The sequence below is a fragment of the Passer domesticus genome, chromosome 6, assembly GCF_036417665.1.
Source record: "Passer domesticus isolate bPasDom1 chromosome 6, bPasDom1.hap1, whole genome shotgun sequence".
Classification (NCBI taxonomy): Eukaryota; Metazoa; Chordata; class Aves; order Passeriformes; family Passeridae; genus Passer; species Passer domesticus.
In genome coordinates, this window is record NC_087479.1 from 69,725,218 (window position 1) to 69,793,988 (window position 68,771).

Sequence of the window (68,771 nt, forward strand, 5' to 3'; positions counted from 1 at the left end):
GCCCTTTAACAATCAGTAAACAGCAGTTAAAAATATGGGAAAATGCAGGCAATGAGCATTAATGTGTCCATTACTGACAAACCTTAGTCTGCTTTCTCTGTTGCATCACTAGATGGCTCATTTGAAAAATTATTTTTTGTCAAACAATTTTTTGTCTTTATTAAAATATACCTTTTTACTGAACTTCAAGTATTTTAAGGAAGCATTACCAGTTTTGAAAGACTTATTTGGAATAGGAAGACATTCAACACTGTCAGAAAATGTAACAATTTAGGCACAATGGTAATCAGAGAACTCTGGCCAAGATTCTGTTCTGTAATTCAGTATTTTGGGAGACAAGTGCTAATTTTATGTTTTAAAAGTAAAAACCTCTAATTTACCTGTGATTAAACTGGGAACATGTCTTTTACCAAAAGCAATAGTCTTTTTCCACCAAACTCCATTTCTATTGAAATGATCAATGGCATATAGCTGGATCAACATTAATTTGCTGCTAGCCTTCCAAATCAACATTCCCTGGTAAAGGTATCATACAAATATTAGTATTTTATTCTATATGTCTACATCCTTTAATTAAACATCACTGATAATATTTCATAATCTCAGCCTCTTTTTTTTTATAACTAGAAAGTCAATTTTATGTATCTCCCATACTAATAAACTGATATGCTATGTCTTCAATTACCAAAAAAGTTAATATAATCTAATATTTTTCCTGATGATTTGGACCCCAAATTAAAGAAAATAAAAAAGTGGAAACCATAGTATTAAGTAGGTCCCAAAAGCAGATGAAAGACTGAATGATGGAAGAAAATAACACAATTTTGTAAGACAGTCATACAACTTACCAAGAGCTTGGCTTTGGGAGAAAGCAGCAGATGTTTTTATCTAAGAAACAGCCAAACTGATCAAATGAATACAGCTATTCAGAGATATATGTGCTGAAGAATGAAACGAGATCTATGAAGACACAATAATGGGTCAGAGATCAGAGCTCCCATCAGCCACTCTGCAGCAGCACCTTCACTGTACTGCTCTTCAGTGCTGCCCTTCTCAGTTTGGATTTATTTTGACTTACAAGAAACCAGATGATGCCAAAAGAAATTACACTTTTCTCACAATTTCTTTGTGGTTTTTTTTTCTTCCTAAGCAGTGATGCATTTTTAGCTGCGCAACAACCCCATTTTTTCTCTACAAAATACCTGTGGCTTAAAGCACCTTCAGCCACAATAAGAAGATAGAGTAGGGCAAGATGCATAAGACATCATAAAGATTAACCACAGCAGACCAGCAGCTTTTGAGTCAGCTCATGAAAAGCTCTCAGAATAAAGAACATTTTCTCCTTGACCTTTACCTGCTGTTGATTGTGTTTTGCCTTGTGGTGAACATTGGTTAAACCACAGCCTCATTTATCATGAATTCTCACACAGACCATTCACAGAGAAGAACTAAATGCCAAAAATGAATTGGTCTTTTTGACTAGACACCTGGGCACACATTACAACAATGACACCTAAGGTAGATCCCTGCTGTTATTTGGCTTTAGCCATGTTCCTCTTCCATCATTTTGTCATAAACAGAGTACCTGCTTGACAATTTTCTGAAGGTGGCACTTAAAAGAAATATTGGAAAAGTTGCTAAATACTGAAGATTAAAACTTAACATAAATTTCTTGAAGTTTGTTACTGTCACACAACACTGTGATAAGAATAAATCATATAAAAGTGTAGGGAAAAAAGAAGCCATTTATATACTTAATTAGTTCACAGACTGTAGTCTATGATTATCCTTTCCCAGCTGGCTGCCCAAAAGAGCAGACTTTTATCTTTCTTTCTAAGTGCTAAGTCATGGATGTGAGAGGCAAAGTTGCAGTGTTTTCCAAAGATCACCTTTCCAAATAGCATCACAAACAGGGACAGAAAATGAAATGTAGGCAGGGTCTGCTATCCAGGCTTAGAACTGAAGCAGAAATAGGGAATTCTGTTCTGTGAAATATCAAAGAGTGAACCACTCAAAAAGGAGGTTTCAATAACTTCTTCCCTCACCAGCAGGAGCATAGAAGGCCTCCATCATACTAGAGGACAGCGTTTTAAAAGCTCTAGACCTTCTCCAATATTTGTGCTTGATCCTGAGCGTAACCCACCAAAGCACAGCATCACTTCCTCTTGTCAGCCTGGTCTTACACCTGCTCCCACCAGCTGTGCTTGAGGTCACGACAGTGCTGAGGCAGAGCTGCACAAAAGCCCTGTGACAGGGCCACTGGATCCTCAGTGCCACCAGCTTCACTCCACAGATCCTGTTTTACAATCCCACATTCAAGCTGATGTAGCTACAGCCTCTATCATCCTCCTGAGCCCTGCTCAGTGCAGTAAACCCAAGCCTAACAACGTTCTAACCAACGGTTTTCTACCAGTTTCTTAAGACTGGGATAAATTAACTATAAAACAAATTGTCAAACATGCCGTAACCTGGACTAGAACAGGCTTTTGCAGGCTAGAAATGTGAAAGGCACCATAAGCAAGTCAGACTTGGAGCTTCTTTTGAAGTGAACAGAAAGCTGGGCTGAGCCACAGGAAGGGCCTGCCTTGGGCTACTGCAGGAAGGAGGGAGGATTACCCTCAGGAGACAGGTATTTCCTTCAGGGTCTGGAAAAGAATAGACACCTAAAGTTGGTGAAATATGTCCACCATTTGCAGAATCTGAAATCTTTGGAGTTGAACCTTAACATGCCCTGTGCTTAATCTGGTGAGTTCAATTTTTATTTTAGTAATTTTTTAGTTTAAGTGTAGCTACAGAAGCAATGAGTTTAATTAGGAGAATTAAGAGCATATTGTTGGACAGTTTTTAAATGGAAATGAAAAGCAGAATTCATCAGCAGATTAGTAAAGTCAAGCTATCTACTTAGTTTTAAAAATAACATACATAATAAGGCTTCCCTACTTTTTCACACAGCTCCTACACCATGCATCCAGTTCCCTTTGAGTTCCCTTGTTTAGTGATTGCAATTGTGGTCATCATTAAAAATAGCCTTCCTCTTTTGTTTCTGTGGAGCTTTTGGGAGTTTTGTATGAAACAAGCCTTGTTTTAAGTTGAATGCCATTAGATGCAGCTTTCCACACTGTGACTTTAGAGCCTAAGTTTATAATTTATGAAAGTGATCAGCTGCATGATGTTCCATTATATTGCATACCTAAATTGGATCCTTTCCTATAATAACCCACAATTTCTAGTATCTAAACTGCCTTCATACTGACTTGCACTGATTTACTGGCATGTCATTTATACCACTTATGCCACCACTAAATTTGGCTCAAGCAAAGTTCCTGCAAGTGGCAGCCCCATTCATGAAAAGGCCACTAACAAGAAAATTATTGGTCATTTATTGCAGTCTAACCCTGTGCCTTATCTTGGACTGGAAGTGTACTTTCATTACACTTTCATTAATATAATAATGGCAAAATAAACAACTTGCTTTTCAGGTAATGGTTATGCATGCATGGGCTTGGACAGTAAATCTTTTTCTAGTTTGTGTAAATAAAAATGATGTGAAAGCACTGGTAGCTGTCAGGACTGTTGAGAAAGAGGTGCATTATCTGCATTTCTGTATGTACAAAGGAATGTACAAAGCATATAACAATCAAAGAGTTAAAGCAAAAAGGTGTGAAGCAAAAAGTGTTTTCAGTAGGAATCTGAAGTGCCATGAAAATGTGTCTTAGCAATATTCCTGTTTTTGATGGTGTGCAGTCTCATTTTATTTATGAGATGGAGTGTGAAGAAAGATTGCCAGCAACCTGATTTGCATACCAGCATTGTTGGATGTGAAATTTTATTTTAAGGATGTGATGTGTCTGTGCACAAGCTGTGGAGTCAGAGCCTGAAGAGAAGTGGACAGTTACAGGAGAGGATGTGGCTGAGAAGAGTTAGAGGGAGAAGGATCAGAATTGCAAAAGAGATGTCAAAGCAAAGTGGCCAAAGGACAGAGTAGCTGAGTCAAAATCATCATGCCAGCAAATCGGGGGAGGATGAGGAGGAAGGAGACAGGAGAAGACAGGAGTCAGCTGCAAAAATTCCCTGTGTGAAGGGGAGGTGGAGTAATCAGTGCTGGACAAGCTGTTCTGGGGCTGTGTGATTACAGTGCTTTAGCAAAAGTTTAGGGTGGGAGAAGCTGCACCTTCTTTTTGAGCTCTTCCCCTTCTCTGAGGGAGTCTGGTGACAGGACAGGTGTCACCACTGCAGCTACACATGCTGCTGGTGGGTGAAACTGTATTCCTGCTTGTCTTCTTCCTCTGTGCTGGTGGCTGGTGCTGGAGGCCTGGCTGAAAGGTCAGGAGAACCCACTGCAGCTGCTGCCCTGGGCTGGTCACGGAAATGGGCCCTGCTGGGAGGTGACTGTGACACCTTGATAAGGCCAAAAAGTGCAGGAGGAGCTTGGTGACTCCTATAGGTTTGGTTTTTGTTTGGTTTGGGGTTTTTTTAAGGCAGCATTTTGACTGTCAGGGTGGGTTAGTTCTGTGTTAATACAACTTGGCACTTCCATAACTTGGCTCTTTCCTTAGCACTGCTTGGCATAACACTTCCAAAATCGCCCTGGAATTTAAATTTCTCTCTCTCTTCTCTCCCTCTCCCTCTCTCTCTCTCTTTCTCTAACTTAGTGTCAATGATAAGGTAATATCTGTCTCCTGCCTTAACTGTGTTCTTATTGATGCTTTACATGCCTGGGAAGTGGGAGTGCTGCAGCTGGATAAAGTAACATGATGGGACATGCATTGCTGCTGCACCTGAAGGCTATAGGAATAGGTGACTTTTCTCCTTTTCTTGAGTGTGGTTGTTCTCTTTGGTAGTTACCTTGTGGAGAGGTTTGTTTGTCCAGGTTCCTGCTGCTGAGTGGGGTAGCACTGCACTTCCCTGGAGCCTTGTTTCCGTGTCTGTCGGCTGTAGTACCTGTATAGATGGCCAAAGTGCTGTGAAATGTTGACCTCAGTAGCTGCACAAGTACAATCTGTTTAGCAGGGCAGAAGCCATGGATTGTGGATGGATTTCTTCCAATTCAGGCTGTATAACACACCAGATGCAGAACACTCTGCCTGCGTTCTGCCTGATTGCTTATTTTGGTTGTTAGCATCCTAGAACTCTCAATGGAAGGACTGGGCAAAACACCATTCTTCTGCAGGGTAATTATTGTTTCCAGAGGACAAAAGCCTTGTCTTCACTCCATGGACTTCTGCCCTGCTTAAGCACCTTCAGGTTTTGTATTTTTCATTGCACGTTGGCTTTTTTAATACGGAGAATGTAGTGGGGGAGGAAAGAAGAAACTGCCCCAAACCCCTCTCAATGAAATGTATGTGTAGCAATAAAAGTCTTCTAGGAAAACCACTTCTTGGGGTGCAGCAGTTTAACCTCTTAACCTTCTGTTGTCCTGCAGCTGACTTTGGGTTCTGTGCCCAGATCACCCCTGAGCAGAGCAAGCGCAGCACCATGGTGGGGACTCCGTACTGGATGGCTCCCGAGGTGGTGACACGGAAAGCCTACGGCCCCAAAGTGGACATCTGGTCCCTGGGCATCATGGCTATTGAGATGGTGGAAGGAGAGCCCCCGTACCTCAACGAGAACCCCCTGAGGGTAAGAAGCCCTGGTGCTGCTGGAGCTGGGTGTTCACCACTGTCAGTACTTGTTGGTTAATTGCATCTGCATTAAAAAGAAAATGAAATGAAAAAGCCAACAAGTTTCAGCAGTACAAGAAAATTCCTCCAGAGGAAGACAGCTGTGTTGAATTTGCAGTCAGCCTTACCCTGACTCCCCATCCCTGGAAGTGTCCAAGGCCAGGTTGAACGGGGCTTGGAATAACCTGGGCTAGTGGAAGGTGTCCCTGCCCAAGGCAGGGGGTGGAACAAGCTGGACTTTAAGGTCCATTTCAACCTAAACCCATCTGGGATTCTGTGATAATACTTAGAAGATTTGCCTGCCTGTAAATAAAACACAGGACTTTGACCTCAGGCCTCTGTGGTAATCTGGGGAAAGTAAACCCAAGACATTATGGAAAGTTCTGCTGTGTCACAAACTGATGTTTTCTTTGCTAAGGTCAGTATCTGTTGCCAAAAAGATCTTGAACATTATTTTGCTACTAGCAAGAATAGGTCATGAGTGCCCACACATGTGGCATTTTTACAGTTCTAATCTGAAGTTGAGGAGAAGTAGCTGCAGAGCCCTCTCATCTGAGGGCTTGCCACAAGGCAGGTCAGTTTGACATCTTTTAAAGCTTGGTTTTGGCTATACCTTATTCTTCATTTTACAGGCTTTATATTTGATAGCAACTAATGGCACACCAGAACTCCAGAACCCTGAGAAACTGTCCCCAATATTCCGGGATTTCTTGAACCGATGTTTGGAGATGGATGTGGAGAAAAGAGGATCAGCCAAAGAATTGCTACAGGTGAGACTCCACTTCTTCTCACAGTGAGGTGCAGAAGGCAGAGTCAGGTCAGCCTGTAATGAACCACTCCATAGACTGGCACCCTTTCTTCTTTTTTTGTGTGTTTTCTCCTGGGAACTGTAGTGAGAGCAGTTGGTAGGAAAGATTTATAATATACTCCAAAGTTGTTCCATCATAATCTGTGAGTTCACTCTGCCACTGCCAAAGTGTCCAGTAGTTTAGAAGCTCCTTTCAGAGGATGGCCATTGATAGCATTTGCATTGCTTTTCATATTTCTGCTGGTCTGCATCAGTGTTCAAGCCTTGAAAAGAAAAGTTTCCTTTCTCCCCGATGGGTTTTGCCCTACGAGCTGAGCAGCTGGAGCAGTGACACCATTTCTCCTTTTAGTTTTGATTTTAAATACTTTCTGTGCACTGGAGAAAGGCTGGTTTGTTAAAGGAGATCTGCTTGTAGGCAGCATTGTGTGAAGGTGTGGGAGAATCACTGATGCCATTCCTGGAGAGGGCAAGGAGTAGCTCTGAGGCAGGTAGTGTAGAGGCTTTCCCAGTAAAGCCAGCTGCTGCTTCTTGCCTCTCTCTGATTATGTCTTATTTAGATCTTTGTTTTGCTCATTGCAAGTGCAGCTTCAATACTCACCTTTTCCAAAACCAGTGAGATATTCCAGGAGAAACTCCATTGGGCAAGGCAGTGTGATTCCAGCCAGCTTGGGATTGTTTTGTCCTTGTAACCATCAGGAGAAACACATGACACAAATCAGCAGTTAAAATGCAGATTCATTGCTGCCTAGCTCTGTGGAAACATGAATCCTGCTGCAAATCAAACCTTTAAAAGTGTGTCTTTCACGAATTCCTCGTGTTTCTGTCTTCCTGGCAGCATCCCTTCTTGAAACTGGCCAAACCTCTGTCCAGCTTGACGCCACTGATCCTGGCAGCCAAAGAAGCAATGAAGAGTAACCGCTAACATCCTGCCACAGCCTTCTTCCTTTTTTGTTTGTTTGTATTTTACAAATCTTTATAATATATGAAATTGTTACACTTCGGGGGGGGGGAGGGAAGGGGTTTTGTGGGGGTGGGAAATGTCTGCAAAAGGGAAGAAACTCATCCAGAAGACACCCAAATACATTGTGGCGACTCTAGAGATCCCTGTCTGGGGTCCAGAAGGAATTGAGGGCTGAATTACTGGCCTTTGTGGGGTTTTTTAATTCTGATTTTTGTTTCCCAGACAGCCCAGAAATACCACTTGCTGTGCCCGGGGCTTTAAGGGGTTTTACTTCGCTGTAACAGCTCCCATTGTACCCTCTGGGTACTTTCAATACTTGAATGACAGATTCAAGCTTTCAGAGAGCAGTACTAATTTTACCTGCTGATCTCTTTGACTCTCCTCTTCCTCCCCTCTGCCTGCAATCCCTGTGGGAAGCTCCCAGTGACTAGATTCACGGCAGGTGTGGCGAATGTGAAGGTACATTTTGCCCCTCATTTCTGTTTTGGATTAGCTGTCGCTGTACTGTAGAATCAACAACTCGGTTACTTAAGGAATCGTAATGTATGGAGATTCTTTTCACTTCTTGAGATGAAAAAGGAGAGAGAGAGGGGGAAGAGAAGTATTCAGCTGTTTCTCATACCTGTGCTCTGTGGACATTTTTTTAAATCAAAAATGTGGCCTCTTTGTAGAACCGTAATGATCGGTCAAGTCTTTGGATGTGGGTTATGGATGTGTAGGTTGGGGTCAGATACTTTATTTATGATCAAATGATCAGTTCTAGTCAGGGCAAGAAAAAATTCCAGCTGTCTTCCTGTCTGCTCTTTTTTTCCCCTGTTAGACTTGCTGGCCAGAAGCTTGAGGGATAATGTGCTTGGTGCAGTGGGTGGTTCACAAACTTGTATCTGTGCTCTGACTTGGGCTTTGGAAGTTATGCTGGTGCCTTTGACTTTTTTTATTTTACATTTCCCTTCTTTGTATCAAATACATTTTTGTATATGTTGTAATTTCCCCCCTCCTCCCCCCGCCAAGCAAATAATGCATCAACCTATGGAGTTGTCAGAGTTTAAAGTATTAGAGCTATTTTTTCCAGTTTTGTATGTGCTCCATTTGTACTAATGAAACCAGAAGAACAAATAAGCAGATCTGAGGACACTGACGATACAGGATTTTGGAAACATGATCTGAACAGATGATGATGAACACCTGGAGGTGCCAAAGTTGTGAGATGAAGCAGAGGGGAAGCAGTGCTGTCAGACCATCATGGGGCCTGTTGGACTGGCTGGTGTCACTCTGATCCTTGTCACTGAGGATTCTGTGCTGGCCAGGATGGCTGCAGCCAACCCTTGCACACAACAAAAAGTGCCTCTTTCTGAAGGACAGCGACAGCCTGAGCGCTTGAGTTCCTGGGGTGTTGCCAGGGTTGAGTTTAGCAGAGCCTCTGCTCCTTCTAATGCTACAGTCTATGCATTTCAACCTCCCCAAGTGTTTAAGGAAGAGCCAAGTAGTGCCAATGTGCCAAATGAGTCTGTGAAAGAATAACCATGACTTTAGTGGGATTGTATTGCATTCCCAGTGGGGCAGGGCCTGGGACAGACAGAGCTGTGGTTGGGTGTGGACAGAGGACCCTGAATAAAAATTTTTGCACACTTTTCCAAACATTGCTGGCAGGAGATAGAAGTGATTTTCAGAGAGTTTCAGTATCTCTGTAGAGAGAATGACATTTTGGGGACTGGTAGCCAAGGTATGACAAAACAAACTTCCAGGTGAGAGTGGCCGGGCAGGATGGCAGAGGCAGTTTGGGGGGGATGGTGGAGGGAGCAGGGCTGGGGTCTCACAGCTCCTGGGGGTCCTGTGGGGCCAGCAGGGTGCCTTGTTGGGCAGGCTCAGCTTGTGTTCTGCTCCTGTGTGGTAGTTAAAATCCGTGTTGGGTTAATTATCTTAACTGTTCCTCACAGGGATCAATCTCTCTTGCTGTAAGTGTGACAACAGTTATGGCTTTAAATTTTAAATTCAAGGAAGTGTCTCATGCCAAGTAAGGTAGTCCAAGTGCATTTGCCTGGAAAAAAAAGCTATTATGAGCCATGGGCACTGTAATCACCCTGTTTTGAGTGTGTCCTGGCTCCCTGGTCAAACGGAGCAGTGAGGAGGCTTGGCTGAGGAAAAAACCTGTTGTACCAGTGGTTCCCTCTTTGTCCATTGCTGGCAATGGACTTGGTGAAACTCCTTGTGCCAGAGTTAAAATGGGAGCTTTTCTTTCTTTCATCTTTTTTTTTTCCTTTAATGGCACAATCTAGATAAATTTAGCTTTTTTAAATAGAAAACAAGAAATCATAAGTAATTTTAACTTATTAGTTCACTTTTACTGGTGAATGAGAACGGTTTAAAACATATGTTGCAAAATTTGTCCAGTTTACCCTGCTTAGGAGACAATTTCTGAAGATTCAGGCATCCTAATGCACAAAACTTGGCCCAATCCCAAGTTCCCAAATTGTGTGTGTGACCTGGGACGGTGTTCAGCTCCCAGCATCTCCCTGGCCCCATGCAGCAACTGTTCTGTGCTGAGCTTTCCATGGGGATCAGAGGTGGGGCTGGCAGGAGAGGAGAGCCAGGAGAAGGTTTTTGTGCTGTGCTGTTGTGTCTGGAGGGCCAGGCATCACTTTTCTGAGGGTGTCTGCGAGGTGAGGAGCTCCAAGGCGTGGGTTTTCCCCAGTGGGAGCAGAGCAGAGCCCTTGGGTGGGTGCAGGGCTGGAGGAAATGATGGGAAGGGATGAGTTGCATCCAGATGTGGGGATTCCTGCGCATCCCTCTCGGGTGCCCACCTGATCCTGAGTGGGGATCAGACATGCACACAATCCCTGTGAAGTGTCAGCAGGGCAGCTTGTGGCTGAGGTGCGAGTGTGCAGGGAGTGTGAGATTCCTGGGATGTTGTTATCATACAACAAACCAGAGTTCTTATTGAAAATAACCATGGGAATGAGCACTTTGCCCTGCCTTAGGTGTTAATGAGACTAATTGGAGCCTTCCCCCCTGGCTCTGTGCAGGGAGGTGAAAAGGTTTGTCTACAGCAGATGGGTCCCGTTGTCAGAGGGGCTGGGGAGGGAGCAAAGATAATGTGATTAGGGGTCTCTCCAGCTGGAATTGAGTCAATAAATCTCTCTGGTCTGTTTTTCCCTCTGTTCCTTATGCTGTTGATGGGAATGGAAGTAGGTGCAAGCTTTCTTTTTATTTTTTTAACTGTCTTCAGATGTTAATGTTGCCTTTTGTGTAATTTAATCCCAATATGTTATTTAATTGTTACTGCAATATTAACTACTGTATTTGTTGACTTTGTTTAATAACTGTCTTTCAGGGCTAGAAATAAACTTTTAAAAAACCTTTGGGGCTTTTTCCCCCCTTTTCCCTGTCATGAGTTTATACCTTTGATAACAAGAGTATCTGAAAGGGTTCATGTGTCAGTGTTTTACTGAGATTAACAGAATGTATTTGTAATTAAGCTTCTTATGAATGCTTTAATGATGGTGGATATAATTTTATGCTAAACCAGCCTTATTCTTTAAAGTTTTATTACTCATCAGTGTCAGTACCAGCCTTGTGTTCCCCACAAGCTTTGCTGCGTGTGCCTCCCAGAAAAACTCTGGATCACTGATGGGAGGAGAGCAGCTCCAAAACACCCTTGTCACCCACTGTGGAAGAGATCCCTCGCCCTCCATGTGGAGGGAGCAGAGCAAACACCAGCCTGGTCCATCCCAGCTGCACCTTCCCCCTCTGGTGGCCAGTGCTGGGGTGGGACCGATGGGCCCGTGACCTCTGGAGATGTGGTGATGATTCAGGAGCTGCTCCAAAGAGCTCTGCTTTGTTGCACCTTGGGCACCATCCACTGTCCTGCTCATAAACATTATGGCACAGGATCCATGGGAATGGAGCTGTCCTGCTGCCTGCTGGAAGATTTGGCTCCTGGATTTGCTCCATCACCAGTGTTGGACCATGGGAGTGAGGGCACCGGGTGCCGACAGCTCTTCGAGGACTTGGGATGAGATCCATGGTTCCTCTTGGCCTCCAAGGCTGCAGAGAGGCACTTCTGTTTTCCACTGGACCTACAAAAAGGCTGTGGGATGTTGCCTGCCAGTCCAGCCAAGGACAAGGAGGGATTTGCTTTGGGGTTGAGGCCGGGTCAGTTGGCTCTGGATGAAGTTCCTGCCTCAGCTGTGGATGGTGAGGACTTGGCATGGCCTGTGTTCTCCTGTGCTGCTGGGAAATGGGCTCTTCCCCTTTCTTGCATGTTGTACAAGCTTTGCTGGTACACTGACAAAAGGAAATGAAGAAACCACTCATCTCCAGCAGCTGCTTCACCCAGACATGAGAACGTTGGTTGGCTCAGAGCCTGTCTCTTCAGGGTTACCAATTTGTTGTAGTATCTTTGTCTTCCTATATGATCCACTCTTTGTGCATTTAAACTGGTCTTCTTTAACACTGCATTTAAGTGATTTGGCATTTAATTTCTGGGGGAAAAGTGGACAGGAGGAGAAGGTGCTTAGTGGGACTCAGGACTGTTGGGATTTTGGTCCTTGAAGGAGAGCAGGGCTTTGGCTGATTTTGGCTTGCATGGCTGAAAGTTTCAAGTCCTTGGTAAATCCTCCTAAGTCTTGTGTGAACTTGCTCATCCCTTGCACTGACCCTGAGACTTGGACCTGCCTGAGGCTATACCCAAGAGTAGCCCCCATTTTTTGAGATCAGCCTTTTCAAGATTGTGTATTTAAAACATTGTTCTTGCAGGCAGTAAATTTGGGGGCAGCAGTTCCTCCCTTTCAGGGCTGCTGTTCACCTGCAGTGAGTCACTGCAGAGCTGAGCACAACTGTTTGGACTGCACCAGGAGCACGCTGGTTAAAAGCAGGGTGGGTGAAAAGTGAGGATCCTCATTAGCAGCATTCTCATGGTGGTGCCTGAAGAGCATTGTTGGGTTTCAGTGCAGTTCCAGAGGTTCCTGTGCTGGAGCACTGTGCTATCCATAGATCTCTGCTCCCAGGGATTTGTACAGCTGCATTTTTTCCCCTTTTTAAATATAACTTGCATTTTACTCCCAAGATTATTTTTAATACAAACAGCTGTCCTCAGTCATGTGAGAAAGCAACATGAAAGTTTGCTGAGCTCAGCCAAGCTCTGGCTGTTGCTCTCCAGATGTGTGGAGGAAGCAGGTTCTCTAAGAGCTGCTTGCCCTGCTTTGAATCCAACCTAAGGACAGATTTATTTTCCTTGAGGGAGGGAATACCACCAAGTGAGAGCAATGACTTTGTGACTTTTCTACTTGCAGCCTGTTAGGAGGGAGCAGGGCAGCACCAACACAGGTTGTCTTGCTTTTCCCAGCTGGTGTGTGCAGTGGGAATGTCCTCCAGCACATCATCACTTCAAATCACAGAATTAGAGAGTTTGGAAAAGACCTTTAGGATCATCAAGTCAAATCCATCAAGATTTCAAATCCCTGTCGACCTGAGTGTTAAAACAGCCCATAGGGACCAGTGGTTTGGGTTTTCTAATGGGATTTTCCCAGTGGGAAGTCAGGAGTTGCTCATTCTCTTTCAGGGCTCCCAGACTTCTGCTTTGGAGCTTTGTTGAGTCAGTGCAGAGGAGGGAAGAGCAGACAGGCTGTGTCAAGGCATGGATGAGTCTCAATGCATGGGGTCCAGGTCCTGGTGTTCCCTGGAGGGCTCGTGGGCGGTGAATCCAGCTGGGTACAGCTGTGGATCAACACTGAGGACACTGGCAGGACTCAGGGCAGCTCCTCAGAATGGTCTGGAGGGGAGATGTGTCCTCACCATGTGCAGGGCTGGCCTTCCTCAGGACAGGTTCTTCTGGGGTTCCTTGAGGTTTCTAGAGCCAAGGATGACCCATCTTTGTTATTTTTTCCTCTCAGTGAATGCTTATTCTAAGGATTTGGGTTCTTTCACAATGCACAATTAATTCTTGGATCCCCTGGAGCATTTTTCCTGCCTGACCATGAAGGGAAACCTGCCCCAGGTTCCTGCTGCCTTGTCACAGCAGCTGGGGACATGTGGCTGCTCCTGGAAAGCTCTAATCCACCCTCTGCCCAGTGAAACTTCCCTTAAATAACCTAATAACCTTATAACTCTTTTTTTTTCTCTCTCTTTTTTTTTTTTTCCTCTGTAGCTGTTGCCTCTTTGAGGGCAAAAACAAGGGAGCCAGGGTGGGTCTGCTCAGCTCTTGTGACCCTTCAGTGTTTTTGGGGAATGTTTATTTTGCTGAAATCTGGAAGTGCCAACTTGTTCCTGTCCAGTGGCTAAACTTAAATATCTGCTTTTTAAGCCCTGAAAGCATGTTTGGTTTAGAAGGACACTGATGTTCCAGCTACAGAAAAGGGGTTTTTGGAGGGAATATTGGAATTTTTATTTAGTTTTGTTCCTAGAAGAGCAGCCCTGCAAAGCTGCATGGAGTCTGCTGTCAGCACTAACACAAATGAGGGAATGAGCCCCTGCCCTTGTTTAATCCCATAGTTATCCTTGGAATCAGCAGCTCCCAGCTCCTCTCTCCACCCTGGGTTAAACATCCCACAACTGTGCCATGGGCAGAATTTTAAGCAATGGGTGGGAAATAGTTTTTAAGCCTTGGAATGTTTATTTCCTAAGGCCTAGCTCTTACAATGGTTGAGAAGAAGGGCAAAATCCATTTCTGGGGGAAGGAAAAGATGTTGGCATTTCTTTTCCAGTTTTACCAGTCTGTGTCCTGTGATCTGGTGGTTCTCTTCCAGGGACTGGATTCAGGCTGGGTCCTTGTGAGGTTTTGTTTCTAAAGAGGAAACTCTACTGGTTTCTCTTCTCATGGGAAACACAGGAGGAGGGAGGGGAGGTGGAAAGAATTGAGTTGGATTGTGATGTGAGGTATTTTATGGTTGGTTCTGCAGTGTATGGTGGCACTTCTGCTGCAGATCAGGGAAATGACCCAGAAGACACATCATGTGTTGTTTACCATGGAATCCCAGAACGGTTTGGGTTGGAAGGGGCCTTAAACCTATTTCTTTCCATCCCTTCCATGGGCAGGGACACCTTCCACTAGCCCAGGTTGCTCCAAGCCCTGTCCAACCTGGCCTTGGACACTTCCAGGGTTGGGGCAGCCACAGGCGTTGGAGCCAAGCAGAAAGAAAATAAAGATTTTGTTCCTTCTGGAAGAGCTGTCTGCTCTGGGGAGCTGCTGTGGGCTCTCAGGTGTGAATGCCAGGGCTGGGGGCTTAGTGCCTGGTGGAGATAACACCAGGATTTGCTGGGACAAACAACTTGGTGGCAGCTCCAGCTGCTGTGAGTCCAGCAGCTCCCTGTGGCACTGGCATTGCCCTGCAGGGGCCACACATGTGGCCTTTCCCAGGCCTGTCGGGCTGTGCCACGTTTGCTTTTGCTTGGCTTTATAAAGAGGAGGTGCAGGAGCTTCCTCTGCTCCTTCCCGGACTCTGGCCCCAGCACAGCCTTCGCTATGGATGGCTTGAATGTCTCCATTGCTTTTTTCTTCCTGGTTTTTGGGCTGTGCCAGGTGCTCAGGTGGCTTTCCAAGAGGCTTCTGTCCCCTGGGACGCATGGCTGCCTTGCCAGGGAATTTGCTGGCTCCTTCCAGCTGTGCACGAGCTGCCTGGAGCTGAGGATGCTGATGGACATCGGCCCCTGGGGTGGTGGCTTTGGCCTGGACGTGCTCCTGACCCTCCTCTTCCTCCTCTCCGCTGTCCATGGCGCCTCTTTGGACGGAGCATCCGCCAGCCCGACCGTGTCCCTGCAGGAGTTCCTGCTCCTGGAGTCCAGCCTGGCAGCCACGGCGGCCAAGCTGCTGGCCCAGGGTGGGGGTGCAGGGACGGGCTGGGCTCTCACCCGGCTCTACTGGTCCTGGGAGCTGAGCCAGCTGCACTTCATCCAGAGCCTGATCGCGCCTGAGTGCAGCTCCTCCATCCGCGCCTCCCTGCCCCACGCTGCCTTCGTGGAGGGCCCCTGCTCCTTCCTGTTCCACCTTGTCCTCCTCAAGGTGCGACAGAGTCACCTCCTGTACCGGGTCCCTGCGCTGGCAGCCACTGTCACCTTTCTGACCTATGCAGGTGAGCAGTGCTGGTGTTTCTTCTCCCCAGTTATTTGGAAAAATACCTCGTTTGTGGGGGTGGAACAGCCCCCTGTTTTTCATCTTCCAGGACTGGAGAGGTAGGGGTTAACAAGGTAATGACTACTAAGGTGTTTGTTTTCTATTCCTTGGGGAGTGTTCATTTTGGGATGAAGATGGCTATAGCTATGATATTTTATGAAAAATCCTTTGCTAGGATTTTTCCTTCCTGAGGAGCTGGGAGCCCCAGGACAGAAATGTAAACAATAACTATCTGCTGCTAAGGAATGCAACAGGTGCCTCTGTGACTGGTGCTGTTAGTTGTTTCTAATTAAGAGCCAATCACAGATGCAGCTGCATCAGACTCTGAGAGTCACAAGATTTTGTTATGCATTCTATTATTCTTGTTCTTTCAAGCCTTCCGATCTTTTTCTCTCTGTTCTTTTAGTATAGTTTTAATGTATTTTAATATAATATATATCATAAGATAATAAATCAGCCTTCTGAAATGGAGTCAAGCCTTGTGTCTCCACACATGGGGAGTCCTCAAGAGATGGCAGTTTGGGCTCCAGGTGAATTTTGTCTCACAGTCATAGCTCAAGACTGGGATCACCTCCCTGGAACCTCCCCTGCTGCAATCCCTCGGTCCTGCACTGAGCTTTCCTGCTTCCCACAAAGCTCGGGGTGACCAGGGTGGGATTTCCCCTGTCTGAGAAGGCAGGCAGGAGGGCTCTCAGCCCTCTGTCAGAGTTCCAGAGGATGCAGTGGGACTGTTGGCCACGTTTCTCTTCCCACACAGCCGGACCGTACACGGGGGCCTTCTTCAACCCTTCCCTGGCCACAGCCACCACCTTCCACTGCTCGGGGAGCAGCTTCTGGGACTACATCCAGGTGTACTGGCTGGGGCCCCTCGCAGGTGAGATCTTCCCAGGGGGCAGGAGCTGGCACAGGGCAAGGCAGAAGTGCTGAGTGTAACGTGGACTGTTCTGGCAAGGGCTGAACTTGGGGGTGCCAGTGGCAAGTGTCACTTTTCATCCTGCCTCCTTGACTCTGGGGTCATCTCTTTGCTATCCAATTTTTAAAAATCCAACTTCTGCGTGGTACAAGGGCAGACACCTCCCTGAAGCCAGAGTCTGGGGGAGGTTTAGCAAAGGTGTTTCAGGGCAATGGCAGGCTGAGCTACGCTTTGAGGCTGTCCCCAGCTCCGGCGTGGTCATGGGGAGTTGGATGTGAGCTGAGAGTGGAGCCAGGTGGGGGTCAGGCTCTGCCACCAGGTAACTCTGATGGGACAAGAGGAAACGGCCTCGAGTTGCCCCAGGGGAAGTTTAGGTTGGGTATTGAGAAAATTTCTTCCCTGAAGGGTGGTCAGGCACTGGCACCCTGCTGAAGGCAGTGGTGCAGACACCATCCCTGCAGGGATTTAAAAACCTGAATGTGGCCCTTGGGTCATGACCAAGGGTGACCTTGGCAACACTGAGGGAATGGCTGAGCTCGATGGGCTCAGAGGACTTTTCCAACATTAATTATTCTCTGCCAGAGAACTGGGGTGGTTTATGGGTCAAAACAAGCATTTCTTAATTTAAGGACAGAGTGGTAAATTCTCCTTAAAGCAGTACAGTGAGGATCCCTCAGCTCTCGGGGGGATTTCAGCGGTGGTGAGCTGCCTTTTGGTCACGGTGAGGGTTGTGACAAGGAGCCAAACCAGCTGCTGAGCTGTGGGGAGGGTGGAGATGCTCCACACAGCACTCGGAAGGGGTCTGTGCTCTCATTCCAGGGATGCTCGCTGCCCTCCTGCTGTTCCAGGGCAACATCCCACACCTCTTCCAGAAAAACCTCCTCTACAGCCAGAAGAGCAAGTACAAGGTGCCCAAGGGAAAGGTGACAGCGCAGGTGGAGGGTGACAAACCACAGAAGAAGAAGAAAGGAGGGAAGAGCAAGTCGGAGCCCCGTGCCTGAGCCCAGGGGTCCTGGCAGCCCTTTTCCCGGGAAAGGGTTTCCCGGTGTGCAGGATTTTGCAGCTCGTTCAGTCCTTAAAGCATCACAAAGGAATCCTCGCGGGATGCCCGAGCCCCCGAGCTCCTTTGGGAATTGCTTCAAAAGCCTCCCTGGAGAGTTCGAACTGTTTCAAGCCCACACTGCTGCCTCAGAGAGAAAACACGGAACACTTTTGCATAAATTGCCGGTTGTCTTGTACTGCCAGGAATTACAGAGAGCTGGGACTGTTCCACGGGCAGGCTTGAGCAACCCGGGGTTATTGCATCGTGCAATGCCTGCAATAACCTCACTGGGTCTCTTGCAGCCCTAAAAACCAAGGATAAGCCAGTAACTGCCTTGGGCACGGCATGGGGAGGAAGCAGGCTTTGATCTTTTCAGTTACTAATGGAAACTTGTTAAAAATTGGTGGGGTTTGAGTTAAACTTGGCCTGAAGTCCTTGAAATGCACAGGCTGAACCTGGCAAGTCTTGGAGAGGAATTAAAAGTGCTCCAAGGCAAGAGAATTCACTGGCCACGGGAGAAGCTGCTTCTCTGGGGATGTGCTTAGCCTGGGTTTGGGTGCTGTAAAGCATCAAGAGATGGTGTACAAGGGGTCTGTGGTTGGAAAAAAAGGAAAAAAGAAAAAGAGAGCCAGGCAGCTGCTGGGCATCCCTGGGCTCTGCTCCATGACTACGTGAAATACTATAAAATTACAGTTTGTGGGGAAAATTAAAAAAAAAAAAAAAAAAAAAAAAAAAAAAGCCGTGGTTGGCATTTGGGTGAGTGATGTCATTCCTGCTGGGAGACATCCCTGAAAATGGGAGCCACTGTGATGCCCAAACCACCTCTGCCCTGCTCTGGAAAGGGGGGAAACAGCTCCTGGAAATGGGGATCCTGCCCCCCAGGCTGTGCTGGGGCCAGGGCACCCCATGGGAGCTGCACCCTGCGGGACAGCACAGGGAGATTGTGATGCTCTGGCTGTTCCAGCAGCGCTGCCCTGGATCAGATTCCTGACAGGAGTGACCTGCTCCTATTTCCTGAGGTGCAAACAGGGAATAAGCAAGTGGCACTCAATGGAAACCTGGAGTGGAGGTGTCAGGTGCAGATTTGGTACCCAGTGTCCCGCCCTGCTCCTCCCTCCACTCTGCTGTGTCCATGGGGAGACAACCCCAGGGTGCTGCATGGCCTCTGGGCTGCCCATCCCATTGATTTCCTCTGGGATTGCCCTCTGGAGGCACCTGCAGGACCCCCAGACCTCTGACGCCATGAGCCCACCCCACATCCCAGCAGGAGAAATGAGGGAAGGGATGGACACAGCCATACATGGGTGTGCCCCAGAGATGAAACTGCATGGAACCCCAAAGCCATGGAGCAAAATTCCCAAGCGATGCCCTCTCCTTGTACCTGGCTGGATGCTTGGCACTGCCCCAGGAAGGGGACTGGGAGCAGTCTGGCTTTTTCCTGGTTAAACTGAGCAGGAGGCATTTGGGTGGGAGCTGAAACCTTTGAGACTCTTTGTACCTGCCCCAGATCCCCCTGGACAATTTTTTCAGAACCTTTTTTTGTTTGGAAATCGTGCTGAAAAGCCAGCGATGGGGCCTCTGTTTATCCCAGACGATTTTCTGGCTCTGCTTTTAATTCAAGGAGAAATGCAGGGTGAGAAAAGTCAGGCTGAGCTGCCCTCCAAAAACCATTCCTGTGGGATCTTTCCCAGGGCACAGGATATTCCTGTGGCAGCTCAGAGTGGTGGGCTGGGGTGCCTGGCTGCAGAGAGGCTCCTGAGATGTCTCCCTGTCACACAGGGGTGGAACTTGAGTCTGACACTGCAGAATAGGATGCTGATCCTATAAATTCAGCATCCAAAGGCAACCTGTAACCACAGAGTCAGCACAAAATAATGCTGGGGGCTCCCATTTTTCTGGTTTGTTTTTTGTTTTGTTTTTGTTTGTTTGGGGGTTTTTTTTGTTTGTTTGTTTGGGTTGTTTTTTGGGGGTTTTTGGGGGGTTTGGGGGTTTTTTTTGGTTGTTTCTTGTGGGGTTTTTTTGTTTTGTTTTTTGGGGTTGTTTTGTTTTGGGGGCTTCTTTTTTTTTGTTTGTTTGTTTGTTTTTTGTTTTGTTTTGGTGCTTTCTTGGGTTTTTTCCCCCCACTTTTCAGGATGTATTAGGACATCTTCAAACATTTGGGGTGTGCTTCTGGGGCTTTTGGGGAGGTCGCCTACTGGGGCAGACTGATGTAATTAGGAGGAATTTAAGGAGTGACAGTGACCGTTGTTATTTTTAATTAAGAGGCTGCTTTTCCAGCATGGCAACATCAACTGAGCAGGGGTGAGATGCAGCAGCACAGACAGACAGACAGACAGACTCGTTCCCACGCTGTAACTCAAACCCACAGCTCTTACAGCTTGGCCCTGTTCTCTCACAGGGTGCGGGGCTGATATTTGTGCTGCCCTCCTGGACCTGCTCCTCGCTGCTGGAGCCGGCGCTGCCCTGAGGCTCCAGCTGCTCTCTGGGGGGAATTCCTCCTGGAATTCCAAAGTCCTGTCCAGCCCCTGGGACCCGCTGTGCTGCCCGGAGCTTGTGCAGGGACAGGAGCGGAGGTTCCTGAGGGGCAGGGGCTCCTGAGGGGCAGAGGAGCAGAGCGGGGCAGGGACAGAGATGCTACTAGCACCTAGTAGGGCCGGGCCTCGCTGCCCTCAGCAGATGGAGGAGGATTCCGAGGCAGGAGGGCTCAGTTTCGGGCGGCCCGCAGCCGGCGCAGCGGGACCCGGGAGGCAGCAGGCCGGGGGCTCTCGGGGGGCGGCGGCGGGAACTGCTTCTTGTACAGGAGGCTGCTGTACTGCAGCTCCGGCGTCACCAGCCGCCGGCAGGTCCGCTCCAGCTCCTGAGGCAAGCCCTGCTTGAGGTTGTAGCCCAGGATCCTGGCCCCGCCGTGCTGCAGCGGCCGCAGGGAAGAGTCCTTGATGTCCTTGGGGGCCACGCTGCCCGTGCCCTGCAGGCAGGCCCGGGCCAGCTCCGCCTGCCGCCGCCGCAGCGCCCGCACCTCCCGCCCCAGGCGCTCCCGGCCGATGTGGCGGTCGATCCTTTCCCAAAAAGTCCTGTTAAAGTGCGTGTAGATTTCCCAGTCCAGCCTGTTCCAGGCCTTCAGCTTCTCCACCACGGAGTCCGCGAGTGGGGACTTGGTGCTGCTGTCCCTGATGTTGAGCGGGAAGGAGACGACGCTGTCCAGGTCCCAGCACAGCATCTCCTTCAGCAGCACCATGGACTCGTCGAAGTATTCGGAGATGAGCAGGAAGTCGAAGGACGCCTCGATGGCCCTCAGCATGAGCTGCACCCGCTCGGGGGACACGTCTCCGTCGGGGTTGAAGCCGAAGTCGAAGGTCATGAGGTTCCTGGCGTAGTGGCGGTCGCCGCTGGCAGGGTCGTAGTAGCGCCAGGGCTGGCTGAGGAACTCCTGCAGGCTGCGGACGCGCGAGAAGGCCGACGCGCCCTTGTAGTACACGAAGGAGGACTCCATCAGCTGCACGGGGTTCCTCAGGATGGAGAAGTACACGGCAGAGCTGGGCACCACTTTCTGCACCTGCGGGGGAGAAAAAGGAGGGTTTGAAGGTGGGGCAGGGAGAAGGGGTCTGCTCGCCCGCAGTGCTGGTGAGCAGAGGCAGCTGCTGGGGCTGGAGGTGGGGTGCTGGGGAGGATTTCAGGGTGCAGCCCATCAAAGGAGCTGTGGGGAGCTCCAGGAGAGTCACACGGGGAGAGCAGTGAGACCAGCTCCCCACAGTGTCACAGCTGTGTGGCCAGGCTGGGATGGAGATACTGCCCATCTCTTTCCCTCTCCCCATGTTCATCTGCCCTCAGGTGGCACCCTGAGGGTGGATGCTGGGCACGGCTGACCTGAGCTGACACACTTTGGTTGTTCTCCTCTTGCAGCTGGTCCCCTCTGGGCCTGTCCAGGGAGCAGGACATGTCCCAGCGCCCACCAGACAAGAAAGAGATGAGAGTTGCTGGCTGCAACAAATGCTGTCTCCCACTTTGCCACGGCTCACAGCACATCAAACCTGCTCACGGAATCTCTCAGGAGGTGCCAGCAACATGCCAGATACCCGTGGGCAATCCCGACTCTCTTTAGTTCCTTTCTGCAGTTTATTTGCTCGACAGCTTCCCCTCCCTGTGCCCCATGAGCCCCTCTCCCCATTCCCTGCCTGTGCCCCCGAAGGGTGGCAGCTTTGCCCGTACCTCCGGCTGCAGGAACCGCATGTGGTGGCAGAGGATGTTGAAGCGCCGGGGGCTCAGAGGGGAGAAGCCCTGCACGAACCTGGCCAGGAAGTGGTGGGGGTAGTAGAGCTGGAAGCCCCCGCCCTGGGGGAAGGCGAAGGTGAGGTTGTGTGTCTCCCCGAAGCGGAACAGGATGTTCATGACGGTGCTGCTGGCGCTCTTGTGGACTTTCAGGAAAACAATGTCAGTCTTGGGCTTGCATGTCTTCCCTTGAGAGGTGACTCCTCTGGCCTGCTGGCCTTCTCCAGCTATTACCTCCTTGACCTCAAAGGCTTCTGTCCAGCTTGGGAGAAATCCTATCTTCAGGTCTGTTTTGTAAGAATCCTCTGCCTGCAGAGGTTGAGCTGAGTTTGGGATGGGCTGTGTGAATGAGATGCCCCACTCAGGCTGGGGAGAACCCACAGGTCGAGGCTGAGTCTGGCTCTGTACCTCCACCTGCACCATTCCAGGGGGGGACATTCCCTTCTGCTCCCCTGTGCTCAGCCTGTTTGCAAAGATGATGAACTTGCTGGTGACAGCTTCTGCCAAATCTGCGGCGACCCTCCCGGGAAGGCTTGGAGGAGGACTTTCTCTGGCTGCTTTTTCCAGGCCAGGAAGCTGGGGTTTCAGCTCCGTGGGTGACAGAGGGGCTCTCACCTTCTCGCTGCTCTCCCCAGGCTGCTGCATCCAGCGCTCCTCTTGGCTGCTTCCCGGGGGGGTCTCCTGCCTGAGGTACAGATGCATCCCAAAAACATCCTCAGTCGAAGCAGGGGCTGGCTCAGCTTCCCTGTGCCCCTGAGGGGAGTCATCCTCCCACAGCAGGTCGGGGCTGTGGAGGGCAGAGCTGAGCTCATGGCCTGTGGTCTGCTGCAGGCCACGCTCCAGCTCACACTGACAGCTCCTGTGATGGGGAGAACACAAAGCTCAGCTGCAGGAGGAAAATGCAGAGGCAGCTCCTCTGCAGCCCAATGAACCCCCTGACCCACAAAGTCACCCCAAAACACATTCCCTCCTTTTCCTGGGGTGGGTGGCAGTGCTGATGGGCTTCACTGCTGCCCTGAGGGGTAGGGGTGGGTGTAAGAACTTGGGCTTGATCATCTTGGAGGTGCTTTACAACCTTAGTGATTCTACGAAGAGGAGAAGGACAGGTCAGCAGCGATGTGGCAGTGTCTCTGTCTTGTTGGAGCATGACAGGACAGTGGAAGGGGCAGAGAAAGAGGAGGCAAGGAGAAAGAAGAGCTGGTGGTCTGGAGAAGCTGGAGGAATGATTGTAAATAACCCCAGACTGGGAGGACTGGGCTCAAGGGCTGTAGGGTTTGATGTGAGCCAGGACAAAGCCCCAAGCAGCCTTGTCTGACCCCAGGGTGGGCTCAGCTCTGGCCAGGGCACAGGGGTGAGATGTGGGACCCCCAGAGGGCCCTCTCTCCCCTGGATTTTCCTCCCTGCCTAAGGAAGACCCTGCTGGGTGGTTTTCAGGAGGGCAGTTCTGAGCCCACCTCAGTGGCCAGCAGAAGGCTGGAGAATGAGGTGCAGGTGTATAATTCTGCTCAGGACCTACCCAGGAGGCTGCAGCTTCTCCACAACCTGAAGTGTGACCAGGAGGAGGACGAGGAGGCTGAAGGAGATCCAGAGCCGACCTGGCTGGCACCTGTAGATTGCACTCAGCTTCCTACAAGGAAACAGATATTTGAGCCCATTTGTGGGGAGGAAAAACCAAGACCAGTGCTGTGTGTGTGTGAGGCAGGCGGGAAAGGCGCCTCGAGGCTTTTTTATTTTTATCTTTCTTTAAGGTAAGGTCACGTTTTCAGGGGCGGAAATGATGCAGAGGCAGCGATAACTGGGGAACCTCAGAGGCTGTGCCCCAGCACTGCAGCCTCATGGAAATTTCCAGATGGGCCACAGGCATTGTGCTGAAAAGCAAACAGTGATAACCACGGAGTCCCTTGTCTGCTCAGGGACGCCTTCCTGTAGCAGCCTGAGCTCCCCCCAGGCAGCAGGAACAGGGCACTACCTGTGTGTTCCCTGCCCTGCCATGCCAAGAAGGATCAGGATCTTGTCTTTATCAACATGGACAATAAAACTCTTTTTTCCCCTGCTCTCCCCACTCTCTGCTGTTGGACTGCCATCTGCACAGGCTCCAGCTGTGGCTGCAGATGTGATGCCACCATGAGGGTCCCAGCAGTGCCTGGATTTTAGTCTGATTTTAGCCGTGTCTACAACAGCAGTGTGATTTCTTCAGGCCATCAGAATTCTGCTGTCAGGCTTTGGGTTGTGTATGGTGACGTTAAGGCCATGGAAATGCTGCCACAGGGCTCCTTCTGTTTGTAGGGCTTGCTGCAAACCCTGATGGAGCTTGATTGTAGCTTTAATCTTCAGTGGAATGGTCGAGGGGCTGAATTTCCTGGAAAAAAGGATTTGTTTGTATTTTTCTTTTCACAGAAAGATTGTCCAGTCCCAGCAGATGTGACACTTGGAATGATGGGTTAGTGGTGGCCTTGGCAGTGTTGGGGGAAAGATTGGACTTGACGATCTTAGAGAGCTTTTGCAACCTGAATGGTTCCATTATTCTGCTGGGTTTTCCCCAGGGAGCTCACTGTTGCAAAACAGGAGATGATTTGTCCTGAGGATCTGGTTAAACCCTTTGGGATTGGGCTCTGCTGTGGGGGAAGTCCAGCCAGTCAGCCCCAAGTGGCTGCTCTCCCCTCTCAGGGAGAGTCACAGGCAGCAAGGATCTTAATGGGAGGAATTAATGACAGCAGAAATTTGGGCAGAGCCTGCTTGGAAGCTGCATTCCACCAGGCAACCTGGGTTCATTGGCATTTCTGCCTTCCTGCAGTGGTCAGCTTTGGACCAAGACAGTGGGACTGGGACTGCACAGACCTGCTGTCCCAGAGCTTCTTCACCTCCATGGTGCTTTGCCTGCTGCTCTGGGCAGTGCTGTGACACATGGGAGCAGAGCTCTCTTGGTGAGACAGCAGTGACACAAACGTGGGCTGTCTGAAAGGGTCACGTGCATCCCACGGGTACAGGTAAGGAATTTAGGTTTGCTACTGAGAAACTGGCTTTGTTCCAGGAAAATCATCAGCTGTCATGATTAAGTACTGTTTGATAATGACAGCACTGCTTGCAGTGGTTGGATACTCAGGGACACAGTTCTGCCCTGCTGCCAAAAATGTCCCTTCACTGAGCTGAAACTCCCAGCTCCTCCCAGGAGGATTTTAGTGTCTGCAGTACTCAAGACTGGAAAGGCTGGGAGGTCTTAGGCCATGGCAGTGCTACTGAGGGTTCAGAAGGTGTCATTACTGCACGTGATTACTGCCCATCACAGCATCCCCAGTCCCCATGGCAACCTGCAGGTATCCACCTGGAGGCTCTTTGCCACTTGAGGAGCAGGCTGCCAAGCTCAGATGAGACTGAAGGTGGCAAATGCACGTGTGGGTCACTGCCTGGCCATGCCAGTAGCACAAGGAGACCCTCGTGAGGTCAGAGATAAGCAGATGTGACAAATGACAGAGCAGAAAAATGCCAGATGCTTAAACAGAGCTTAAAATGCCATGAGGTGTTAAAGAGGGAGGGTTGAAGCAGAGAGCTGAGGCTGCCCCAGAGCTGGTGTGAATAGCTGGTGTTGAAATAATTTGTGGAAGATCAGAGAGACCACAGAGGGAGAAGGCAGTGAGGAAGGAGATGCTTCAGAATGAAGTGATTCCTCTGGATCTGGTTGGAGATTCAATTCAGCTCTCCCACCACTCCAGGCAAGGCTGGTCATCATTTTGTCTGGCTGACCATGGTGAGACAAGCAGCAATGAGGGAATGAAGAGCTGCACCACTGTGACATTTAGTGATACACACAAACTCTTGCAGGAGCACCCAGTAATGAAGGCAGAACAATGGAACACTTCCCCCCAGGCAGGGCTGGGGGCAGCACCCTCTGCCACTCCCTTATCTGTATCTGGCCTTGCTTCCACAGAGGTCCTAAACTTTCAACCTGTGAGAATCTGTGAAAGATCCAGGTCCTGTGGCTCTTTTGAGGTGGTTGGTGTGTTGGTGCAACACTCAGCTGAGAACACACAACACGTATTGGCCTGACATGTGTTGGGGCTGGCCAGGCTGGCACAAAGCCACAGCCTTTCCTTCCTCCTCTGGGCTGGCTCTGTGGGATACATGGACATCAAGGAGGGTGTGCTGAGAAAGTGGCAGTGCTCAAATTGCCAAGAAGTTGCACTGAAGGCAGCAAAATATTCATTAAATGGCACATGGTGCCTGAGCAGCCCTTGTCTTGGAGGCTGGAGCAGGTTGGCAAGAGGTGCCTGAACAACAAACCTTCAAAAGGCTCAGCTGCCCTCCGTGGGTAGCCCCTGCACAGCCTGCTCTCCATGTGCACACTGGGATGGGATCAGGGATGTGCATCTTGGGGCAGAGTTAAACACCTGAGACCAGAGCACCAGGAAGGTGTCCAGGCTGCACTTGGAGCCCTGCAGGGCGGATTGGGCTGAGAGAACCCAGCTCCTGCAGAGTCTTTGGAGATGCCTCCATCTGCAGGTAGGCTACAGCTAAAGAGCCCCCTCAGACCAGAGCCTGGGTGCTGTCACCTCCAGAAGTGACAAGAAGGGTGCAGAGCTGGATGCAGCACCCCAGAGATGCCTTTGGCTGCAAGGGCTCAGTGGAAGAGTCAGAGCAGCTGGATCCCCCTATGCTGGCTCCAGCAATTGAATCCAAACCTGATTATGGTCAAATCTTTGCAAGGGATGGTGCTTCAGCTGTCTCAGTGCCAGCCCCAGAAGGGGAGAGGGTGTTCTTAACAGGGCTGCAGACTTCCCCTCTGTTATTCCCCCCTTCTCCAAGCAGATCTTCCCTCCAACCCATGCTCCTTCCCTGTCCAACCCAGAGACAAAAGCCCCAGCCAGGCTGGGTCTGTGGCTGGAAGTTTGGCCCTCAGGGTCCCAGCCAGCTGCAGGAGCTGCAGGAGGTGCTGAGGCTGAGCTCACCAGGCAGGTGAGTGGCAGAAAAAGATTTTACAGTTTTGCTGTGCCCAGGTGTTCTCCAGGCAGTGAGTGAAGTTGCACAAGGAATTAATCTACACAGTATGTACACCAGCCACAGCCTGCTCCCTCTGACCAGTCACTGGAGCCAGTTTTTTTGGTAGTAAATGAGAAATTGGGCAGGATGCTCAGGTAGCACAGCAAGGGCACAATGGCACTGCCTGCCTGTGTCAGTGCCCTACACTTGACAGCTGGGTTGGGAATAACCCTGAGCCCTCTCACCCTGCAGCTCTCCCCCAGCCAAAGGGCTCTGCTGCAGAGTCAAGCCTTGCCCTTCCCTCATCCCTCCTGTCCAAACCAGAGCCTGTGGAAGAGGGCACCTCACCCTAGGGGCTGCCATGTGAAAAACTTGCACAGAGACACATTTCTGCTCCACATCTACTCCTCTGGTGAGCCCTCACTTGGGATGCTGCAGGAGGGATCAGCATCCCAGTGCCCTGCCAAGGTCTGTGCCATTCTCCTTCCTTTGTGGCAACAGCCTCACAAAAGATGCTGTTTTCCAGCTGCCCTTGGAGCATCACCAGAAGGGAAAATCCCCATCACCCCAGACTGCCCTGCAGTGATGAGGAGCAGAAACATCTGCCTGCCCATTCCCATCACCACTTCAACTGTTTCCCAGCGTGGAGGGATCTGCAAGGACATCAGCACATCACCTCCAGGGAGGACAGAAAGACAGTTTTACTTAGGGAAATAGTATTTTACTTAAATAAGTAGGTAAAAATATTCCACTTACGTGATCAAATACCTCTTGAATTTCAGCATGGTGAGCTGGAGCCTTGGCTGGGAGCGGGTGGTTATCACCCGCCTGGGAGACTGGAAAGCAAACACCCAGAGCCTGGCTTGTGTGCTGTGGCCAGAGGCCCCTCCCCGGGGGGGGCACTGGGACACAGATCCTGTCAGACCTTCCCACCAGTGCCCTGTGCCTGCCCCAGGGAGTGCCCAGCCTCTGGGAGGGTGAGTGGCACCTTCACCCCTGCCACGTCACACAGAGCATTGGGCACACTGTCAACCCATGGCAGTGTCCCTGCCTCACTCCTTGGTTTCACCCATGGCTGTTTGTGTTCCACTCTGACCCTCTCTTTTTCTTTCTCATGTCCTGATTTTGCCTCTTGACAAAGCTGAGGGCAGAGCTGGTTGTGCCTGCTGAGCTCTTGGCAATCCTGATGTCTCCAGGTCGGTGCTGCCGAGGCTCTGGGGTGGCTGAGTCACCCCTGCATGGCAGGGACCTTGTCCTCTCCAGTGCACCATGGCTCCATCTGGCTGGGCTGAGGGTGTGGCTGCCCCCAGCTCCCTCCTTTGATGGCTTGGGGAGCACGGGGGGCCAGTGTGAGGATGGCACATAAAGACATTGATGTGTGAAGTGGTGTCTGGAGAGGTGAATGGGATGAGGGGAAGCAAAGCTGTCATCCCCTCATGCTGGGCCTGTGCTGTGCCAGGATGACCAGCCCTGCCAGGAAGTCAGCTGGCTTCCAGGACCAGTGGGAAAGTGGTCACTGGGTCTGCTTCTGGGCAATGTAGGACAGCTCAGAGGAGGACAGGGAGGCTGCCCTCCACGATGGAGGTCCTTTGGCCATATCCTTCCCCTTCAAGGCTCATCCCAGGATCCTGCACAGCATCAGCCATGCCTTTGTGTGATGGGGCAGTTTGGCAGGGACTGTGTGCTTCTTCTGTTTGGGCACAGACTCCTGGAGTGGTGGGGATGTGGAGAGGGTGGCTGGGACATGGGACACGAGGGCCAGTGGCTCCAGCTGTGTCACACACAGTCTGCAGGAGCAGGTGCCCCATGTGCCAGCTGGCCCTGGAGGAGAGCACCTGGCCATGTGTGCTTTCCTTTGACCCGTGCCCACAGGGCTCAGGAAGTGCATAAAGGGTGGATAAGTCACTTCCAGCCTGGACCTTGGCTCTCTGGAGGGACAGGAGGGCCCAGCTCCCTCCTTCCTTTGCCAGCAGGGAGGCAGCGTTCCCCTCACTCACCCTGGCACAGGCAGGCGCTGCCTCTCCCCGTCCACCTCATCAAAACCACAAGTTTGCTGTGGGGCTCTCGTGTTCTCCACCCATCCTGGGCTCCAGCTCTGTGCCCAGGCTGCCAGCTTCCCTGGGAGTCTGGGCTGCCTGAGAGCCAAGCAAGAGCTTGCAGGGATCAAATCCTCTCTGGTGCAGGGGCTGAGGGTCAGGGCTTCTCTCCTCTGCTTCCCTCTGCACAGCCAGGCTCTGTGCATTCCAAGGCTGCTTGGGGTGGATGGTTGAGGGCTCTGTGAGCATCCCCCATGCAGGATCTCCAGGGAAAATCCTATTGCTGCAGGGCAGGGGACACCTTTGCTTGGGAGCATCCAGAGGCTCATCAACATGAGGGTGTCCAGACAGGCTTGGTCTTGCTCCTCTTTGGTTGTTTCCTCTTGCTTGATGGTCACTGGTGGGATTTGCCACTGCTCAGCTCACTTGTTTCCTTAAGGACAAACCCATTAGTCCATGGTGACCTCATGGAGGTCTGGTTTCCAAGATATCCTCTATTCCTGTCTCCAGCCTCTTCGAGGGCACAACTGGAGGCACCTGTGCAGAAAAAATTCAAGAGGCAAAGCTGTTTGTTCCTGCAGGAATGTGGTGATGGGAATCACGGCGTGTGCTCTCCACTGCCTGTGTGCTTCCTGTGCCAGAGGCTGCATCCGAGGCACCTCTGCAGCTCTCTTGGGATCCTTCTGCTACCCCAGACCTGCATCCTACAGAGGCTGTGCTGGACTGACCTGGGCAGGAGCAGTGTCCCAGGGCCTTTCCTCTGAGACTGCACCTGGTGGTCTTCTCCCTCGCACAGGTGCTGGAGTGGGGTCAGGACACAGCCAGGTAAATGCACCTTCTGCAGCTGTGTCTCAAGAAGCAAAGGTGCCCTTGTAGGAGGGACTGGGCACCTCCTCAGGTGGAGGTGAGCTCGTTCACTGCTGACCTCAGCAAAAGGCAGTTTTGGGGTCCCAAAGGCTCCAGTCCCTTCCTGTCCCCTGAGCAAGATGATGAGCAAGGACATGGCCTCAAGACCCTCAGGACCTTGCCACTCTCAGGCAATGGCTTTCCTGCTTGGCCTGCTCATGGCCCAGAGTAGCTGCTGGTGGGTTTTCCCCAGGATTGCTGAACAAGCTGCATCTGGAGAGCAGCCATCCCTGGTGCATTTGTACGTGGGGTGGAGGTGAAGAGGAGCATGTGGGAAGGTGCCTCTCTGGTGAAGAGGAAAGGAGACCTGGGAATGTGATTGCCCCTCCAGTGAGGAGAAGAGCAGACCTGTGACCTGGATTTCCAGCCCTGGGCTGGACCAATTGCCAGAGCAGTGGATGGTGCAAGGGAGAGCCCTGGGGTTTACAAGGGCTGTAACCTCTGCCAGCCATCTGCCTCCCTTCATCCTCCTCGCCTTATTCCTTTGTCTGCTGGATGTGGAGCAGTCCCACATGAGAACAACCCAGCAGAGAGCTGTGTGTGGGTTTTTGTTTGGGTTTGCAGAAGGCAGATTCTGTTTGCCATCAACCACACTCCCTGCTGAGCCCCGAGGGGTGAACAGCCGCCTGCAGGTGGGCGGCACAACAGGGCTCCTGGCAAAGGTGGCAGCCAGCAAGGACCTTCCAGGCAGGAGGAGGGGAGCTCTGTTCTCCTCAGAGAGCTTCCTTGTTCTCCTGAGAGGGCTTGGATGGCAGGAAAGTGCTGCAGAAGTGAGGAGCAGGAGAAAAGCCACTGTTGGTCCCTGGGACAATTCCTTGGCTAAGGAGGAGTCCCACATCCTCGTGTGTGGTGGTGAAGGGAGGCAGCTGAGCCTGGAGGGTGCAGGCAGCCAGGGAGGAGTCTTTGTTGGGAGCAGAGTCTGGGATCCTGGGGAAGATGAAACTGGTGTAGGGATTTGCCAGCTGGAGCAAAATCTGGGAGTTTCCTGGGTCTGGAATGGCCTGCAGAGGTTTCCTTAGCAGGGGGTGGAGAGTGATGGAGCTCCTGCTGGAAATGGCTCCTTGCTTTGAACATCTGCAAAATAAACAAAAACCTCAGGAAGAAGGAGTCCATGCTGCTTAAGTGAACCCATTAGCTGGAGCAGGTAAACTGGAGAGGTACAAAAAGTCATATCCAGGGTTAAGATTATCCTGGGAAGGTCCAGGATTTAGAGTGCTACTCATGAACTCATATCAGAGGGACTTGAAGGATCCCTTGGCAGTGCTGTGATGGTGGGGCAGACCTCAAAGAAGCCTGGCTGGTACAAGGGGGCGAGGAGCCATCCCACAGGGCAGTACCAGGGAGGCACTGGCTGCATCCACAGTGGCAGCCCAGGTGCCTGAGCCCAGAGTCTCCTGACTCCACACTTGTCCCTTTGCCTCCTGCAGGTAGCCAGAGTCTGAGGACCTGCAAGGAGGTTGTTGCCCCTGGGATAAGACAGGGAATTAATGCCTGATGTGGGACTGGGTTCCATTCCTCCCTGCAGATGACCACAAGGACCCTGCTCACATTGCTTGTGTTTTTCCCCTGTATTTAATTATTTAATTTTTCTCTTTATATTTATGTTGTGTTTGTACATGCACTTTGCTTAAACAAGGATTTATCTCCATTGTTTTCTGCCAACCTGTGGTCACTTTGTCACTTGTACCCTGGCAGCCTGGAGCTTGCTGGATCTTAAAGGGGGATGAAAAGACATGAGGACTGTGTGTGCCATCCCAGCAGGAGTCAGCTGGCAGTCCCAGATGCAGGCACAGACTGGGGAAGCTGAGTTCTGAGACACTCCAGTTTCCTGGGTCTACAGTTATTCCCACAAAACTCACATGGAGAGAAACTTGAGAAAGGTCCCCTCACTTGCAGTAAACCATTTTTCTGTTTGCTTTTCAGACCAGTTTCCAGACAGACCTGTTCCTGGACTGCCCCATGATAATTTCTGGATGACTCTCTCTGGGGTATGCAGCACTCTGCTTTATCAGCAAGGTGCAGTTTGCTCTCCCAGTCGTTCTCCAATCTATCAGCCCTGGGCCTCCCCTTCCGCCGCCGGGCAGCGCGCTCCAGCAGCACCCACCTAAATTGATCTTTAGTTAATTTTACACTCAGCACAGACAGCGAGGCATGCCCATTTCCCATTAACTCCAACAGCTCTCCTGGACACTGAAGGGAGCCTGGCCTGCAGTGGCCATGCCCATGGCTACCAGCTCTCTGACAGGATGCTCCGGGAGAAAATGCATCCAGCTGGGAATTTGGGTGGTGGGAGCTGAGTGCAGGAGCAGTGCTGTGGCTGCTGGGCTGTGTGGGACCTCACTGTCCTGGGGACCTTGTGCCAGAGACAAGGCAGAGCCTGTGCCAGCACTCGGCAGAGCTCCTCTTGGCTGGGAAGGCTGAGGAGCAGCTGGATAAATGTGGCTTTAGGCAAGGACTGCGTTGTTGCTCTGGCTGTATGGTTTTGGCTGGAGTTGGGACTTTGGCCGTAATCATACTTTTATTTGTTCTTTAATCTCAGTCACCTTATCAGAGCCTTTGAACAACCAAACACATCTCTGTTCAGCTGGAGAACAGGCTTTGCTGTGTCTTTTCAGTTGGTTTTGATTGCTTGCCAGAGACCTCCAGGAGATTAAGTGATCCCTCACAAACCTGGGCTTTGCCTTGAAGCCTCTGGAGGCTGCAGCACTTGGGTGCTGAAAGACATCTGTATTTTAGGGGGACTGACATTGGACCAGATCCCTCAGGGCCTTGTAGGATCCAGGATCTGAACCATTCCTGAGACTGTCCATGTTGTCTTCATCAAAGACATCAGGTTACATGCCACTGGCAGGACTTGCTGGTCTGTCTGCAGAAAAAGGAATGGAAGTGGGCATCCCAACCATGGGGTGCCACGGGTTCTCCTCAGCAGAGGTGGGATGAGCCTCCCCTTGTCATTATTTTTTATGCAGTTTTGGGCTGTTCAGAACAAGAGAGACCTAGAGCACCCAAAATGGGTCCAATGGAGGATGACAAAAATGCTGAAGAGCCTGGAGCCTCTGGGTGCCTAGGAAAGGCTGAGGGAGCTGGGGCTGCTCAGGCTGGAGAGGAGCCCCAGCTGAGAGGGACCCTCAGCCCTGGCTGGCCCTGGCTGCAGAAGGGGCAGAGCTGGGCCCAGGCTCTGCTCCAGGCTCAGCAATGGCTCCAGAGCCACAGGCAGGGCCTGAGCCCAGCAGTTCCACCAGGACACAAGGAAGAATTTTCCTGGGCAGTGACGGAGCCCTGCACAGATCCCAGAGAGGGTGTGGATCTCCTCACTGGGGATATCCCAGAGCTGGCTGCACACAGCCTGTGCCCTGGGCTCTGGGATGGCCCTGCTGGAGCAGGGAGGTGGCACCAGGTGACCACTGTGGTCCCTCCCAGCCTGGCCCATCCCGGGATTCTGTGGGGCAGCTCCCATGGGTGAATTTCATGCAGTTTAGTTTGCTCCCATTGCCTCCTGTCCTGTCACGGGGCACTGCTGAGAGCAGCCTGGTTTCCTGCTTTCATTCCCTCCCATCAAATGTTTATACACATATTCAAAGTCCCTCCAAGACTGCTCTGCTCTGGCATGAGCAGCTCCAGCTCTCTCAGCTGCTCCTCACATGAATGATGCTTCAGACCTTCATGGCCTTGCACTGGACTGGCTCGAGTCACTGCATCTCTCCTGCACTGGGGAGCCCGGGGCTGGCCCCAGCAGTGCAGGTGTGGCCTCACAAGCCTGAGCAGAGTGGGAAAGGAGGCTGCTGGGGCCAGGAAATCTGTGTTCGACCTAGGGATGGCCAAGGATGTCTTAAGGACTCTCCATGGCCAGCGGGAGCCGTGTGCTGTGTCTGACCCCGAGGAGTGGGACGTGGTAAGGGCTGGGTCCAGCCCCAGCTTTGCCTCAGCCAGAGCTTGCTGCCCACAGGAAAATAGTGGAAATGGTTTTCAGAGGAAAGCCTGGAGAGAAAAGCTGCATTGATCGAGGGAAACTGGGTGGAGCAGGTGTTTACAGAGCAAATGCCTTTTGAAACGTATCAGCAGGCAAACAGGGTGGGGACCTCACGAGCTGATGCCCCCTCCTATTTATGGAAAGTGTGACAGGATGTCCAGATAAATATGATGCCTCACCTGGCGGAAAAAACAACAAAACAGTGAAATCTAGGAGAGATTTTATGGTTTCTAGGAAAGTTCAGCATCTCCATGTGTGTGCAGAACAGATGCTCCCATCACAGGACAGACAGTGAGGGGCGGGAGTGTGACCAGGGGAGGGAACGGAGCTGCAGAAGTGTCTGGAGCCCAGGGCACAACCAGGACCCCTCTCAGCACTTTCCCTTCTCTTCACTGGGCTCCACAGTTCATCCTCCATGCACAAGGGATTCCAGCCACGCCGGGATCTGTGAATCATCACCTCCCTGCCGTGCACACCCGGACACGGCGCTCTCGGCACCGCCCTGGCTCCTGCCCGGCAGCCCCGGGGCGCAGCCCCTGCCCGGACAGAAGGTGGGAGAGCAGCCACCACCAGAGCTCGGCAGAGTCAGGCCCTGTGTTCCTCCCACCCGAGCCTCTCCTGGCAGTAGCCGGCGACAATCTGGATTAAAAGTCACCCGCGAGCCCTGCCCCTGGGGCAGCAGCCAGGGCTCCCGGCGCCTCAGCTCCCCGAGCCCAGCTGGGGCCGCTGTGCTGAGCTCCACAAGCCCGGCCGTGCAGAGGGAGAGCTTCACCCCGGCCCACGGGAGCCTCCCCGGCAGGAGGCCACGGGCAGCTCTCCTCAGCCCAGACTCTCCCAGCCCTGCCCGGCCTGCACACGGGGCTGCGGCTGCTGCAGGGCTGGGCCTGGGCAGGCTCCAGAGCAGGCAGCTCCATCCCCTTCCCACCCAGGTCCTTACACTGCTCGGGCTGCAGCCTGAGCCCCCAGGCCACCCACGCAAACAGGGGCTCTCTCCTGGAGATGCCAGGGGACAAAAGGCCCAACTCTTGCCAGAACAGCCAGCTCCTTCCTTAGAGAGCAGCCTTGCTTCCATCCCAAGCTCTTCCTAACACCTGAACATCTCTGGGAACAGACTGTTCCTTTCAAGCCCAGCAAGAGCCCAAGGCAGCCTTGCTTCTGCCTCCCCCAGCTACCCCCAGTGAGTCAGAGCCACACAACAGTGACAACTCCATCAGCCACTCCCCCTGATCTGTGCCTGCTGTGGAAGGAGAATTAAACTCTTTCAGACCAGAACAGTAATTGAATCAGTTTAATATACAGTCAGCATATTGTAAATGCACTTGAAACTTACAGTATTGCTAACAGACGTGGCCATTGAGCCCAAGACCACCTTTCTAGAAAGGCACAGAGAGGTAGGAGAGTTGGGGCATTTCCCCAGATTAGTTGCAAGTGAGAAGGTGCACATAAGACCTTCCTCCTGGAAGCACCAGATCACCAGAAACTTGTGCTCTTTGAGAGGACTGCTAATGTGCTGGGATAAGTGCATGCACCTGGAGTGACAGCCAAAGCCTCCTGCTAGCCCTTACGTCAGGAAACTCTTGCTGGCTTTTGCATATACTAAAAGAAAAACAAAAAGAGGGGGAGGAAGAGCAGAAGAGGCTAGCTCTGTGTGCATGAAGTGTTCTTGGTGAGGCAGGAGTGAGGGAGATGTGTGACATTGCTTTTGCGCTTGGCAGGGACAAGGGCTGTTATGTGCATTGCTTTGGACACCACAACCACCCTGGGGTGAGTGAGGAAAAAATGCCCCATCTTCCAGTATTGTCACCATGGTTTCTTGCACCAGCAGGGCAAGAGCAAAGTCTGGCCAGACCAAGCACCTGGAGTGGGGACAATGGTGTCACCAAGGATTTGGGTCATCTTCTGTGGCAGTTGAAGTGGCACCATGGTGGTGGGGGGAAGCCTGGAGACTTTTGGCTCTGCAGAAGGCACTGTTCACCAGGGTGGGTGGGTGTGTCTGGAGATGCTAATTCTCAAATTTTGCGTAAGGGTTCTCTTCCTTGAACAGGCCTAGAAGAGAAAAGAGATTTGTTCAGACAGCAGCTCCCACAGTGGTCACAGCCAGCAAGAAAACCAGTCCTGGGAAATAACTCTTTGTCATTTAAGCATCCTCAAGCCTCCCAGCTGCAGTTCTCCCAAAACACCTGCTCTTACTTGCGCAGGGCCCACAGTCAGCACTGTTTCACTCTCCCCTTCTGCACAAGAGGAGACATCCATTGAGAAGCTTGACCTGATGGCAAACTCCTCTCCCAGGCAGGCCATGCACAGTCCAGGTCAAGCAGCCTGCCTAATCTTCCAGAGCTCTCCCCTCTACACAGCCCTTCTGTCAGACTGGATTACAAGCAAAGAGCCCAGACCCAAATTAAATTAAAACTGTTCTTAGACTTGCTTCCCTGCTCCTGCATCGAGACTGGGAAATGGCAAGGCAGGGTATGGGGCTGACTTTTGGGCTAGCAACAAGCCATGTGCCATGCTGTTTGATCCTTTCCCAGCTCAACACTTCTGAAGAAGAGCCACAAAGGACAAGATTGCAAACTCTGGGGTCAGGCTGCAGCAAGACAACCCTGACATGGCAAGACAGACCCAGAGCACAGCCCTTCCACAGGCAGATGCTTCCCATACCAAGAGCTCCTTCAGGCACAGCTTTGCCTGCTCTTTCTTTCCTAAAGGATCCAGCCCATCCAGAGGCCCTGGAATCTCCTGCCTAACCTGGACCTGCAGTGGGCAGCAGCTGCAGGCAGAGGAAAGGTCTCTAGTTTTCCCTACAGCCCCTCCAAAGCCAGAGACCACCAAGTGCAGCATGCATGAGCCCAAGTGCTCCACAGCCAGACACTGGCAGAGCCCCCGGCAGCCCCAGTGGGCAGGCTGGAGGGACAGCGCAACTTCCAAGTTGATGTTCTCCTCAGGCAGGTCCAGACCTGGCCCAGGTCTGTGGGACTCACCTGAGGGGCAGTTCAGCCCCAGGAGGGAGGCTGTGCACTCCCATCCCCAGGGGACTGAGACACCACTGCTGGCACAGAGGAGCAGAGGGATTGGGGTGGGATTGGTGCCTGCTCTGTGCTCCTGCAGCTGTGGGCATTCTGATTCCTACCTGGCCCCACACCTCAGACTGCTGGCTCACCACAGAATTACTGGAGGGCTGTGTCTGAAGGGTAACAGGATTATGATGGTGCTGTGTCTGCCAGCTTCTGCTTCTACCTTCTAGTCAAGCTCCATCAACTTCTCCCACGTGGTAAGCTTGGAGAACACATTCTGGAGAACATTATACACTTCCTCTTCCCTGCCCAGGAAAAATAGCCCTTGTATGGGCTCACACACCATGACCCCAGCATCTCTACACTTACTCTGAGCCAAGAGAAGCAGGGACCATATTTTCCCTGCTGGCCAGGTCTCATCTACAGCTGTAACCATGGCAAGGAGCACAGTTACAGAGGCTGCTTCATCTAAAGCTTAGTTTGAATCACTCACGTCAGCACTGTACCGTATTTTCTTCGGATTTCATCATGCTGTGATTTCATCTCTGCTCTCCTGCGAGAGGCAAACAAAAAAGCCATGAGTCAGTAACTGGTGGTACAAAAGGGAACAAGAAGAGCCAGAGCTCCTTGCTTATTCCCAAACAAGGGAGCTCCAGGCTGGCAGGTTTGCTCAGCCTGCCACCTCAGGGAGTCTCTGGGGACCACCAGAGCCCACACATCAGCAGCCCTCAGGGAGCTGCATACACAAAACTTGTGATGCTACATCCACGAGTCACCCCGGCGTGACACTCCTAATGAGGCTTGTGTGTGAGCTAGGGCTGAAGCAGCCACTGACTGCATGTGCTGAGCCCCATGTGCCTCCTGGCATCACATTTGATGGCACAGACAGCAGCCAAGTCATCCTGCAGCCTCAGGGCCTGTGGTACAAACTCACCTCTCCTCCTGCCGCACCCGCCTCTTCTCCCGCTCCCTGGCTGCTCTCTCATCATCCTTGTCCGGCCTGGTGGACAGAAAAACCCCTTAGTGCACTCAGCACTCAGTCCTGCAGCAGCACACGGCTGCATCTGAGCTGCTCCACAATCACGGCACCCCCCAATACTTACTTTTTGCTCTTTTTCTTACAACAGCAGCAGCAGACCCCCAACATGATCAGAAGTGTTCCTCCCACCACGGACATTGCAATGATCAGGGCTTCAAAGTTCACTGAAGGATTTGACAAAAACGTGTTTAGCTCACACAGACACAATATAGGGTTACAATATAGGATCACAGGATCATTAATGTTGGGAAAACACTCAAGGATCATCAAGTCCAACTGTTCCCCCAGCACTGCCAGGTCTTCCAGTAAACATGTCCCCAGGTGCAACAGCTCTGTGTTTTTTGAATGCTTCCAGGGATGCTACCGCTGCCCTGGGCAGCCTGTTCCACTGTCTGACCACCCTCTGAGTGAAGAATCTTTTTCTTACTATCCAACCTAAACCTCCTCTGGTGCAATTTGAGGCCATTTCCTCTTATCCTACAGCCACTTTCTCTGATCTTGTTTATGAACATACAGCTACTGTCACCAGCAGCTTCAGTCACTGGGCTGGAGATGTGCAGCCACCTGGGAAAGCAAATGGACATTGTTAGCTGTGGATAACAATGTAGATAAACCTATGTAGACATAACAAGTGTTGGTACCCACAAATAAACACCAGCTGAGCACATGTCCCTGCTAACAGGAGCGCTCAGTTACTGGCAGGGAGAAACGCACTCAGGTCAAACTCCTCTGGCAGAAACAGGAGCAAAGCTATCTTAATCACTAATCCAGGTAAAAAGTAACCATTGAGGGAAAAAACCCAACAACTGAAGGCTTCAGGGCTAAGGAATCATCTCTGACAGGGAGGAATTACTGTCCATGGGAGCCAGCCTCAGAAGACATCTCTGATGAGATGAGCACTTAGCGGCATCTGAAGTCCTTGGGCAAGAGATAAACTGAAAAAAAATCTGTCAGGTTGGGGCCAGCAGTGCTGCTCAGGCAGCTGAGGGCCAAGTCCTGCTTCCTGCACCTGACTACCACGTCTCCCCAGGGCTGGGGGGCTCTGCTTGCCCACACACAGAACAAAGCCTGCTGGAACATGGCGAGGCAGCAGCCGTGAGCCCTGGTCCCTGCTCATCCCACTCAGCTCCTGCAGTAATGGCAGTAGAGACACCAGCCTAAACTGACACATCTACATGCCAAGGATTTCAGGCAACAACAAAGAGGAGGTTCTTCCAAGTGTGGTTCAGGCTGTTCACAGAATTGTGCCTGTGGAAATATTTGTTTAGGAGCCACTTTGCACACGACAGCCAGGCTACAGAAATCTCAGAGCACCTGAACCTGCTCAGAGCACTTGAAGGTCATTTAGTCCAACTCCATCTTCCACTAGACCAGGCTGCTCACAGTCCTATCCAACCTGACCTTGAACGTTTCCAGGCATGGGGCATTCAGCACCTCTCTGGGCAACCTGTGCCACTGTCTCATCACCCTTATTGTAAGAAACTTCTTCCTTTTATCTGTTCTAAAGAGATCCTCTTTTAGGTACTCCAGCCTGAGCTGACTCCAGCAGTGTCAGTGCTTCTGAAACCCTTTTGGGGTTTCAGGATGAGCCTGGGGTTCAGCTCCCCCCTTCCCACACAGAGAGGTCTGAGGCAGAGCACCAGGCACTCCTCCAGCTGATGACAGAGGCTAAGTCACACACACCAAAAATGCAGAATCACATAAGAGCTAATCTCCCACAGGACTAATCTTCTCTATAGCGAGTTTTGCAAGCTAAGGAATGTGATCTTCGAAGCTACTCACATCAAAACTAGCACTTCAAGGTCTTACAGAAGTTTCAGAAAAGCATACCACAGGGCTCACAAAGAGGAGATTCTTCTTCCACAAGCATAAGAGCAGTTTGAACTCTTGTGGGCAGACAGAGCCCAGCCTCAAGCACAAAAGATAACAGGCAACGGCAATTCAGCACCAGGCTCCTCATCAAGGGGGTGGGTGAGTGCAACCAGGTCCCAGCTTGCTTCCTTCCTTCTCCAGCCCCCAAAAGCTGGCTTCTGTATTGACGCCGGCAACTATTTACAGACACGAACGGAACGGGACCACACCTGAACAGCGTCGTGAGCTGTTTATTTAAGAAGCATCAGTCTCATTACATGGCTATGGCAATGGATCGATGCGAGCAGCTCGCTATCCAGACAGAAGGCCAAAGAAACTTAATGTTACAACATATTATAAGATAGTTTCAGACCCAGTTTCAGCCAATTACATAGAGCAAAAGCATATTGACAGTCGTTCTATCCAACCACATGAAGCACACATAGCTTTGGTTAAAACAATAGCAACTTTTTCTCTCATACAATAGTTCATTTATAAAAGACAAAGCACAGAGCCCTATTCATATTTAACCTTCTAAATATTTACTAAAATATACCTTTTTGCAACTTAGAAAGCCAAACTACATAGCTTTATTGTTCTATTTCTCATGTCTTCGCTACTGCTGATATCTCTTTTCTGCTGCTTAAGCATTTCACTATTCTTACTGTCTCTGTGGCCTTTCTTTTTCCCACCTTTTCTAAAATCCTCTAATCCCATGGATTCCCACATGTATGAGCATGAACATGCACTAAGCTTAGTCTAAACAAGGCACCAATCTCTCCAGAAATCCTTCAGAAAACAGAGCAGCAGGGAGGAGAGGCAGCTGCCCACCAGAGAAAGCTCCCAGAGGAGACCTGCATGTGCAGGGGTAGTTTTAGAAGAGGTTTTTTCTCAGGTGGGTAAGAGCTGAGCAGGACCACGGTACACTCAGCACTAGAAGCACACACAGGTTCCCAGAGAAGTCATCACACCTCTGGTTCCAGGAGCCCACCTGGGACAGCTGCCACGTGAAGAACCAGAAGCAGTGCACAGAGTGACCTGCCAGCTGCAGAGGAGAGATCTGGGATTCAGACACCAGGAGGGCTGCAGAGGCCCACAGAGAACCTGCCACTCCTGTTCCCAGGCGCTAGCCATGTCTGGAGCCTCCATCACACCAAAGCATAAGGGATGTATTTTGGAGTAGCTAAATCCTCACAGGTCCTACTTGCCAGAAGGCAGGGAACTGCTCATACTCTGCTTCCCCGCCCACGCTTCAGGAAGTTTGCAGAACCTTGACTGCCTTCAGCCTGTCACTGCTACACTGGCAGAGAGCTGGGAGGCAGGGGAACCTCCCACAGCAGCAAGCACTGTCACAGCCACCAGCCAGGCTGGCACTCACCCCAGCAGACTCCCCAGCGCGCCGAGCGGAGCTCGCACAGGTCGGCCGGCGGGAGGATTCTTCGGACGGGGTACTCCATGCACCTCCTGCTGCTGGCACACCACAGGCACTAGGACACAGGAGCAGGCAGCACAGCGTTACTGCTGCACTGACAGCGACCCTCGCTTTGCTTGGCAGCCACAGCACAGGGCCACCTCTGCTGGCTCATGAGACAGCACCCAGCAGCAACAGGGCGCTCAGGAGTAAGAGCTGTGTGAGCACAGATCATACCAGGAGAGGCAGGAGAGGGGAGTGCAGAGCTCTCGAGCAAGTAAAGATGCTGAGAATCCTTCTCCTGGCTTAGAATTGTAGACTGTCCTGAGCTGGAAGGGACTGATAAGGATCATTGAGCCAACTACTGGCCCTGCCCAGGACAGCCTTAAGAATCCCACCATTAATAACACAAATCCTTTATGTTTATTTTTGAGATAAGAAGAAAGCCTTTGAGACAAAGCGCTCTACACACACAAAGCTGATGAGCAGGAGAGGTGTGCATGTGCCCAGCCACTACAGACCATCTGCAGAGCTTTGCATGCTCCTCTCCTGGTGGCTCCAATCCCCAACCCCAGCATTCAGTAGGGGTTTGGTCAAACTGGTTCTGGCTACATCAGCTGCAAGATCTGACTCAAGTTCAAGTGTGCTGATATCTGTGATAAGGCAGCAGGGACTGGCAGGACACCAGCACACATCCTGCACCCAGCCAGTGCCACGGCCCAGCTGCTGGAGGGGAACTTGACCAGCCAGCCCAGCCCACTCAGTCCCTTCTCCAAGCACATCGTCCATCCATCAGGAAGCAGCTCAGCAATTCCATTACTCTAATCAAAAAGCACACAACAAAACCCACCCAGTTTCTAGCAACCTCCTTCCAGAGCACCAGAGAGGGATTGCCCTCTCACCCTCATAGGTGGGTGGAATTTGCAGCATGTCTGGGACAAGGGCAGGGGACCAGCCCTGCTTCCAGGAAGGAAACTTTTTCAGCATGGTGAGAGGCTGGGAGCCTCACTGCTGCTACTCACAGTGACATTTTTCAGGCATTCTTCACAGCTCCTGTTCGTATACTGGCGACAATCTGCAGGAAGAAAACAAGACACCTCCGGACTTTGAAGAGCTTCAGTGGTTTAAAACTCTGGGCTCCTCCAAGCCTGCTCCTACCCACCACTGGGCCAGCAGCAGTGCATGCTGCTGCTGCAAGAGCCACCAGCTTCAGCAAATGCTCCATGTCATGGTGGGAAGCCCAAATGCAAGGCAAGTTCTGCCTTGCTCTGCTGACAAAGCCCTAAGCTGCGAGTTCCTCTCTTGGGTTTTATTTCCCTAAAAGCCTGAGAATCTGCTGTGGCAGTAGGGCAGCCAGGGCACACAGCTAGAGTCGGTCTGGAGGGACCCTATGAGGATGAGGGCAAGCAGTGGCTGGGTGATACAGTCCTGTAGCACCAGATATGGAGCAGCTCAAGCAAACAAGCCCCAGACACAGAAGCTGCTGCCAGGAGAAGCAGAGGAGCACACAGGGACACACAGAGCCACAGATCCTGCAGGAGGCCTCCTGCTGCACACGAGGGCGGTACCCTACCCCAGCCAGTTCATCCAAATCCTCCTTCAGCAGGACACAGTCCAGGCAATGCAGCAGCACTGCAGCCAAAATCTGTGCTGATGTTCAGAACCTGTTTCCACCCCCATCTGGCGGAGGAAGACCCCAGTTTACAGAGACAGGTGGCTCCCAGGACCAGAGCCACCATGGACGCCACAGGACCAGAGCCACCATGGATGAAGGCATCCCCACAGGATGCATCCAGCTGGGCAGGGGAGTGGATAAGATCTGAACCTGGACACAGGACAAACTGTTATGGTTGTTGCAGCACTTCGTGCTGGAAAATGAAGTATTGAGATTGTCTAAAAGAGACAGTCTCAAGAAAAGGGGAGACTTGAAAAATAACACAGAGACTAGAAATTTTCAGTTCCCCTGAAGTTGCTGAATAAAGCTTTGGGACTAACTAGAAAAAAGATAGAAGGATGTAAAGGTATGCACAAAGGAGGATAAATGTAGCTGGAACCAGTGGAGAAACAGACAGAGGACAAGAGAGGGGTTTTTTGTGAGCTACATAACAAAAACCAACAGTGCATGCCCAAAGAAAAAGTTCAAAGTAAGGTCACCAGTAATACTGAAGCCTTCAGTGAATATGACCACCAGACACCCCTTTAGATGACCTCCAGGACCAAAAAAGTAATTCCAGTAAAAGGTGAATGCATGCAAATTAGTTCTAGGAAAGTGGTGTTTGTGTATTAGCTAGGAGGTACCTTGTAATGAATATGTATGATCAGCATGGAATAAGTACCCTGTTGTGAACTCTCACCACACACATCACATTAAAGGAGATACTCTTCCATGTGTCCGACGCGGATAAAGAATGACTGCTTTCCAATGTTTCAAACGGAATAAAAAACTTTATTTCATAGCTAATATCCTAATATCCTAACATCCTAATATCCTGATGTCCTAATGTGCTAATGTCCTTATGTCCTAATGTCCTTATGTCCTATATGTTCTAATGTCTTTATGTCCTAATGTCGTAATGTCCTAATATCCTAATATCCAAGTATCCTAATATCCTAATATCCTAATATCCTAATATCTTAATATCCTAATGTCCTAGTATCCTAATGTCCTAGTATCCGAATATCCTAATATCCTAATATCCTAATGTCCTAATATCCTAATATCCTAATAGCCTAATATCCTACCCTCTCCCCAAGTATCTACAACTATATGCTTTCCCTCCAACAGCTCCTACTCTCCCAGTCTTGAAGTATCCCCAAACGGGTAGAAGAAACTAGACGAGGCCCGTCTCAGCATCCTGGTCTTCAGCTCAGACGGGCCGTGGAGGGTCCACATCAAATCAGATCGCAGCGGGACGGTGTTGGTTGTCCCCTGCGGCCAGCGCTGCAATTCCCCTCGGTGGCCGCTGTCCCAGCCCGTTTCTTCGCAGGTCATCCTGCTCTCTCCGGGGATGCTGGCGGGGCACAGGGCTCGGTGACCTGTCGCCATCAGCATGTCTTCGGCGCCGGCCACCTCCAGGAGCCGCATCCTCCTGCGCCTCCTGCTGCTGCCGCTGGCGCCACCGCGCCACGAAGGGATGGAGGCGGCGGCGGGGGCGACGCGGGGCCACCGGGGCTGGGTTGTCCTGGCCCTCCAGCACACGGATGCTGCCGATGGGCCCTTGGCAGGTGGGGCAGGTGGCGGCGGCGTCGGTGGCAGCCTGGGGCTGGATGCAGGCGTGGCAGAACACGTGTCCGCAGGGCTCCACGGCAGCAGCGGGGTTGCGCAGGAAATCCACGCAGATGCGGCAGACACGCACGGCTCGTGGCGCTGATGGCTCCTGTCCCACCTCGGCCATTGCTGCTCCTGGGCTTGGCTGCTCTCAGCCGCTGGCAGGACTCGAAGGCTTGGCTCCCACTTCTGGAATTCAGAGGTTTCTCAGTCACTGGGAGCACTCGGAGGCTCCTCAGTCGCTGACAGCACTCAGAGGTTCCTCAGTCACTAGGACTAAGAGGCTCCTCTTCACTCACTGGCAGAACTCAGAGGGTTGTCTTCACTTACTGGAGTCACTCAGAGGCTCCTCGGTCACTGGCAGTGCTCAGGTTCCTGGGTCACTGACAGCACTCGGAAGATCCACAGACACTGGTAGCACACAGGCTCCTCAGATGCTGGCAGCAGTGGAAGCTCCTCAGCTGCTCTGGGTCACAACGTGAGTGCTCCGGCACTACCCAACGCTGGTGGTTATAGTAATGCAAGTGTGTCATAATGGTCATGAGTGGTGACAACACAGGGCTCTGAGGGACACACCCAGGAGCCCCCCCACCCACAGAGATTCTATGGCACAAAACCCACCTGGCGGTGGGCTGCACGCCTCAGCGTTTGCCCAGATCCCTTCCCTTCTCTGCCAGTCACACCCACCAGGACCTGCAGAGATCCTGCTCTGCAGAGCTGCCTTCCATGGCGTGTGCTGGGGCTGCACCTCCTCAGCAGGAGCACTCTGCTCGGCCCTTGGTTGAGCTTCAGGAGGTTCCATCAGCCCATTTCTCCAGCTTGTTGAGGCCCTTGTGGGTGCAGAGTCACCCGCCGGTGTCTCAGCAGCTCTTCCCACTGTAGGAAATTCAGCAAACTTGCTGAGGGTGCTCTGGGCCCCGTTATTCAGACCACTATCAAGAAGGAAGATGACCGGTCCCAGTACTGACGCCTGGGCTACACTGCTGATGATCAGCCTCTCTCTCAGCTTCATACTCTACTTAAAAACCAGTATCAACAGTTAAAATCACCTCCTCTCAGGGCAGAGCTTATTTGCAAAGTTCTGCCTCCCCCAAGCCTCCTGCTTTCTCCAAACTCATGAGAAATGTCTGATTATTATAGATGAAAAATGAAAAATAGCCAATTTTAATAAAAATATAAAAAATAAAAATTATTTCGCGACCGTAACACAGTCTCGACAGCCACCAATCAATCGGACAGCCGCCCCTGGGAGGGGATGCGGGTGAACGTGAGATTGGCCTCGCTAGCGCCAATTCCTCCCCGTCCACACTGGCTGCTCCAAGGCAGCAGTTCTTATACGGTTTATTTCACCCGCAGCAGAGTGTCTTTGTTTCTTTCTGAGTTCTTCATATTCAAGTTGGTTTCTTTCTCTGGCTCGGGCTGCACAAAGCCTCCGTCCGAATAGAATAATACACTTCCCTGATTCCCGGATTCCGGCATTCAGATGGAAGGTGTTGATGGCCCTGGTCCTCTCAGATAGGTGTCTTGTCTGGGCCATCATCGCTTGGGGTCACTGGGTGCAGGTCCTTGTGAATGCCCATCCCCTGTGCAGCAGAGTTTCCTTCACATGTAAATGTGGTGGTGCCTCTCTGTCCATCTGCCACGGTTTCACCATCCTGGGGAAGAATCTCTCCCCCGCCTTGTACACCAGTAGTTCATTTTATACATATATATATTGATATATCTTTTATTCCCACGAATTACTAACCATATTTATAACACTGACCATTTATCAGCCCCAGTGAGCATTTCCCCCTTCAAATACAGCAGCTCTGGCATACAGCATAGGATCTGTTGAATTGTTTGCTTCTTCCACCACTTTTCCTGAAATATACCTGAAATATACCTGGTATTTTCCTGGAAATACCATTGTAGCACTACACACTGACACCACCACTTGGAATAATTTGTGACCTTTGCAAGGAGACAGGTTGTTTGGCACAGACTCTCCAGCAGCAGGCACTTCAGGGCCTAGCTGCTGCTGCCACCATAGCCCTGCTGTGAAGGGAATGGAAGAGGCTGTGATGACAGCAGGCCGCCCCAGCACAGTTATCCACATGCAGCTGGGCAGCCTGTGCTCACAGCTCAGTCTGCCCCTGGGATTTCGCCTCTCAGAGTGCTGGCTGTTTGTCCCACCTTTCCTATCACATGGTTGGAATTGGCCTAGTGCCAGCTTTTTGTGGCCTTTATGTGCAGGGCTGTAGAAATCTCAGTCTCAAAGCCAAGCTCCCTGTTACATCTCATTAACCCCGTCTTTCCAAGTTCCCAGGGCATGGCCACATTCCATCCACCATCCATCCTGGCTCCCAGCAGGTCTCTCTGCTGCCCTGGCTCAGCAGAGGAGGACAGAGCCAGTCACAAGTGGGGTCTCAGGAAGAGGAACTTGCTTGCAGTTCCCTGATAGGTTTGCAGACATCACTCCTTAGCTCTAGGAGCAGGGCCAGTGGAGCACTGAGGGTACCCAAAATGAATTTACTGGTCCCAGTTCCAGGACAGGAGGGGGACTGGAGCCTGGTGCAGCCCAGCAGGGGAAAGGCAGCTCAAAAGGCTTTGGCACCAGCTGTCCCTGGACCTTGCTGGCTCTCAAGCAAAGGCCCCACAGCTTTCCCTGTGCCTTTGGCTGGCAGAGGCACCACGGGCCCTTTGGGCCAGCACATGAAGGACCCCTCTCAGCACTTTCCCTTCTCTTCACTGGGCTCCACAGTTCATCCTCCACGCACAAGGGATTCCAGCCACGCCGGGATCTGTGAATCATCACCTCCCTGCCGTGCACACCCGGACACGGCGCTCTCGGCACCACCCTGGCTCCTGCCCGGCAGCCCCGGGGCGCAGCCCCTGCCCGGACAGAAGGTGGGAGAGCAGCCACCACCAGAGCTCGGCAGAGTCAGGCCCTGTGTTCCTCCCACCCGAGCCTCTCCTGGCAGTAGCCGGCGACAATCTGGATTAAAAGTCACCCGCGAGCCCTGCCCCTGGGGCAGCAGCCAGGGCTCCCGGCGCCTCAGCTCCCCGAGCCCAGCTGGGGCCGCTGTGCTGAGCTCCACAAGCCCGGCCGTGCAGAGGGAGAGCTTCACCCCGGCCCACGGGAGCCTCCCCGGCAGGAGGCCACGGGCAGCTCTCCTCAGCCCAGACTCTCCCAGCCCTGCCCGGCCTGCACACGGGGCTGCGGCTGCTGCAGGGCCGGGCCTGGGCAGGCTCCAGAGCAGGCAGCTCCATCCCCTTCCCACCCAGGTCCTTACACTGCTCGGGCTGCAGCCTGAGCCCCCAGGCCACCCACGCAAACAGGGGCTCTCTCCTGGAGATGCCAGGGGACAAAAGGCCCAACTCTTGCCAGAACAGCCAGCTCCTTCCTTAGAGAGCAGCCTTGCTTCCATCCCAAGCTCTTCCTAACACCTGAACATCTCTGGGAACAGACTGTTCCTTTCAAGCCCAGCAAGAGCCCAAGGCAGCCTTGCTTCTGCCTCCCCCAGCTACCCCCAGTGAGTCAGAGCCACACAACAGTGACAACTCCATCAGCCACTCCCCCTGATCTGTGCCTGCTGTGGAAGGAGAATTAAACTCTTTCAGACCAGAACAGTAATTGAATCAGTTTAATATACAGTCAGCGTATTGTAAATGCACTTGAAACTTACAGTATTGCTAACAGACGTGGCCATTGAGCCCAAGACCACCTTTCTAGAAAGGCACAGAGAGGCAGGAGAGTTGGGGCATTTCCCCAGATTAGTTGCAAGTGAGAAGGTGCACATAAGACCTTCCTCCTGGAAGCACCAGATCACCAGAAACTTGTGCTCTTTGAGAGGACTGCTAATGTGCTGGGATAAGTGCATGCACCTGGAGTGACAGCCAAAGCCTCCTGCTAGCCCTTACGTCAGGAAACTCTTGCTGGCTTTTGCATATACTAAAAGAAAAACAAAAAGAGGGGGAGGAAGAGCAGAAGAGGCTAGCTCTGTGTGCATGAAGTGTTCTTGGTGAGGCAGGAGTGAGGGAGATGTGTGACATTGCTTTTGCGCTTGGCAGGGACAAGGGCTGTTATGTGCATTGCTTTGGACACCACAACCACCCTGGGGTGAGTGAGGAAAAAATGCCCCATCTTCCAGTATTGTCACCATGGTTTCTTGCACCAGCAGGGCAAGAGCAAAGTCTGGCCAGACCAAGCACCTGGAGTGGGGACAATGGTGTCACCAAGGATTTGGGTCATCTTCTGTGGCAGTTGAAGTGGCACCATGGTGGTGGGGGGAAGCCTGGAGACTTTTGGCTCTGCAGAAGGCACTGTTCACCAGGGTGGGTGGGTGTGTCTGGAGATGCTAATTCTCAAATTTTGCGTAAGGGTTCTCTTCCTTGAACAGGCCTAGAAGAGAAAAGAGATTTGTTCAGACAGCAGCTCCCACAGTGGTCACAGCCAGCAAGAAAACCAGTCCTGGGAAATAACTCTTTGTCATTTAAGCATCCTCAAGCCTCCCAGCTGCAGTTCTCCCAAAACACCTGCTCTTACTTGCGCAGGGCCCACAGTCAGCACTGTTTCACTCTCCCCTTCTGCACAAGAGGAGACATCCATTGAGAAGCTTGACCTGATGGCAAACTCCTCTCCCAGGCAGGCCATGCACAGTCCAGGTCAAGCAGCCTGCCTAATCTTCCAGAGCTCTCCCCTCTACACAGCCCTTCTGTCAGACTGGATTACAAGCAAAGAGCCCAGACCCAAATTAAATTAAAACTGTTCTTAGACTTGCTTCCCTGCTCCTGCATCGAGACTGGGAAATGGCAAGGCAGGGTATGGGGCTGACTTTTGGGCTAGCAACAAGCCATGTGCCATGCTGTTTGATCCTTTCCCAGCTCAACACTTCTGAAGAAGAGCCACAAAGGACAAGATTGCAAACTCTGGGGTCAGGCTGCAGCAAGACAACCCTGACATGGCAAGAGAGACCCAGAGCACAGCCCTTCCACAGGCAGATGCTTCCCATACCAAGAGCTCCTTCAGGCACAGCTTTGCCTGCTCTTTCTTTCCTAAAGGATCCAGCCCATCCAGAGGCCCTGGAATCTCCTGCCTAACCTGGACCTGCAGTGGGCAGCAGCTGCAGGCAGAGGAAAGGTCTCTAGTTTTCCCTACAGCCCCTCCAAAGCCAGAGACCACCAAGTGCAGCATGCATGAGCCCAAGTGCTCCACAGCCAGACACTGGCAGAGCCCCCGGCAGCCCCAGTGGGCAGGCTGGAGGGACAGCGCAACTTCCAAGTTGATGTTCTCCTCAGGCAGGTCCAGACCTGGCCCAGGTCTGTGGGACTCACCTGAGGGGCAGTTCAGCCCCAGGAGGGAGGCTGTGCACTCCCATCCCCAGGGGACTGAGACACCACTGCTGGCACAGAGGAGCAGAGGGATTGGGGTGGGATTGGTGCCTGCTCTGTGCTCTTGCAGCTGTGGGCATTCTGATTCCTACCTGGCCCCACACCTCAGACTGCTGGCTCACCACAGAATTACTGGAGGGCTGTGTCTGAAGGGTAACAGGATTATGATGGTGCTGTGTCTGCCAGCTTCTGCTTCTACCTTCTAGTCAAGCTCCATCAACTTCTCCCACGTGGTAAGCTTGGAGAACACATTCTGGAGAACATTATACACTTCCTCTTCCCTGCCCAGGAAAAATAGCCCTTGTATGGGCTCACACACCATGACCCCAGCATCTCTACACTTACTCTGAGCCAAGAGAAGCAGGGACCATATTTTCCCTGCTGGCCAGGTCTCATCTACAGCTGTAACCATGGCAAGGAGCACAGTTACAGAGGCTGCTTCATCTAAAGCTTAGTTTGAATCACTCACGTCAGCACTGTACCGTATTTTCTTCGGATTTCATCATGCTGTGATTTCATCTCTGCTCTCCTGCGAGAGGCAAACAAAAAAGCCATGAGTCAGTAACTGGTGGTACAAAAGGGAACAAGAAGAGCCAGAGCTCCTTGCTTATTCCCAAACAAGGGAGCTCCAGGCTGGCAGGTTTGCTCAGCCTGCCACCTCAGGGAGTCTCTGGGGACCACCAGAGCCCACACATCAGCAGCCCTCAGGGAGCTGCATACACAAAACTTGTGATGCTACATCCACGAGTCACCCCGGCGTGACACTCCTAATGAGGCTTGTGTGTGAGCTAGGGCTGAAGCAGCCACTGACTGCATGTGCTGAGCCCCACGTGCCTCCTGGCATCACATTTGATGGCACAGACAGCAGCCAAGTCATCCTGCAGCCTCAGGGCCTGTGGTACAAACTCACCTCTCCTCCTGCCGCACCCGCCTCTTCTCCCGCTCCCTGGCTGCTCTCTCATCATCCTTGTCCGGCCTGGTGGACAGAAAAACCCCTTAGTGCACTCAGCACTCAGTCCTGCAGCAGCACACGGCTGCATCTGAGCTGCTCCACAATCACGGCACCCCCCAATACTTACTTTTTGCTCTTTTTCTTACAACAGCAGCAGCAGACCCCCAACATGATCAGAAGTGTTCCTCCCACCACGGACATTGCAATGATCAGGGCTTCAAAGTTCACTGAAGGATTTGACAAAAACGTGTTTAGCTCACACAGACACAATATAGGGTTACAATATAGGATCACAGGATCATTAATGTTGGGAAAACACTCAAGGATCATCAAGTCCAACTGTTCCCCCAGCACTGCCAGGTCTTCCAGTAAACATGTCCCCAGGTGCAACAGCTCTGTGTTTTTTGAATGCTTCCAGGGATGCTACCGCTGCCCTGGGCAGCCTGTTCCACTGTCTGACCACCCTCTGAGTGAAGAATCTTTTTCTTACTATCCAACCTAAACCTCCTCTGGTGCAATTTGAGGCCATTTCCTCTTATCCTACAGCCACTTTCTCTGATCTTGTTTATGAACATACAGCTACTGTCACCAGCAGCTTCAGTCACTGGGCTGGAGATGTGCAGCCACCTGGGAAAGCAAATGGACATTGTTAGCTGTGGATAACAATGTAGATAAACCTATGTAGACATAACAAGTGTTGGTACCCACAAATAAACACCAGCTGAGCACATGTCCCTGCTAACAGGAGCGCTCAGTTACTGGCAGGGAGAAACGCACTCAGGTCAAACTCCTCTGGCAGAAACAGGAGCAAAGCTATCTTAATCACTAATCCAGGTAAAAAGTAACCATTGAGGGAAAAAACCCAACAACTGAAGGCTTCAGGGCTAAGGAATCATCTCTGACAGGGAGGAATTACTGTCCATGGGAGCCAGCCTCAGAAGACATCTCTGATGAGATGAGCACTTAGCGGCATCTGAAGTCCTTGGGCAAGAGATAAACTGAAAAAAAATCTGTCAGGTTGGGGCCAGCAGTGCTGCTCAGGCAGCTGAGGGCCAAGTCCTGCTTCCTGCACCTGACTACCACGTCTCCCCAGGGCTGGGGGGCTCTGCTTGCCCACACACAGAACAAAGCCTGCTGGAACATGGCGAGGCAGCAGCCGTGAGCCCTGGTCCCTGCTCATCCCACTCAGCTCCTGCAGTAATGGCAGTAGAGACACCAGCCAAAACTGACACATCTACATGCCAAGGATTTCAGGCAACAACAAAGAGGAGGTTCTTCCAAGTGTGGTTCAGGCTGTTCACAGAATTGTGCCTGTGGAAATATTTGTTTAGGAGCCACTTTGCACACGACAGCCAGGCTACAGAAATCTCAGAGCACCTGAACCTGCTCAGAGCACTTGAAGGTCATTTAGTCCAACTCCATCTTCCACTAGACCAGGCTGCTCACAGTCCTATCCAACCTGACCTTGAACGTTTCCAGGCATGGGGCATTCAGCACCTCTCTGGGCAACCTGTGCCACTGTCTCATCACCCTTATTGTAAGAAACTTCTTCCTTTTATCTGTTCTAAAGAGATCCTCTTTTAGGTACTCCAGCCTGAGCTGACTCCAGCAGTGTCAGTGCTTCTGAAACCCTTTTGGGGTTTCAGGATGAGCCTGGGGTTCAGCTCCCCCCTTCCCACACAGAGAGGTCTGAGGCAGAGCACCAGGCACTCCTCCAGCTGATGACAGAGGCTAAGTCACACACACCAAAAATGCAGAATCACATAAGAGCTAATCTCCCACAGGACTAATCTTCTCTATAGCGAGTTTTGCAAGCTAAGGAATGTGATCTTCGAAGCTACTCACATCAAAACTAGCACTTCAAGGTCTTACAGAAGTTTCAGAAAAGCATACCACAGGGCTCACAAAGAGGAGATTCTTCTTCCACAAGCATAAGAGCAGTTTGAACTCTTGTGGGCAGACAGAGCCCAGCCTCAAGCACAAAAGATAACAGGCAACGGCAATTCAGCACCAGGCTCCTCATCAAGGGGGTGGGTGAGTGCAACCAGGTCCCAGCTTGCTTCCTTCCTTCTCCAGCCCCCAAAAGCTGGCTTCTGTATTGACGCCGGCAACTATTTACAGACACGAACGGAACGGGACCACACCTGAACAGCGTCGTGAGCTGTTTATTTAAGAAGCATCAGTCTCATTACATGGCTATGGCAATGGATCGATGCGAGCAGCTCGCTATCCAGACAGAAGGCCAAAGAAACTTAATGTTACAACATATTATAAGATAGTTTCAGACCCAGTTTCAGCCAATTACATAGAGCAAAAGCATATTGACAGTCGTTCTATCCAACCACATGAAGCACACATAGCTTTGGTTAAAACAATAGCAACTTTTTCTCTCATACAATAGTTCATTTATAAAAGACAAAGCACAGAGCCCTATTCATATTTAACCTTCTAAATATTTACTAAAATATACCTTTTTGCAACTTAGAAAGCCAAACTACATAGCTTTATTGTTCTATTTCTCATGTCTTCGCTACTGCTGATATCTCTTTTCTGCTGCTTAAGCATTTCACTATTCTTACTGTCTCTGTGGCCTTTCTTTTTCCCACCTTTTCTAAAATCCTCTAATCCCATGGATTCCCACATGTATGAGCATGAACATGCACTAAGCTTAGTCTAAACAAGGCACCAATCTCTCCAGAAATCCTTCAGAAAACAGAGCAGCAGGGAGGAGAGGCAGCTGCCCACCAGAGAAAGCTCCCAGAGGAGACCTGCATGTGCAGGGGTAGTTTTAGAAGAGGTTTTTTCTCAGGTGGGTAAGAGCTGAGCAGGACCACGGTACACTCAGCACTAGAAGCACACACAGGTTCCCAGAGAAGTCATCACACCTCTGGTTCCAGGAGCCCACCTGGGACAGCTGCCACGTGAAGAACCAGAAGCAGTGCACAGAGTGACCTGCCAGCTGCAGAGGAGAGATCTGGGATTCAGACACCAGGAGGGCTGCAGAGGCCCACAGAGAACCTGCCACTCCTGTTCCCAGGCGCTAGCCATGTCTGGAGCCTCCATCACACCAAAGCATAAGGGATGTATTTTGGAGTAGCTAAATCCTCACAGGTCCTACTTGCCAGAAGGCAGGGAACTGCTCATACTCTGCTTCCCCGCCCACGCTTCAGGAAGTTTGCAGAACCTTGACTGCCTTCAGCCTGTCACTGCTACACTGGCAGAGAGCTGGGAGGCAGGGGAACCTCCCACAGCAGCAAGCACTGTCACAGCCACCAGCCAGGCTGGCACTCACCCCAGCAGACTCCCCAGCGCGCCGAGCGGAGCTCGCACAGGTCGGCCGGCGGGAGGATTCTTCGGACGGGGTACTCCATGCACCTCCTGCTGCTGGCACACCACAGGCACTAGGACACAGGAGCAGGCAGCACAGCGTTACTGCTGCACTGACAGCGACCCTCGCTTTGCTTGGCAGCCACAGCACAGGGCCACCTCTGCTGGCTCATGAGACAGCACCCAGCAGCAACAGGGCGCTCAGGAGTAAGAGCTGTGTGAGCACAGATCATACCAGGAGAGGCAGGAGAGGGGAGTGCAGAGCTCTCGAGCAAGTAAAGATGCTGAGAATCCTTCTCCTGGCTTAGAATTGTAGACTGTCCTGAGCTGGAAGGGACTGATAAGGATCATTGAGCCAACTACTGGCCCTGCCCAGGACAGCCTTAAGAATCCCACCATTAATAACACAAATCCTTTATGTTTATTTTTGAGATAAGAAGAAAGCCTTTGAGACAAAGCGCTCTACACACACAAAGCTGATGAGCAGGAGAGGTGTGCATGTGCCCAGCCACTACAGACCATCTGCAGAGCTTTGCATGCTCCTCTCCTGGTGGCTCCAATCCCCAACCCCAGCATTCAGTAGGGGTTTGGTCAAACTGGTTCTGGCTACATCAGCTGCAAGATCTGACTCAAGTTCAAGTGTGCTGATATCTGTGATAAGGCAGCAGGGACTGGCAGGACACCAGCACACATCCTGCACCCAGCCAGTGCCACGGCCCAGCTGCTGGAGGGGAACTTGACCAGCCAGCCCAGCCCACTCAGTCCCTTCTCCAAGCACATCGTCCATCCATCAGGAAGCAGCTCAGCAATTCCATTACTCTAATCAAAAAGCACACAACAAAACCCACCCAGTTTCTAGCAACCTCCTTCCAGAGCACCAGAGAGGGATTGCCCTCTCACCCTCATAGGTGGGTGGAATTTGCAGCATGTCTGGGACAAGGGCAGGGGACCAGCCCTGCTTCCAGGAAGGAAACTTTTTCAGCATGGTGAGAGGCTGGGAGCCTCACTGCTGCTACTCACAGTGACATTTTTCAGGCATTCTTCACAGCTCCTGTTCGTATACTGGCGACAATCTGCAGGAAGAAAACAAGACACCTCAGGACTTTGAAGAGCTTCAGTGGTTTAAAACTCTGGGCTCCTCCAAGCCTGCTCCTACCCACCACTGGGCCAGCAGCAGTGCATGCTGCTGCTGCAAGAGCCACCAGCTTCAGCAAATGCTCCATGTCATGGTGGGAAGCCCAAATGCAAGGCAAGTTCTGCCTTGCTCTGCTGACAAAGCCCTAAGCTGCGAGTTCCTCTCTTGGGTTTTATTTCCCTAAAAGCCTGAGAATCTGCTGTGGCAGTAGGGCAGCCAGGGCACACAGCTAGAGTCGATCTGGAGGGACCCTATGAGGATGAGGGCAAGCAGTGGCTGGGTGATACAGTCCTGTAGCACCAGATATGGAGCAGCTCAAGCAAACAAGCCCCAGACACAGAAGCTGCTGCCAGGAGAAGCAGAGGAGCACACAGGGACACACAGAGCCACAGATCCTGCAGGAGGCCTCCTGCTGCACACGAGGGCGGTACCCTACCCCAGCCAGTTCATCCAAATCCTCCTTCAGCAGGACACAGTCCAGGCAATGCAGCAGCACTGCAGCCAAAATCTGTGCTGATGTTCAGAACCTGTTTCCACCCCCATCTGGCGGAGGAAGACCCCAGTTTACAGAGACAGGTGGCTCCCAGGACCAGAGCCACCATGGACGCCACAGGACCAGAGCCACCATGGATGAAGGCATCCCCACAGGATGCATCCAGCTGGGCAGGGGAGTGGATAAGATCTGAACCTGGACACAGGACAAACTGTTATGGTTGTTGCAGCACTTCGTGCTGGAAAATGAAGTATTGAGATTGTCTAAAAGAGACAGTCTCAAGAAAAGGGGAGACTTGAAAAATAACACAGAGACTAGAAATTTTCAGTTCCCCTGAAGTTGCTGAATAAAGCTTTGGGACTAACTAGAAAAAAGATAGAAGGATGTAAAGGTATGCACAAAGGAGGATAAATGTAGCTGGAACCAGTGGAGAAACAGACAGAGGACAAGAGAGGGGTTTTTTGTGAGCTACATAACAAAAACCAACAGTGCATGCCCAAAGTAAAAGTTCAAAGTAAGGTCACCAGTAATACTGAAGCCTTCAGTGAATATGACCACCAGACACCCCTTTAGATGACCTCCAGGACCAAAAAAGTAATTCCAGTAAAAGGTGAATGCATGCAAATTAGTTCTAGGAAAGTGGTGTTTGTGTATTAGCTAGGAGGTACCTTGTAATGAATATGTATGATCAGCATGGAATAAGTACCCTGTTGTGAACTCTCACCACACACATCACATTAAAGGAGATACTCTTCCATGTGTCCGACGCGGATAAAGAATGACTGCTTTCCAATGTTTCAAACGGAATAAAAAACTTTATTTCATAGCTAATATCCTAATATCCTAACATCCTAATATCCTGATGTCCTAATGTGCTAATGTCCTTATGTCCTAATGTCCTTATGTCCTATATGTTCTAATGTCTTTATGTCCTAATGTCGTAATGTCCTAATATCCTAATATCCAAGTATCCTAATATCCTAATATCCTAATATCCTAATATCTTAATATCCTAATGTCCTAGTATCCTAATGTCCTAGTATCCGAATATCCTAATATCCTAATATCCTAATGTCCTAATATCCTAATATCCTGATAGCCTAATATCCTACCCTCTCCCCAAGTATCTACAACTATATGCTTTCCCTCCAACAGCTCCTACTCTCCCAGTCTTGAAGTATCCCCAAACGGGTAGAAGAAACTAGACGAGGCCCGTCTCAGCATCCTGGTCTTCAGCTCAGACGGGCCGTGGAGGGTCCACATCAAATCAGATCGCAGCGGGACGGTGTTGGTTGTCCCCTGCGGCCAGCGCTGCAATTCCCCTCGGTGGCCGCTGTCCCAGCCCGTTTCTTCGCAGGTCATCCTGCTCTCTCCGGGGACGCTGGCGGGGCACAGGGCTCGGTGACCTGTCGCCATCAGCATGTCTTCGGCGCCGGCCACCTCCAGGAGCCGCATCCTCCTGCGCCTCCTGCTGCTGCCGCTGGCGCCACCGCGCCACGAAGGGATGGAGGCGGCGGCGGGGGCGACGCGGGGCCACCGGGGCTGGGTTGTCCTGGCCCTCCAGCACACGGATGCTGCCGATGGGCCCTTGGCAGGTGGGGCAGGTGGCGGCGGCGTCGGTGGCAGCCTGGGGCTGGATGCAGGCGTGGCAGAACACGTGTCCGCAGGGCTCCACGGCAGCAGCGGGGTTGCGCAGGAAATCCACGCAGATGCGGCAGACACGCACGGCTCGTGGCGCTGATGGCTCCTGTCCCACCTCGGCCATTGCTGCTCCTGGGCTTGGCTGCTCTCAGCCGCTGGCAGGACTCGAAGGCTTGGCTCCCACTTCTGGAATTCAGAGGTTTCTCAGTCACTGGGAGCACTCGGAGGCTCCTCAGTCGCTGACAGCACTCAGAGGTTCCTCAGTCACTAGGACTAAGAGGCTCCTCTTCACTCACTGGCAGAACTCAGAGGGTTGTCTTCACTTACTGGAGTCACTCAGAGGCTCCTCGGTCACTGGCAGTGCTCAGGTTCCTGGGTCACTGACAGCACTCGGAAGATCCACAGACACTGGTAGCACACAGGCTCCTCAGATGCTGGCAGCAGTGGAAGCTCCTCAGCTGCTCTGGGTCACAACGTGAGTGCTCCGGCACTACCCAACGCTGGTGGTTATAGTAATGCAAGTGTGTCATAATGGTCATGAGTGGTGACAACACAGGGCTCTGAGGGACACACCCAGGAGCCCCCCCACCCACAGAGATTCTATGGTACAAAACCCACCTGGCGGTGGGCTGCACGCCTCAGCGTTTGCCCAGATCCCTTCCCTTCTCTGCCAGTCACACCCACCAGGACCTGCAGAGATCCTGCTCTGCAGAGCTGCCTTCCATGGCGTGTGCTGGGGCTGCACCTCCTCAGCAGGAGCACTCTGCTCGGCCCTTGGTTGAGCTTCAGGAGGTTCCATCAGCCCATTTCTCCAGCTTGTTGAGGCCCTTGTGGGTGCAGAGTCACCCGCCGGTGTCTCAGCAGCTCTTCCCACTGTAGGAAATTCAGCAAACTTGCTGAGGGTGCTCTGGGCCCCGTTATTCAGACCACTATCAAGAAGGAAGATGACCGGTCCCAGTACTGACGCCTGGGCTACACTGCTGATGATCAGCCTCTCTCTCAGCTTCATACTCTACTTAAAAACCAGTATCAACAGTTAAAATCACCTCCTCTCAGGGCAGAGCTTATTTGCAAAGTTCTGCCTCCCCCAAGCCTCCTGCTTTCTCCAAACTCATGAGAAATGTCTGATTATTATAGATGAAAAATGAAAAATAGCCAATTTTAATAAAAATATAAAAAATAAAAATTATTTCGCGACCGTAACACAGTCTCGACAGCCACCAATCAATCGGACAGCCGCCCCTGGGAGGGGATGCGGGTGAACGTGAGATTGGCCTCGCTAGCGCCAATTCCTCCCCGTCCACACTGGCTGCTCCAAGGCAGCAGTTCTTATACGGTTTATTTCACCCGCAGCAGAGTGTCTTTGTTTCTTTCTGAGTTCTTCATATTCAAGTTGGTTTCTTTCTCTGGCTCGGGCTGCACAAAGCCTCCGTCCGAATAGAATAATACACTTCCCTGATTCCCGGATTCCGGCATTCAGATGGAAGGTGTTGATGGCCCTGGTCCTCTCAGATAGGTGTCTTGTCTGGGCCATCATCGCTTGGGGTCACTGGGTGCAGGTCCTTGTGAATGCCCATCCCCTGTGCAGCAGAGTTTCCTTCACATGTAAATGTGGTGGTGCCTCTCTGTCCATCTGCCACGGTTTCACCATCCTGGGGAAGAATCTCTCCCCCGCCTTGTACACCAGTAGTTCATTTTATACATATATATATTGATATATCTTTTATTCCCACGAATTACTAACCATATTTATAACACTGACCATTTATCAGCCCCAGTGAGCATTTCCCCCTTCAAATACAGCAGCTCTGGCATACAGCATAGGATCTGTTGAATTGTTTGCTTCTTCCACCACTTTTCCTGAAATATACCTGAAATATACCTGGTATTTTCCTGGAAATACCATTGTAGCACTACACACTGACACCACCACTTGGAATAATTTGTGACCTTTGCAAGGAGACAGGTTGTTTGGCACAGACTCTCCAGCAGCAGGCACTTCAGGGCCTAGCTGCTGCTGCCACCATAGCCCTGCTGTGAAGGGAATGGAAGAGGCTGTGATGACAGCAGGCCGCCCCAGCACAGTTATCCACATGCAGCTGGGCAGCCTGTGCTCACAGCTCAGTCTGCCCCTGGGATTTCGCCTCTCAGAGTGCTGGCTGTTTGTCCCACCTTTCCTATCACATGGTTGGAATTGGCCTAGTGCCAGCTTTTTGTGGCCTTTATGTGCAGGGCTGTAGAAATCTCAGTCTCAAAGCCAAGCTCCCTGTTACATCTCATTAACCCCGTCTTTCCAAGTTCCCAGGGCATGGCCACATTCCATCCACCATCCATCCTGGCTCCCAGCAGGTCTCTCTGCTGCCCTGGCTCAGCAGAGGAGGACAGAGCCAGTCACAAGTGGGGTCTCAGGAAGAGGAACTTGCTTGCAGTTCCCTGATAGGTTTGCAGACATCACTCCTTAGCTCTAGGAGCAGGGCCAGTGGAGCACTGAGGGTACCCAAAATGAATTTACTGGTCCCAGTTCCAGGACAGGAGGGGGACTGGAGCCTGGTGCAGCCCAGCAGGGGAAAGGCAGCTCAAAAGGCTTTGGCACCAGCTGTCCCTGGACCTTGCTGGCTCTCAAGCAAAGGCCCCACAGCTTTCCCTGTGCCTTTGGCTGGCAGAGGCACCACGGGCCCTTTGGGCCAGCACATGAAGGACCCCTCTCAGCACTTTCCCTTCTCTTCACTGGGCTCCACAGTTCATCCTCCACGCACAAGGGATTCCAGCCACGCCGGGATCTGTGAATCATCACCTCCCTGCCGTGCACACCCGGACACGGCGCTCTCGGCACCACCCTGGCTCCTGCCCGGCAGCCCCGGGGCGCAGCCCCTGCCCGGACAGAAGGTGGGAGAGCAGCCACCACCAGAGCTCGGCAGAGTCAGGCCCTGTGTTCCTCCCACCCGAGCCTCTCCTGGCAGTAGCCGGCGACAATCTGGATTAAAAGTCACCCGCGAGCCCTGCCCCTGGGGCAGCAGCCAGGGCTCCCGGCGCCTCAGCTCCCCGAGCCCAGCTGGGGCCGCTGTGCTGAGCTCCACAAGCCCGGCCGTGCAGAGGGAGAGCTTCACCCCGGCCCACGGGAGCCTCCCCGGCAGGAGGCCACGGGCAGCTCTCCTCAGCCCAGACTCTCCCAGCCCTGCCCGGCCTGCACACGGGGCTGCGGCTGCTGCAGGGCCGGGCCTGGGCAGGCTCCAGAGCAGGCAGCTCCATCCCCTTCCCACCCAGGTCCTTACACTGCTCGGGCTGCAGCCTGAGCCCCCAGGCCACCCACGCAAACAGGGGCTCTCTCCTGGAGATGCCAGGGGACAAAAGGCCCAACTCTTGCCAGAACAGCCAGCTCCTTCCTTAGAGAGCAGCCTTGCTTCCATCCCAAGCTCTTCCTAACACCTGAACATCTCTGGGAACAGACTGTTCCTTTCAAGCCCAGCAAGAGCCCAAGGCAGCCTTGCTTCTGCCTCCCCCAGCTACCCCCAGTGAGTCAGAGCCACACAACAGTGACAACTCCATCAGCCACTCCCCCTGATCTGTGCCTGCTGTGGAAGGAGAATTAAACTCTTTCAGACCAGAACAGTAATTGAATCAGTTTAATATACAGTCAGCGTATTGTAAATGCACTTGAAACTTACAGTATTGCTAACAGACGTGGCCATTGAGCCCAAGACCACCTTTCTAGAAAGGCACAGAGAGGCAGGAGAGTTGGGGCATTTCCCCAGATTAGTTGCAAGTGAGAAGGTGCACATAAGACCTTCCTCCTGGAAGCACCAGATCACCAGAAACTTGTGCTCTTTGAGAGGACTGCTAATGTGCTGGGATAAGTGCATGCACCTGGAGTGACAGCCAAAGCCTCCTGCTAGCCCTTACGTCAGGAAACTCTTGCTGGCTTTTGCATATACTAAAAGAAAAACAAAAAGAGGGGGAGGAAGAGCAGAAGAGGCTAGCTCTGTGTGCATGAAGTGTTCTTGGTGAGGCAGGAGTGAGGGAGATGTGTGACATTGCTTTTGCGCTTGGCAGGGACAAGGGCTGTTATGTGCATTGCTTTGGACACCACAACCACCCTGGGGTGAGTGAGGAAAAAATGCCCCATCTTCCAGTATTGTCACCATGGTTTCTTGCACCAGCAGGGCAAGAGCAAAGTCTGGCCAGACCAAGCACCTGGAGTGGGGACAATGGTGTCACCAAGGATTTGGGTCATCTTCTGTGGCAGTTGAAGTGGCACCATGGTGGTGGGGGGAAGCCTGGAGACTTTTGGCTCTGCAGAAGGCACTGTTCACCAGGGTGGGTGGGTGTGTCTGGAGATGCTAATTCTCAAATTTTGCGTAAGGGTTCTCTTCCTTGAACAGGCCTAGAAGAGAAAAGAGATTTGTTCAGACAGCAGCTCCCACAGTGGTCACAGCCAGCAAGAAAACCAGTCCTGGGAAATAACTCTTTGTCATTTAAGCATCCTCAAGCCTCCCAGCTGCAGTTCTCCCAAAACACCTGCTCTTACTTGCGCAGGGCCCACAGTCAGCACTGTTTCACTCTCCCCTTCTGCACAAGAGGAGACATCCATTGAGAAGCTTGACCTGATGGCAAACTCCTCTCCCAGGCAGGCCATGCACAGTCCAGGTCAAGCAGCCTGCCTAATCTTCCAGAGCTCTCCCCTCTACACAGCCCTTCTGTCAGACTGGATTACAAGCAAAGAGCCCAGACCCAAATTAAATTAAAACTGTTCTTAGACTTGCTTCCCTGCTCCTGCATCGAGACTGGGAAATGGCAAGGCAGGGTATGGGGCTGACTTTTGGGCTAGCAACAAGCCATGTGCCATGCTGTTTGATCCTTTCCCAGCTCAACACTTCTGAAGAAGAGCCACAAAGGACAAGATTGCAAACTCTGGGGTCAGGCTGCAGCAAGACAACCCTGACATGGCAAGACAGACCCAGAGCACAGCCCTTCCACAGGCAGATGCTTCCCATACCAAGAGCTCCTTCAGGCACAGCTTTGCCTGCTCTTTCTTTCCTAAAGGATCCAGCCCATCCAGAGGCCCTGGAATCTCCTGCCTAACCTGGACCTGCAGTGGGCAGCAGCTGCAGGCAGAGGAAAGGTCTCTAGTTTTCCCTACAGCCCCTCCAAAGCCAGAGACCACCAAGTGCAGCATGCATGAGCCCAAGTGCTCCACAGCCAGACACTGGCAGAGCCCCCGGCAGCCCCAGTGGGCAGGCTGGAGGGACAGCGCAACTTCCAAGTTGATGTTCTCCTCAGGCAGGTCCAGACCTGGCCCAGGTCTGTGGGACTCACCTGAGGGGCAGTTCAGCCCCAGGAGGGAGGCTGTGCACTCCCATCCCCAGGGGACTGAGACACCACTGCTGGCACAGAGGAGCAGAGGGATTGGGGTGGGATTGGTGCCTGCTCTGTGCTCTTGCAGCTGTGGGCATTCTGATTCCTACCTGGCCCCACACCTCAGACTGCTGGCTCACCACAGAATTACTGGAGGGCTGTGTCTGAAGGGTAACAGGATTATGATGGTGCTGTGTCTGCCAGCTTCTGCTTCTACCTTCTAGTCAAGCTCCATCAACTTCTCCCACGTGGTAAGCTTGGAGAACACATTCTGGAGAACATTATACACTTCCTCTTCCCTGCCCAGGAAAAATAGCCCTTGTATGGGCTCACACACCATGACCCCAGCATCTCTACACTTACTCTGAGCCAAGAGAAGCAGGGACCATATTTTCCCTGCTGGCCAGGTCTCATCTACAGCTGTAACCATGGCAAGGAGCACAGTTACAGAGGCTGCTTCATCTAAAGCTTAGTTTGAATCACTCACGTCAGCACTGTACCGTATTTTCTTCGGATTTCATCATGCTGTGATTTCATCTCTGCTCTCCTGCGAGAGGCAAACAAAAAAGCCATGAGTCAGTAACTGGTGGTACAAAAGGGAACAAGAAGAGCCAGAGCTCCTTGCTTATTCCCAAACAAGGGAGCTCCAGGCTGGCAGGTTTGCTCAGCCTGCCACCTCAGGGAGTCTCTGGGGACCACCAGAGCCCACACATCAGCAGCCCTCAGGGAGCTGCATACACAAAACTTGTGATGCTACATCCACGAGTCACCCCGGCGTGACACTCCTAATGAGGCTTGTGTGTGAGCTAGGGCTGAAGCAGCCACTGACTGCATGTGCTGAGCCCCACGTGCCTCCTGGCATCACATTTGATGGCACAGACAGCAGCCAAGTCATCCTGCAGCCTCAGGGCCTGTGGTACAAACTCACCTCTCCTCCTGCCGCACCCGCCTCTTCTCCCGCTCCCTGGCTGCTCTCTCATCATCCTTGTCCGGCCTGGTGGACAGAAAAACCCCTTAGTGCACTCAGCACTCAGTCCTGCAGCAGCACACGGCTGCATCTGAGCTGCTCCACAATCACGGCACCCCCCAATACTTACTTTTTGCTCTTTTTCTTACAACAGCAGCAGCAGACCCCCAACATGATCAGAAGTGTTCCTCCCACCACGGACATTGCAATGATCAGGGCTTCAAAGTTCACTGAAGGATTTGACAAAAACGTGTTTAGCTCACACAGACACAATATAGGGTTACAATATAGGATCACAGGATCATTAATGTTGGGAAAACACTCAAGGATCATCAAGTCCAACTGTTCCCCCAGCACTGCCAGGTCTTCCAGTAAACATGTCCCCAGGTGCAACAGCTCTGTGTTTTTTGAATGCTTCCAGGGATGCTACCGCTGCCCTGGGCAGCCTGTTCCACTGTCTGACCACCCTCTGAGTGAAGAATCTTTTTCTTACTATCCAACCTAAACCTCCTCTGGTGCAATTTGAGGCCATTTCCTCTTATCCTACAGCCACTTTCTCTGATCTTGTTTATGAACATACAGCTACTGTCACCAGCAGCTTCAGTCACTGGGCTGGAGATGTGCAGCCACCTGGGAAAGCAAATGGACATTGTTAGCTGTGGATAACAATGTAGATAAACCTATGTAGACATAACAAGTGTTGGTACCCACAAATAAACACCAGCTGAGCACATGTCCCTGCTAACAGGAGCGCTCAGTTACTGGCAGGGAGAAACGCACTCAGGTCAAACTCCTCTGGCAGAAACAGGAGCAAAGCTATCTTAATCACTAATCCAGGTAAAAAGTAACCATTGAGGGAAAAAACCCAACAACTGAAGGCTTCAGGGCTAAGGAATCATCTCTGACAGGGAGGAATTACTGTCCATGGGAGCCAGCCTCAGAAGACATCTCTGATGAGATGAGCACTTAGCGGCATCTGAAGTCCTTGGGCAAGAGATAAACTGAAAAAAAATCTGTCAGGTTGGGGCCAGCAGTGCTGCTCAGGCAGCTGAGGGCCAAGTCCTGCTTCCTGCACCTGACTACCACGTCTCCCCAGGGCTGGGGGGCTCTGCTTGCCCACACACAGAACAAAGCCTGCTGGAACATGGCGAGGCAGCAGCCGTGAGCCCTGGTCCCTGCTCATCCCACTCAGCTCCTGCAGTAATGGCAGTAGAGACACCAGCCAAAACTGACACATCTACATGCCAAGGATTTCAGGCAACAACAAAGAGGAGGTTCTTCCAAGTGTGGTTCAGGCTGTTCACAGAATTGTGCCTGTGGAAATATTTGTTTAGGAGCCACTTTGCACACGACAGCCAGGCTACAGAAATCTCAGAGCACCTGAACCTGCTCAGAGCACTTGAAGGTCATTTAGTCCAACTCCATCTTCCACTAGACCAGGCTGCTCACAGTCCTATCCAACCTGACCTTGAACGTTTCCAGGCATGGGGCATTCAGCACCTCTCTGGGCAACCTGTGCCACTGTCTCATCACCCTTATTGTAAGAAACTTCTTCCTTTTATCTGTTCTAAAGAGATCCTCTTTTAGGTACTCCAGCCTGAGCTGACTCCAGCAGTGTCAGTGCTTCTGAAACCCTTTTGGGGTTTCAGGATGAGCCTGGGGTTCAGCTCCCCCCTTCCCACACAGAGAGGTCTGAGGCAGAGCACCAGGCACTCCTCCAGCTGATGACAGAGGCTAAGTCACACACACCAAAAATGCAGAATCACATAAGAGCTAATCTCCCACAGGACTAATCTTCTCTATAGCGAGTTTTGCAAGCTAAGGAATGTGATCTTCGAAGCTACTCACATCAAAACTAGCACTTCAAGGTCTTACAGAAGTTTCAGAAAAGCATACCACAGGGCTCACAAAGAGGAGATTCTTCTTCCACAAGCATAAGAGCAGTTTGAACTCTTGTGGGCAGACAGAGCCCAGCCTCAAGCACAAAAGATAACAGGCAACGGCAATTCAGCACCAGGCTCCTCATCAAGGGGGTGGGTGAGTGCAACCAGGTCCCAGCTTGCTTCCTTCCTTCTCCAGCCCCCAAAAGCTGGCTTCTGTATTGACGCCGGCAACTATTTACAGACACGAACGGAACGGGACCACACCTGAACAGCGTCGTGAGCTGTTTATTTAAGAAGCATCAGTCTCATTACATGGCTATGGCAATGGATCGATGCGAGCAGCTCGCTATCCAGACAGAAGGCCAAAGAAACTTAATGTTACAACATATTATAAGATAGTTTCAGACCCAGTTTCAGCCAATTACATAGAGCAAAAGCATATTGACAGTCGTTCTATCCAACCACATGAAGCACACATAGCTTTGGTTAAAACAATAGCAACTTTTTCTCTCATACAATAGTTCATTTATAAAAGACAAAGCACAGAGCCCTATTCATATTTAACCTTCTAAATATTTACTAAAATATACCTTTTTGCAACTTAGAAAGCCAAACTACATAGCTTTATTGTTCTATTTCTCATGTCTTCGCTACTGCTGATATCTCTTTTCTGCTGCTTAAGCATTTCACTATTCTTACTGTCTCTGTGGCCTTTCTTTTTCCCACCTTTTCTAAAATCCTCTAATCCCATGGATTCCCACATGTATGAGCATGAACATGCACTAAGCTTAGTCTAAACAAGGCACCAATCTCTCCAGAAATCCTTCAGAAAACAGAGCAGCAGGGAGGAGAGGCAGCTGCCCACCAGAGAAAGCTCCCAGAGGAGACCTGCATGTGCAGGGGTAGTTTTAGAAGAGGTTTTTTCTCAGGTGGGTAAGAGCTGAGCAGGACCACGGTACACTCAGCACTAGAAGCACACACAGGTTCCCAGAGAAGTCATCACACCTCTGGTTCCAGGAGCCCACCTGGGACAGCTGCCACGTGAAGAACCAGAAGCAGTGCACAGAGTGACCTGCCAGCTGCAGAGGAGAGATCTGGGATTCAGACACCAGGAGGGCTGCAGAGGCCCACAGAGAACCTGCCACTCCTGTTCCCAGGCGCTAGCCATGTCTGGAGCCTCCATCACACCAAAGCATAAGGGATGTATTTTGGAGTAGCTAAATCCTCACAGGTCCTACTTGCCAGAAGGCAGGGAACTGCTCATACTCTGCTTCCCCGCCCACGCTTCAGGAAGTTTGCAGAACCTTGACTGCCTTCAGCCTGTCACTGCTACACTGGCAGAGAGCTGGGAGGCAGGGGAACCTCCCACAGCAGCAAGCACTGTCACAGCCACCAGCCAGGCTGGCACTCACCCCAGCAGACTCCCCAGCGCGCCGAGCGGAGCTCGCACAGGTCGGCCGGCGGGAGGATTCTTCGGACGGGGTACTCCATGCACCTCCTGCTGCTGGCACACCACAGGCACTAGGACACAGGAGCAGGCAGCACAGCGTTACTGCTGCACTGACAGCGACCCTCGCTTTGCTTGGCAGCCACAGCACAGGGCCACCTCTGCTGGCTCATGAGACAGCACCCAGCAGCAACAGGGCGCTCAGGAGTAAGAGCTGTGTGAGCACAGATCATACCAGGAGAGGCAGGAGAGGGGAGTGCAGAGCTCTCGAGCAAGTAAAGATGCTGAGAATCCTTCTCCTGGCTTAGAATTGTAGACTGTCCTGAGCTGGAAGGGACTGATAAGGATCATTGAGCCAACTACTGGCCCTGCCCAGGACAGCCTTAAGAATCCCACCATTAATAACACAAATCCTTTATGTTTATTTTTGAGATAAGAAGAAAGCCTTTGAGACAAAGCGCTCTACACACACAAAGCTGATGAGCAGGAGAGGTGTGCATGTGCCCAGCCACTACAGACCATCTGCAGAGCTTTGCATGCTCCTCTCCTGGTGGCTCCAATCCCCAACCCCAGCATTCAGTAGGGGTTTGGTCAAACTGGTTCTGGCTACATCAGCTGCAAGATCTGACTCAAGTTCAAGTGTGCTGATATCTGTGATAAGGCAGCAGGGACTGGCAGGACACCAGCACACATCCTGCACCCAGCCAGTGCCACGGCCCAGCTGCTGGAGGGGAACTTGACCAGCCAGCCCAGCCCACTCAGTCCCTTCTCCAAGCACATCGTCCATCCATCAGGAAGCAGCTCAGCAATTCCATTACTCTAATCAAAAAGCACACAACAAAACCCACCCAGTTTCTAGCAACCTCCTTCCAGAGCACCAGAGAGGGATTGCCCTCTCACCCTCATAGGTGGGTGGAATTTGCAGCATGTCTGGGACAAGGGCAGGGGACCAGCCCTGCTTCCAGGAAGGAAACTTTTTCAGCATGGTGAGAGGCTGGGAGCCTCACTGCTGCTACTCACAGTGACATTTTTCAGGCATTCTTCACAGCTCCTGTTCGTATACTGGCGACAATCTGCAGGAAGAAAACAAGACACCTCAGGACTTTGAAGAGCTTCAGTGGTTTAAAACTCTGGGCTCCTCCAAGCCTGCTCCTACCCACCACTGGGCCAGCAGCAGTGCATGCTGCTGCTGCAAGAGCCACCAGCTTCAGCAAATGCTCCATGTCATGGTGGGAAGCCCAAATGCAAGGCAAGTTCTGCCTTGCTCTGCTGACAAAGCCCTAAGCTGCGAGTTCCTCTCTTGGGTTTTATTTCCCTAAAAGCCTGAGAATCTGCTGTGGCAGTAGGGCAGCCAGGGCACACAGCTAGAGTCGATCTGGAGGGACCCTATGAGGATGAGGGCAAGCAGTGGCTGGGTGATACAGTCCTGTAGCACCAGATATGGAGCAGCTCAAGCAAACAAGCCCCAGACACAGAAGCTGCTGCCAGGAGAAGCAGAGGAGCACACAGGGACACACAGAGCCACAGATCCTGCAGGAGGCCTCCTGCTGCACACGAGGGCGGTACCCTACCCCAGCCAGTTCATCCAAATCCTCCTTCAGCAGGACACAGTCCAGGCAATGCAGCAGCACTGCAGCCAAAATCTGTGCTGATGTTCAGAACCTGTTTCCACCCCCATCTGGCGGAGGAAGACCCCAGTTTACAGAGACAGGTGGCTCCCAGGACCAGAGCCACCATGGACGCCACAGGACCAGAGCCACCATGGATGAAGGCATCCCCACAGGATGCATCCAGCTGGGCAGGGGAGTGGATAAGATCTGAACCTGGACACAGGACAAACTGTTATGGTTGTTGCAGCACTTCGTGCTGGAAAATGAAGTATTGAGATTGTCTAAAAGAGACAGTCTCAAGAAAAGGGGAGACTTGAAAAATAACACAGAGCCTAGAAATTTTCAGTTCCCCTGAAGTTGCTGAATAA

At 51.7% G+C, this 68,771-nt stretch overlaps 5 protein-coding genes across 5 annotated transcripts; 3 read left to right on the forward strand and 2 right to left on the reverse strand.

Moving 5' to 3' along the window:
- The first annotated feature begins 4,316 nt into the window (after positions 1–4,316).
- Positions 4,317–10,786, forward strand: LOC135303945 (serine/threonine-protein kinase PAK 2-like). Its single transcript, XM_064426247.1, has 4 exons — positions 4,317–4,797; positions 5,423–5,619; positions 6,293–6,430; positions 7,304–10,786. The coding sequence occupies exons 1-4, from the start codon at positions 4,752–4,754 to the stop codon at positions 7,388–7,390; spliced, it is 468 nt and encodes a 155-aa protein (XP_064282317.1). The 5' UTR covers positions 4,317–4,751; the 3' UTR covers positions 7,391–10,786.
- A 4,091-nt stretch (positions 10,787–14,877) lies between these two features.
- LOC135302347 (aquaporin-12-like) lies at positions 14,878–15,599 on the forward strand. The gene is made up of 2 exons (XM_064422717.1): positions 14,878–15,495; positions 15,586–15,599. The coding sequence occupies exons 1-2, from the start codon at positions 14,889–14,891 to the stop codon at positions 15,597–15,599; spliced, it is 621 nt and encodes a 206-aa protein (XP_064278787.1). The 5' UTR covers positions 14,878–14,888.
- LOC135302205 (aquaporin-12A-like) lies at positions 15,499–18,135 on the forward strand. Its single transcript, XM_064422643.1, has 2 exons — positions 15,499–16,410; positions 17,269–18,135. Exons 1-2 carry the CDS (start codon positions 16,254–16,256, stop codon positions 17,448–17,450), a joined length of 339 nt encoding a protein of 112 aa, XP_064278713.1. The 5' UTR covers positions 15,499–16,253; the 3' UTR covers positions 17,451–18,135.
- A 2,060-nt stretch (positions 18,136–20,195) lies between these two features.
- LOC135302348 (galactose-3-O-sulfotransferase 2-like) lies at positions 20,196–27,658 on the reverse strand. Its single transcript, XM_064422718.1, has 4 exons — positions 27,488–27,658; positions 23,274–23,384; positions 21,698–22,616; positions 20,196–21,044 (listed from the first exon to the last, which is right to left on the reverse strand). The coding sequence occupies exons 1-4, from the start codon at positions 27,514–27,516 to the stop codon at positions 20,196–20,198; spliced, it is 1,908 nt and encodes a 635-aa protein (XP_064278788.1). The 5' UTR covers positions 27,517–27,658.
- Positions 27,659–47,885: 20,227 nt separating this feature from the next.
- On the reverse strand, positions 47,886–57,268 carry LOC135302349 (uncharacterized). The gene is made up of 8 exons (XM_064422719.1): positions 56,910–57,268; positions 54,896–54,977; positions 53,841–53,949; positions 50,676–50,775; positions 50,507–50,572; positions 50,079–50,125; positions 49,262–49,328; positions 47,886–48,879 (listed from the first exon to the last, which is right to left on the reverse strand). The coding sequence occupies exons 1-8, from the start codon at positions 57,266–57,268 to the stop codon at positions 48,780–48,782; spliced, it is 930 nt and encodes a 309-aa protein (XP_064278789.1). The 3' UTR covers positions 47,886–48,779.
- Between the last annotated feature and the right edge of the window lie 11,503 nt (positions 57,269–68,771).

Coding starts and splice junctions, on each gene's coding strand:
- LOC135302348 (XM_064422718.1), bottom strand. CDS start 27,516: ATGCTGAAATTCAAGAGGTATTTGATCAC. Junction 23,385..27,487: donor TTCAAGAGGTATTTGATCAC/GTAAGTGGAATA, acceptor GTTTCCTTGTAG/GAAGCTGAGTGCAATCTACA. Junction 22,617..23,273: donor GAGAAGCTGCAGCCTCCTGG/GTAGGTCCTGAG, acceptor TCCCCATCACAG/GAGCTGTCAGTGTGAGCTGG.
- LOC135302347 (XM_064422717.1), top strand. CDS start 14,889: ATGGATGGCTTGAATGTCTCCATTGCTTTTTTCTTCCTGGTTTTTGGG.
- LOC135303945 (XM_064426247.1), top strand. CDS start 4,752: ATGATGGGACATGCATTGCTGCTGCACCTGAAGGCTATAGGAATAG. Junction 4,798..5,422: donor CCTGAAGGCTATAGGAATAG/GTGACTTTTCTC, acceptor GTTGTCCTGCAG/CTGACTTTGGGTTCTGTGCC. Junction 6,431..7,303: donor CAGCCAAAGAATTGCTACAG/GTGAGACTCCAC, acceptor TCTTCCTGGCAG/CATCCCTTCTTGAAACTGGC.
- LOC135302349 (XM_064422719.1), bottom strand. CDS start 57,268: ATGGCCGAGGTGGGACAGGAGCCATCAGCGCCACGAGCCGTGCGTGTC. Junction 54,978..56,909: donor AGACATGCTGATGGCGACAG/GTCACCGAGCCC, acceptor AGCTCTTCAAAG/TCCTGAGGTGTCTTGTTTTC. Junction 48,880..49,261: donor TGGATGGGCTGGATCCTTTA/GGAAAGAAAGAG, acceptor AGATTAGGCAGG/CTGCTTGACCTGGACTGTGC.
- LOC135302205 (XM_064422643.1), top strand. CDS start 16,254: ATGCAGTGGGACTGTTGGCCACGTTTCTCTTCCCACACAGCCGGACCG. Junction 16,411..17,268: donor CTGGCTGGGGCCCCTCGCAG/GTGAGATCTTCC, acceptor CTCTCATTCCAG/GGATGCTCGCTGCCCTCCTG.